Source organism: Pongo abelii, chromosome 19 (assembly GCF_028885655.2).
Source record: "Pongo abelii isolate AG06213 chromosome 19, NHGRI_mPonAbe1-v2.0_pri, whole genome shotgun sequence".
Classification (NCBI taxonomy): Eukaryota; Metazoa; Chordata; class Mammalia; order Primates; family Hominidae; genus Pongo; species Pongo abelii.
In genome coordinates this window covers 13,331,106-13,403,194 of record NC_072004.2, presented here as the reverse complement: position 1 = coordinate 13,403,194, position 72,089 = coordinate 13,331,106, and the positions used below count along the sequence as shown (strand labels likewise).

Below are 72,089 nucleotides of genomic sequence, written 5' to 3'. Positions count from 1 at the left end.
AATACATCTCAGCTCTGTTTACGTCTCTATATCCTCAATGTAATTACAAGAGAAAATCATCTTTCATCAAGACTAGTGTCAAAAAAATTATTAACTGGACACTTGTTGAAAGTCATAAGACATATTTTATTTAGACTACTGCAGTAGGGAGGAGAGATGGAGCTCAATTCTGATCTGTGTAGAGGTGAAAGGCACTTTAAACTGAGACTGAGGGAGTAGGGAGGAGGAGCCAATGGGAGCTTGAGCAAAGTCAGAAAGTGGAAAATTACAAAAAGTTAGGAGAGGAAAGTGATTGGACCATGAGATTTGGCCATCTGTGTCTGCTAACTGGTGCTTATAATAGGCTCCTACCCATCCACAAAGACTGGGAGACAGGAATCCTATCCTTCCTGATGATTAAATTTCAAAAGAATGGCTCCTAGGTTCTTAAGAAAGACATTTCTGGGTTATAGAAGATGCAACTTAGAGACACAAAGAAAGAATTTACAATTACAAGTTTTCTAAAGTCAATGCTCTAAGGAAAGGGAAGTCAGAGACCTGAAATCAGGTTTTGGGTGAAACAGAGAGTAAATTCTTTTGGCAGTGCTGAGCTTTCTAAGCAGGCATTTATGGAGGTTGGGGTCATCACCCTAGGGGCATGGGCTCGAGCTGACAAAAACTGTGCTAGTATTTGTTCAGGCCTCTTAGTGGGGATGAGTGAGGGGTAGACAGAATTGTTTATGCTGAAAGTTGCAGTTCTTACAGGCCAAGGTTGAGGCCTAGTTGAGAAGACGGCTCAGAGGAGGATGACTGGAGTTTGGTTGAGGAGAGGGTCTTCGTCAGTACTCTAACACAAAAGCATCTGTGGTAGGTTGTCTCCAGTACATCCTCTTATCTCTGTATCCACAAGTCACTCCTCCCAGTAAGAGGTGGAGTTGACTCCTTGAATCTAACCTTGTACTTTGTACTTTGTTTTGATCAATAGAATATAATGGAGCTCTCTGTTCCTTAAGAACCCTTCCCTCTCCAGGAGCCCTGAGCTCTAGTTCAAGTAGTTTAACTGTCCCACTGGAGAGACAAGCCCAGCAAGCCCAGCTCAGACTCCAGACATGGGAGCAAAGACAACTTTGGTGTTCCAACTCCCAGTGGTATAGAGCCTTGTGGAGACCCCAGCTCACGCCATGGTCCCTCTTGTCCAAACTGCAGAATCATGAACAAATAAACTGTGGTTGTTGTTTTGAACTACTAAATTTGGGGGTGATTTGTTTCAGCTCTGAACACATCCACTCCTACGTCTCTGCCACACCTCTCTCTCTTTGTGCTTTCATCAATTTTCTTGAGAAATCCAGAACAATTACTGGTTAATATTGCATTTTTCTATTATAGTGCTTTATTAACTAAAGTTTTTGAAGAATAATGGTTAACTTCAATTCTTTAATTCCAGTTACAGGGAGTTCAAATTTTTGATGATTTTCTTACCCTAATATGTAGTGTTTGATCAATTTTCTTTACATTTTCACTTTAAAGTTTACAAACAGCACATTTGTCTTCATTATAGGCTATTTCAGTGAGGTCAACATTATTAGATAGATGGGTAATATGAGGTCATTCTATGGTTTCTGATTTACCTTCTCCAATGCCAATTGTCACACCACACAGCCGTAATTAAATCTGTAACAAGCGGGAATAATCTTTCCAATTTCCCTAATGAACCATAAGATACTTAAGGTTATTTATTAATACAATTTGTAATTCTGTCCTGTATATTGGGAGACACAGGGGGAAGGATTAGAGGTTGCAGGCTGGCATGGACATATAGGGAAGGGTTGCCTACCTACATTATCATAGAAAAACACACCTAGAGATTGTAAGGACACACCCCAAGCCACAGAAGGGACAAGGTCTCAACATACAAGAAAATCAGAGTTGATCGTTGCCCCCGTGTTTTTCCCATATTTTCTTTATCAGGCCACTGAGGGCCTGTGAAGGGAGATGCAAACAGATGTATCCCTTAGAGGGCTCAGTGAGAAACTTCTCCATGAGGCTCTGCAAGAAGTCAGGAGGGTGGATAGAGAATCACGAGAGTGACTGGACATCAATGGGACACAGGAAGATGGTTATCAAAAGAAATGGCCACCAGAAAGCTGCCTAACACCTGCCAGCAGCCACAGAGGACGAGGAGACCTGGACGAGGACCAGAGCAGAACTAAGCCTCATTAGATGTGAGATTGTGTGAGGAGGGCCTCAATCTTCCACTTCCTATGAGCCTTCCAAAGGCAAGAGAGGCTTCTCAGTCGCTGCTGATCAACCTGAACGCATGAGGAACAGGGATAGACTCTTGCCAACTGACCTGGTTTTGCTGGAATTCCAGAAGCCCCATGAAGCATGGCTTGAACCAGCCAGTGCTAATAACACTGAACTCTAGCCTGGATCTAGACTCCTCATGAGCTTGGAGCAAAGGCAGGACATCCTCACCAGCATCAGTCTAGTTCTGCTTTGGAGACCAGTTTTGCCAATCAGAAAGACTGAAAAGAAAGCAAAGGAAGCACCCAGAAATTTGCATCCTGCTGGCTTAAAGTCTTTCCATCTCATAGGAATGCAGTTAATGCAGTTAAGGACAGGGTCTAGACTGTGCCATTTTAAAAGGATGCAGACCACATACTTCTCTTGCTTTCCAGGAAAGCTTGAGAGAAAATAGCTGTTTTCATTGTGGTTTAGCCCCAGTGTCCACAACCCTGTCATTTAGTTTCTTAAAACACTATCCTATTCTTCTTTAGTCTGAATTAATGAGGAAAGCAGGGATAGGGTCAAATCCATGCCCTGGAAGTGTAGGTTGTTTTCTGTGTGCTACAATTTGAGGGACCCTAGAGGGACTTCTTTGAGGAGGGAACAGTGTCCAATTATGGCTTGAACAAGAATTTAAATATTTGTTCCATTTCTATTAATTGTATCCTGTTGAGTTTTTCCTCGTCAGCTCTGTATAGACATTGACACAATCTACAGTTTTAATTTCTGGACATCTTCATTTTCAAGAATGACCATGTCCAGTGACTGCAGTGTAGTGGCAATAGTGTTTAGGCTCTGTGGGTAGAGTCAAGGGTCAATGGTCATTTTTAAGAATTCTCTTCTCCTCCCCCAAGAAGGGCTGCCTTGATTAGGGGAAGTTATTCTTCAAATCCAAGATTTTTTCACTTATGTATTGGAAAAATGGTGTATGTATTTTTAAGCATCTAATGAAAATAATTACCCTTCTTTGCTCATTGCTCCTTTCCTAGACTATAGAAGTAGGCTTTTAACTAGTTTTTCTAGCCTGCCTCTCCCTTTGAGTTTACTTCTGTGTTTTGTCCCCAAAGAGGTTTGGTTTTGTTTTTAATGAAAACAGAACATGTTTATCCTCTGCTTAATGGCATTTGTCACCCACAGGATAGAATTCAATAGTCTGAGCATAGAACACAAAATTCTTCACTAAGGATTGGCAAACTTTTTCTACAGAGGGCCAAATAAAAAACATTTTAGATTTTGTGTGCAAAAAAGAGCCAAATTGAGTAACTGTGCTCACAGAAAAGCTAATAGTCTTTTGTTTTTGCATTTTACACTTAAAATTGTAAAAATCATTCTTAGTTGGAAGGCTGTAAAAAGCAGGCAGAGGACTGTCTGAGGGCCACGGTTTGCTAACTTCCTGGTGTTGTCTTTTTCACTTCTCCATCCTGGCCTCTTTCCCTGCTTTCTCCACTTCTACTCCTCGGCTGTTTCACACCCTTCCCTCCAATACCAGCTCAGGGCATTTGTCTTCACCCCACCACAGCTAACTCCTGGCGTGGTCTCTGCTGGGGAGGGCTGGTTTTCACAGTTCCTCCTGCCCTCCTGATGATTCCTGTGTGCCTCCTGCAACTTTCTAACATTGCCCTCATCACACTCATTTCAACTTTGTTAGCTTATCTCCCACAAGACATTCTGAAATCCTGAAGGCAGAGATAGTTTTTGAATGACCTTTGGGTTCCCTGGGCACAGCAATGGGCCTGGGATGGTGTAAGTGGTCAGCAGATATTGAATTGGCCCAGCTTTTTTAAAAAAAAATTGTCTATAAGGAAAATAGAAACATAAGTTTGATAGGAAAGATTGAAGAGGATAAGTAAAATCTGAGAGCTCGTGTTTTGTTTTGTTTTTCCTGTCTGTGTTTCCTTTTCCTTTTCTCCTAAATTTTCCCCTAAAACAAGCACATGTCTATGGAAGCTTCAGAGGATAAACAGACCCATTCACAGGATGCTGCCTTGGGTCCCGTATTCAAATTTAGGTCAAGGTTGAGGTTTGGTTCCAGTTTCACAAAGTTTTGAAACTCAAAAGAAATTATGATTTGATCTGAATTTAGTTTTTTGCCTCTCTTTTTTTAATGCAAAATATGCCTGAGCAAATAAGGAAAAAGTAAACATCTAGACCAGAAAATATAAATTAAGTGGCACAAGGATTTTTTTAATTAATAGAATTTATTTTTTGAGCAATGTTATATTTCCAAGAAAATTAGAGTACTGTTTCATAGCTATCAAGTGACCAGCATTTTACTTTAAAAATTTTGATAATTTTCTGTGTTGGAAAAAGTTGATAGAAGTGTGAATAAATAAGAACTCTTGGAGCAGAATTTAGCGATGTGCATCAAAAGAAAGGTTCCAGAAAGTTTTTCTTTAAAACAGCAATTCTATCACCGGGAATTTTTTTCTTAGGAAAATGTCAAAGATATTCACTACGTTTTATCTTTAAGATTGAGCATTGCAGCACTATTTATAATAGTGAAAGTTTATAACACAAAAACATATCAATATGCTGAAATAATATGCAACCATCAAAAAATAAGTAGTAAAATAATTAATAAATTCAAGATATGCTCATAATATGTTAAGTTTTTAGAAAGCAGGTTGAAAAGCAGAATAAATATGTTTTGTAAAGAGAAATTGCTATTGCTATTACAAGACAACAAAAGATATTCAGCTGCTCTCTTGACAACGGGAAAAATGTGTTATCAAAAGTGTGATTGTTACATTGCTCAGGTTATTCTAGAGGATTTCCTTTCTCTGTGAGTGACCACATCTGCTCCCTCAATGTGATTGCTAAGTCCCACCCTGCCTCCCAGCCCATTTTCTAACGGCCAGAGGGATCTTACTAAAAATGTAAATCAGATCATGTCACTTTCCTGCTTCCAATTAGACTTAAAATAAAATCCAGACTCCTTCACATGACCTAAAGTGACCTTCCACTTCTGGCTCCTGCCTTCCTGTCATCCCACACCACATCTTGCCTGCTCACTGGATGCCAAGCACACCACCTTCCATTATGTCCCTTCCCAGTGAGTTAGTCATTCCTAATGCTGAGGATGCCATCTCTGTGTTTGCACGACTGGCTCCCTTTAGTCCCTCAGGTCTTAGCTCAAATGTCACCTATTCAGAGAGGTCTTCCCGCCTTCTCCCAGTTACTCTCTATCTCATTACCCTATTTATTGCGTTCACAGCACAATCAATTATCTTATTTAGTCATTGCTTACTTGCTTACTCTCTCTCTAGAATTTTCACGGGCAAGTGCCATGGCTGTCTTGTTCTCTGTTGGATCCCAGGTGTCTAATACAAGGCTAGACATAAAGAAGCAGCTCAATCACTATTTGTCGAGTGAATGGGTAACTTGGGAGAACAATGTGCTGTGCTCTTTGGAGCTCTGGAAAAAGGAAACAAAAGCCCAGGAAATTACCTTGGAGTCCAGAATTTCAAGCTCACAGAGGCAGAGCTTCTGAATGAAAGCTGTCTATACAGACGTTCTTGCTGGCCTCCAACCCATTCTAGTGACATATGCAACCTCCTTTGCTCATACTCTTCCAGTCTTTATGGTTTCTCTGTTTCTTTTCTCCTTTTCTGAATTCTGCTCGGCTCAAAAAAAATTGGCTCAAATTCCACCATAGGCTATTGTATGCATCGTACTTCTACATAAATATATTTTTATTTCATTGGATTATCCTCTAGTATGTATCAGTACAGATAAAAAAAATGTTGTGTGAAAAGCATTAGATCAGAGGGGAGAAGCTGACAAGCCTGGTTTGAGTCACATAGTTTTGCTGCTTTCTAAGTGAACTGGAGCAAATCATTTAATTTCTCTGGGATTTGCTCAGAAGCACATTGGTCACTGTGAGGTCCAAAAAAGAGGCCAGGAAAAAGCGCCTATCAAAGTGCCTGAGACATCACAGATACTCAGCAGGTGAATGCTCACTCACTCATTACTCATTCATTTTCAGCTAGAGAGAAACAACAGAATCTGCGTAGATTTCAGTGTCAATTTCGTCAATTTCAGTGTCTCTGCTCCCATGGAAAGGCACATTTGAGTGTCCGGGAAAAAAGGAACAGCTTCTAAGTCACAAGAACCATTTACTTTCTGGGGTACCAGAAGGAAGGTGGTCAAAAAAGGAGACTCTTTATGTTCACAGAGCAGCTTTCAGCCAGGAATCAAGGGTTCTGTAAGATAAAGTAACATTTACATTACGGAACTATGGGTATGAAAGGCTCGAAATGGCAACAAATGTAAACACAGGCTTTTTATAAACAGTTTGATAACTCGTGTTGTTGATAGCTTGGTTTCTGTTGATTCTTATTATATTTCGTCAGGGTTTGAGGAAGTGAGGGAAGAGGGGTGCATTTTGGACTTTTTATTAGAAGAGACATTGGTTCTTCATTTCTTCTCCTTTCAAATTCTTTTGGTCCTGGAATATGGGAAACAACTTTGTATCGTAGGAAGAGTTAAAAAAAAAAATTCAGGGCGGGGCGCGGTGGCTCATGCCTGTAATCCCAGCACTTTGAGAGGCCAAGGCGGGCGGATCACGAGATCACGAGATCGAGACCAGCCTGACCAACATGGTGAAACCCTGTCTCTACTAAAAATACAAAAAATTAGCTGGGCATGGTGGCACGTGCCTGTAATCCCAGCTACTCAGGAGGCTGAGGCAGGAGAATTGCTTCAACCAGGGAAGCGGAGTTTGCAGTGAGCCGAGATCACGCCACTGCACTCCAGCCTGGTGACGGAGACTCTGTCTCAAAAAAAAAAAAAAAAAAAAAAATTCAGAGGCAAAGGATTTGTGTCCAAATCAGTTCACAGGCTATGTGCCGCAGGCAAATTTGTTGACTATGCTATACTTCCCAACTATGTCTGCCATATTGAACGTGTATACTCATCTGACATCACGCTGAGAGATGTGAAACATTAAGAACAGGGTACTTTGAACTTGAGGCGACTCTTCCCTCATCTGGAATCTGGACCTCTGGAAAAAGGAAACAAAAGCCCAGGAAATTACCTTGGAATCCAGAATTTCAAGCTCACAGAGGCAGGGCTTCTGAATGAAAGTTGTCTATACAGATATTCTTTCTGGCCTCCAATCCATTCTAGTGACATGTGCAACCTCCTTTGCTCATACTCTTCCAGTCTTTACGGTTTCTCTGTATCTTTTCTCCTTTTCTGAATTCTGCTCAGCTCAAAAAAATTGGCTCAAATTCCACCATAGACTATTGTATGCATCATACTTCTACATAAATACATTTTTATTTCATTGGATTGTCCTCTAGTATGTATCAGTACAGATGGAAAAAAAATGTTGTGTGAAAAGCATTACATCTGAGGCGAGAAGCCCTAAAAGGGCTTCCTGAAAGATCAAGATCTGATAGCTAGGATTCAAGAGCAGAAGGTAAGTGTGGCCTTGAGTGATCCCCATTAGAGAGCTGGTTATTACGTTGGTCTTCCCGAGTGAGAAGCGTGTGGTCAGAATTAAGTACAGAGAAAGACAGTAGAGGAATTTATATTTTTAACATGAACTTAATATTCTGCTGATCTGAACAATTTCCTCTTAGGAGTAGAAATATCACTGTGGGGCCTCTATTCCAAAACATATTTCCATGGCGAAATTTAGTTTTGGTTTTGAAGACTGTCACCAGACAGAGGCCCAGTTGATTGTATATCATTATGTAGTTCACACTAAAACTAAAAGGTTCTCTTTGGAACCATTCTGGTACACAAAATATATCTCAGATGCATAAAAACCACCTTGATATTAACTTTCCCAGCATCTCCTATGTAGAGATAGAAGTGCTATTAGGCAAGGGACATCCATGACTTATAGCAGCTAACCTGTAGTATGCTGCAAATGAGAAACAAGACAGACTTGAGTTGCTTAGTCTCCTCATCAAGATGAAAATGTGGGTGGAAGTGGGTGTGATTCTGATAGGATGATCTTTTTTATTTTTTATATTATTTATTTATTTTTTTTTTATACAGAGTCTCGCTCTGTCTCCCAGGCTGGAGTGCAGTGGCGCTATCTCGGCTCACTGCAAGCTCCGCCTCCCGGGTTCACGCCATTCTCCTGCCTCCACCTCCTGAGTAGCTGGGACTACAGGTGACCGCCGCCACGCCCGGCTAATTTTTTTGTATTTTTAGTAGAGACGGCATTTCACCATGTTAGCCAGGATGGTCTCGATCTCCTGACTTCGTGATCCACCCTCTTCAGCCTCCCAAAGTGCTGGGATTACAGGCATGAGCCACCACGCCCGGCCACTACTGTTTTCTTGTTACTTTTTGTGTCCTCTTGCAGCAGTTTAGTGAAATGATACACATAAGGAAACTCTTCCATGGGAATAAGACAGCAACCTTGAAGGGTTTGAACATCACGTTGTTCTTAATGGGTCCACAGAGGCTACTCATAACCATATATACCCACTGAAGAAATAGACGGTCACGCATGACTGCAGTACCTCCAGGCATCAAGCACAGACTACAGATATTTAGTAAACAAATGGAGTATTTCTCCCATGCATCTCTATTTGGTAGAAGTCCATGAAGGAATGTCCGTGAATGAATGAATGGGTAGATGGATGAATCCCCATTTTACAGACAAGAAAACAGAGGTTGAACACTTAAGTAAACTTGGTAGTCATTTGTGTTGTGAATTTAGTTCCCATTGTGATTATTTGAGGTTCTTTGCTTCTGGTGTGTGTGTCTGTATCCCCAATTTGCATAATTAGCTTTATGGGAGAAAAAGAGGAAGGAGTCAAGGCCATCCCCTTTTCCCTTACTCTGCATGGCAGTCGCTATCTTTTGCTTACTCAGTAGCCTCCTTTCCTGCTCACCCCCATCCTCACTTCCCCATGTGCTCTCATCATGTTCCTCTTTAGTTTTCTTTTGGATTTTTCCATTCCATGTGGGTAGAGAGTGAATCACGATTGATCTAAGCTACCTGTAGATTTTTCCATCCCATGTGGGTAGAGAGTGAATCACGATTGATCTAAGCTACCTATAGCAATTCGCTCCTCTGTGCCAGTGATTAGGCTTGGCCATGGGCATAAAGCCCAAGGGGAGATTTTCAAAGAAGCTCTGGTAAAGGTCTTTTCTTCTACCAAATAGAGAGGCATGGGAGAAATACTCCATTTATTTACTGAACATCTGTAGTCTGTGCTTGGTGTCTGGAGGTGCCGCAGCCAACTTGTCACCATGAGGGGCAACAGCTCCAAAAGGCTAAGACGGCAGAGTGAAAATGTAAAAGGCACATAGAGCACAGTCGTGTCACTGGATTAAAATTCCCCAGACCGGCCACAAACGCATGGTGGCTCACGCCTGTAATCCCAGCACTTTGGGAGGCTGAGTTGGACAGATCACCTGAGGTCAGGAGTTTGAGACCAGCCTAGCCAACATTGCAAAATCCCACCTCTACTAAAAATACAAAAATTAGCCAGATATGATGGTGGACACCTGTAATCCCAGCTATTCGGGAGGCTGAGGCAGGAGAATCACTTGAACCTGGGAGGCATAGGTTGCAGTGAGCCGAGATCGTGCCATTGCACTCCAGCCTGAATGACAAGAGCAAAACTCTGTCTCAAAAAATAAATAAATAAATAATAAATAATAAAATTTCCAAGACTGTCCTATCCCCAAACTTCATGCTATGTGAGAGAAGACAGCCTTTATTGCTTACAATTCTTGTGTGTGGGTGTTGCTTATTCATAATGCAAAGCATCTTGATACCTCTAACCTTATGCCTGAGGAAGAAAAAAAGGGATAAGCAGAAATTATTTCTTTGGATAGATAAAGTAAACCTGCAAAACTGCAGAGTGTAAGTTTCTAACATGAATGGGGCAGAAATACTGTTTTTCCAGCCACTCCTAACTCTGGTCTTTCTTTCTTGATTTTTGGCTGAGGAGAGACTAAAAGTGTTGGCTAAGGGCCTGAGGTCTGGCTTGAATCTGAATCTGGGTCTGCCACTTACTGGCAGTGTGTGTGCGTCTGTGGTCAGATTACTTAACCATGAGCCATAGTTTCCTCATCTCTAAAATGGGGGTAATAATCATCCTGGAGTCATTTTGAGGATTAAATGAGACAATGCATGAGAAGCAATTAGCACAGGGTCTGGGGCACAGTAAGATATCAATAAATGCAGCACCATTACCGTTTTCATTAGCTCTGAGTATTTTGACTTATCCAATCAGCAGCATGTCTCTTACTCTCATGTTAGCTTCCATGACCTGGCATTCTCTTTCTGCTCATTCCCCTGGTCGGATATTTCTTACAACAGCCATTGTCCATGGTTCAGCCTCTTTCCTGGGCGCTCTTTCAGCCCCAGGCTTGCATGCTCCTGGATTCCACAGAGGTATCTCTCTCCCTATGTTGCCAATGCTTGCATCCTCTTCAGTAGGGCTTACATGTTTTTCCAATGTGGATTTGAACGACAACCGGTCTGAGTAAAGCAGGAGACATGCTCCATAAGTAAGGAGGCCCCACTGAATGATCTGGAAAAATTATAGGGCATGGGAGGGCTGGCTTTTATGATAATAGACAGTGTAATGCTGCTGTCTGTGACTTTAAATGGCAGGAATGCAGGGGGGATGGTAGTACGGTGACAGCAAGGAAAAATATGAGATGGTAACCTACTAGGTAACCAACAGCACATGAGAACTTAGGACCTAGCACATAGATAGACATGGGAAGGTGGTCAGGCTAAATGGGAGAAAGAACAGAGTAAAGGATAAAAAGTAAATAAAGATCATAGAGTTCTTCATCTCTGGAACATGTGAGTCTCAGGAGGCAAAATATCCATGAATGGATAAATGGGTAGATGGATGAATCCCCCTTTTACAGATAAGAAAACTGAGGTTGAGCACCTAAGTAACCTTGCTAGTGAAAGGCCATACAAGTAGCATACACTGGAAGTACTGATTCCTAGTTCATATACATTCTATACTATATTGAAAGAAAAATGGTATCTGTCTGATGTTCTTAAGCTCTTTTGGAAGAACCATTTGTTAGAAAAATCTGAGTGTACAGACCTTGTCGGCAGTCTGCAGATACTGAAATTCATCAAATAAAGGAGGTAACTTTCACTCCAACCTCAAGAGTTGCTTACTGTTTGTGCTACTTATTTTGGTGTGGGGCCATTGTGCACCTGCCCAGGGAAGCATTTCAACCCCATCAACTACGGTACATCTGTAAATGTACATTAACAAGCAGATTTGACAAAGTGATAATGTATATGTTAATTCACTCTCACAGTATTCCAGAGCAGTGCATGACCTACCGAGCCACCAGTGTTTACTAATATGATTGTCAGACAGGTTGACAGTGGAGTGACACTTCCCAATACTTCAGTGGGAGTGATACCTTGTGACAAGATACCTTGGGACAAGATAATATGAAATTCATTTGACTGCCGAACAGAACACAGTACTCAGAATTGAGCCTGAAATCTACACTACATGTTTCCTTACTTTTTTCCCACCATCAAACTGAAATGATCCCATATTCATTCATAGCGTATAAGTATATTCATGAAAAGGAAATATGTTGTTCAATATTTTTTGCCTTAGATCATTTCAAGTAAATGGAGCTGCAAAATGAAATGTTGGAAATGAAGATTATTATATTCATTATACCTTTATGTGTAGCCTATTTCTTGGAAATTTATTCATATGTTATGCTTAATAAACCATAATTTAAAGATCACCTTGGATGCAAATTTTTAAGCTGCTTCTGTTATTCATTATACTTCGCTTCTTGTTTTCTTGGCAGAATTTGTTACTATCTCACCCTTAGGAAAGTCAGTGGATGAACAAGTGCAATTCTGAAATTTGATGAATTTGACGGAGAAAAACAGATATGTATCAAAGTGAACTTTATTTCTATTCTCCCCATATAAGCAGAAAAGCTGGTATTCAAACTGTGTCTTCCATTTATTGTTTGAGGGGGCAGTGAACACTGTGAGAGGCAGGTGTTTATTTATATCTTCCTGAAAGCAACTCTCCTAGCCAGTCCCTTGGAGTCCCTTGGAGTTAGTTGGGACCTTGCAAATCATCTAGTCCAACACTCTTGTTTTGCTGAAGAGTAACAGTGTGAGTAACTTTAGATGTAAACATGATGCTTCTTAAACAGTTATATTGAGAGGAGGAAGTTCTGTCCATAGACATCCCATCTTCCATTTCCTATTACTGGATGATGAAAAGTAAATGATCATGAAAGGCCTCACAAAGAAGGGGTTTTGAAAGTGCTTCTTGGGATGGTAAGGATTTGATGGGTGAAGGAAGGCAGCCCTTACAAAGGTGGAATAGCTTCTGTAATGACCCAGGTGCAGAACTACATAAAGTATATTTGTAGAACAGCAACCAGACCAATCTGTCCAAAGGAAAAGCCTTATAAAGAGGGTAGAAAGGCCGGGTGGGGTGGCTCACGCCTGTAATCCCAGCACTTTGGGAGGCCAAGGCAGGTGGATCATCTGAGGTCAGAAGTTTGAGACCAGCCTGGCCAACATAGTGAAACCCTGTCTCTACTACAAATACAAAAATTAACTGGCGGTGGCTCATGCCTGTAATCCCAGCCTTTGGGAGGCTGAGGCAGGCGGATCACGAGGTCAGGAGATCGAGACCATCCTGGCTAACATGGTGAAACCCTGTCTCTACTAAAAAAATACAAAAAATTAGCCCGGCGCAGTGGCGGGCGCCTGTAGTCCCAGCTACTCTGGAGGCTGAGGCAGGAGAATGGCGTGAACCCGGGAGGCGAAGCTTGCAGTGAGCCGAGATCGCACCACTGCACTTCAGCCTGGGCGACAGAGCAAGACTCTGTCTCAAAAAAAAAAAAAAATTAACTGGGCTTGGTGGCGCAGGTCTGTAATCCCAGCTAGTCTACTCGGGAGGCTGAGGCAGGAGAATCGCTGGAACCCAGGAGGCAGAGGCTGAAGTGAGCCAAGATCGCGCCACTACACTCCAGCCTGAGCGACAGAGTAAGACTCCGTCTCAAAAAAAAAAAAAAAAAAAAAAGAGGGTAGAAGTAGATACAGGATCTAAAATTAAAAGTAAGCTGGAGGCAAGTTGTAGATGATCTTGAATAATTCTCCTGAACTCAATGAACCAGATTTATCACTGAGCAAAGGGAAGTCTTGTAAGTTTCTGAATATGGGAGAAATTCAGAACTGCAGTACTCGGGGAAATTAACACAGTGGCGATGTGGAAAAATGGCTTGGTCAGAGCGACTCCTTGCCTTATTGTTCGTGCCCAAGATGGATATCACTCTTACTGGTCCAGCACTCCTTTCCCACTTCTGATGCCAGAAGTCCTCTTCCCAGTAGGGAGCACTTTCTCATGGCTTGGATGGATGATTGCAAACCACAGTGCCACCATTGCAGGCCTGGGCCTGCTGCACTGGCCTGGACAGAGTAAACCCCACATCTGGCCATAAATTTTAGTCCAGGAATGAACATTTGTCTCAAGTTAGGATAATCAGTCTTCTCAGGTGGCTTTCTATCAGGACTATTAAGAAAATGTCTTGCAGGTAGAATTGCTAAACAACTAAATCATGATTCAGGGGCTGTGGTAGACATGTTGCATCACACAGCAAAAAAGAGTTCTTGGTCTGCAAGCTTAATCTAATTAAGTGGTGAATTCTAAGCTAGAGTGCCAAAGGGAGGTGGCCCAGAACTGTGTTTAGCAGTTGAATTGCTTCACATGAGAAAGTAAGAATTATTTTGTTTGTTTTTGCTTTTCTTAACTAATGCCTGTTAAACCGAATCCTTTTTTAAAGGGCTGCCACACAACAACTTAGTCTGAGAGTAATTTGAGGGATTGAAAGACCAGGGTTGGTATCTGGTAAAACACAAAGCATCATGAAAGGAGGATGGGAAAGGAAGGAGGAAGGCCTGGAGCAAAGAGAGAAGTCAGACAGGAGAGCGTGCAACTGAATTGGAGACTGAAAAGAAACTGAATTTGAAACTGAAATGAAGCCGAAAAGGTCAGCCCAGCATGGAATAAGGTCAGCACAGTGCAAGATGGGAAGCGCATTCATAGAGGATGCCAATTCATGAAGAAATAAGAATCCAAGCTCTTGGGAAATCCTCAGAAACCGTAGGGACTTTCCACAAGTCGTGAGAAAGGGGGTTCAGTCCAGTCTTTGCTAGATGTTAAGGGCACTTTAGTCCTGTGAATATCATTGAAACATGTTAAGCTTTAATGGAAAGAACACTAGCCTCAGGGTGAGAAAGCCTGGCTCCCTCATGAAACTTAGCTATATGTCTGTAGTCAAGTTGTCTGAACATTCTGACTCAATTTCCTTCTCTACAAAGGGATGGATTTGGGTTGGAGGAGCCAAAATATCCCTTTTAGTTTTAAAACCCACTATCCATGATAAGCAAACCATGGAATGCCTTAAGAAATGGAAAATAAGGAGGACTCTGTGGAGACATATATTTCACAGGAGGCCAGAAGGCAGTTCTGTGTCTTTCTTCCAATTAATTTGGAAAGATCTAGGAATTTCTGGAAGTTCAGGTTGTTCAATAGATGCAGGAACCTTCTAGGGCTGGTTAACAGCTCCAGGTTAATAGGGCCTGTTTAATTACACTTGCCACACGCCAGGCACAGAGAAATGAGGCTTCCGTGTACCAGGTTCTCAATAAAATTTTAGGGATGGATAGAGTCCCTTTCCCAGGAAACTGAGGCACAGCGATTAAGCAACTTTCCCAGTTCACACCTGCTGAGGGCCAAAGCAGGGATAATCATGCTGGTGTCAGAATCCAGAGCTGTTTCCTGGATGTTGCCTCACCTTGTCTCTCAATGGTGGACAGCTGTATCTGCAGTGCCAGCTTTCCTCACACATGCTCACATTCTGTCTATTGTGTGAGCCTCAGGACATCCCTGTGTGGGCAGGACAAAGATGACTGTTCCTATTCTATGGTTGAAGAAACTGACCAATCTGCCCAGACCACATAGAGGAAGACCCAGGACCCAAATCCAGACAAGGCATCTACCAGGGTCATAGACCCACGCAGTAAAACCCTCCAGATGCGTTTTGAGTAATCTGAGATTCTGATACTCTGATCTTCCCACACTGGAGAAGTCGAGAATGATCTATCTCTTCTGAGGTTGTGGAGCAAATATTACACCGTTTACATAACAGAGACTCCTACTCACTCTTACTCACGTACTCGCCTCCCTTCCAGAGTGATCTTGCGACATGTAACTGAATAGAAACCAGCCAACACTTCCCAATCTTCGTTGTCTTCTGCCAGCATCACTCTCCTTTCCAAGCTGGGAGTGCAGGTGGCTTCCTGACCTTTGGGGACTGGATCAGCACCCTGGGAGTGGACATGGGGAGATGGCCTCAGGAGTGTGTTCTGGGGATTCAGACACTCAGGGGCTCGGCAGTGCCCGAGCATCTACTCACAAGCTCTCACTTACACACATGGCCATTCTGGCCAATCCCCAGCATCTCCCTGTCTCCACAATGTCTGGTGAGAGTGGAAATACATGCCTCTTCACCAATTCTCAACCTGAGTTTTATACTGATGTTGAATCAGCTGTTATCATGAGACCAAAATACCAGTCAGTTTACCACGAAGTCTTAGCTCGAGGGCCACTTACTGATTTTGTCTTTCATAAGTGGCGTCTCATTCACAGCCACGCTAATTTTAGCCATGGTTATCAGCTCATTTAGGTAAATTCAGCCTTGATGATGTCAGCCGTGGCTCCTTTGCCTTCATCAGGGTTTTCAGAAGGAATGGCTGCTGTTAAGGACCCACTTGAAAACTTCCTGGGGCTAAGGACAAAATATGCAAAATATGCTTCTCTCCCAGTCTTTGTATTCATTTCTTTTCTTTCTTTCTCTTTTTTTTTTTTTTTTTTTTTTTTGAGATGGAGTTTCGCTCTGTCGCCAGGCTGGAGTGCAATAGTGCGATCTCAGCTCACTGCAACCTCTGCCTCCCAGACTCAAAAAATTCTCCTGCCTCAGCCTCCTGAGTAGTTGAGATTACAGGCGCCCACCACCACGATCTAATTTTTGTATTTTTAGTAGAGACAGCGTTTCGCCACGTTGGTCAGGCTAGTCTCGAACCCCTGACCTCAGGTGATCCGCCCTCCTCAGGCTCCCAAAGTTCTGGGTTTACAGGCGTGAACCACTGCGCCCGGCCTGTATTCACCTCTTAAGAGGAAACCACCTTCCTCATCCCAGAACCTGCCCGGGCATGCAGGCATTTCACACGTAGAGAGTTTTCATGTTCACCTCAAATGAAAAAGTAAAATTTTCCCCAAATCCAAGAAAGACATCATGTTAATTCTAGGAAACAAGACTAAAGTCCAAACTTATCTTGATTATATTTTAGAGTTTAAGGAATTTGCTATAAATATGTCCAGGTAGGAAAATAATCCAAACTCAAGGAAGTAAAAATCAGGCTAGTATCAGAATTCTTCTCTGCTCTTAAAACTCCAGAAAAGAGTGACAAAAGGCCACAGAGTTTTAGTGTTTCATTCCTTCGCAAAAACACAAGCAGAGTGGGGAGGAAAAGGTGATGGGTTAAGGGAATTGGAGAAGAGAGTTTTGATGGGTTGCTTTAAGGAAAATGAAAGATACACAAATATTAATAAAGTCATTTTGCACATGGGTAAGAGTGAGAAATTCTGAAACTACAAGTGTGCTATAGCCAAAGAAATAAATGAGCAACGTAGTTAATGGGAATCAGCTTCTCGCTATCAGAGAAAGAAGTTAGAAATAAGGAAGGAGGGAAGGCTAGAAGTTTCCTTTTGGTGCTGGATGAAAGTCAGAGCTTCCAGTACAAATTTATGGATATTTGATATAAGGATAAGCAGGTAGATACTGAAATATAGAAATGTTTGTATAGTATACATGAGGTTAACACACATACACATATTGCATACTGAGCGCTCCCTAAGAGTAACACCCCAGTGGCAATGAGCACATCTAGCACCTTGATCTTAGTTTTTAAATGCTATTCTCCAATAAGAGGAAACAGGGCTCTCTAAAGAAATAGCTAATAAATTATAAGGTTAAGGCCAGGGCAGAGAAAATGCAAGATGAGCCTGGGGGATCTTCTAGTGTCAGAAAGAAAAGCATATTAAAAAAGAAGAAGAAGGAGAAGAAGAAAAAAGGATGAAGACATGTCAAAAGGCTGCAAGAGGTAACCCAAAAGAGCTCCCAATGTCCAAGCTCAACTAAGTTGAGCAACAGAATAAGTAATAATATTTAGTGTTGAATTATAACCCAAAGAATAAAACAAACACCCACAAGTTCATACTGGTATAAACAAATGATTTAATGAATGAATAACTGAAGGAGGGACAAATATTCCTCGCAGAAAAATTCCAATTACTAAGTGGAGAAGGAATAAGGGAATTAAAATATCACTATTAGAATACCAAAGTAATAATGACTGCTGGCAAGATCCATCAATGAATGCTAAAATTAGTGGGTGAAACTTCAAGGATATTTTAAACAGGATGTTTTCATAAGCTCAAAGTTCTCCCCATCATATTTATTAATTCCTGTGTGGTTTTAACATATGTCTGCAAATTCCTTGGTACTCCTCCCTCCAGGAGGTAGGACTTAATTCCCCTCCCCTTGAATTTGAGCAACACTTAGCGACTGCTTCCAACAAGTAGTACATGGAGAGGAAAAACAATGATTTTGTAGTGAAGAAACTTGGCAGACGCCACCTGAAGCAAATGATCAACATTAATATCAGTGGTGATAAGTCGTGTTGATACTATGTATTTCCTCATACGATGTGATGAGCAGGTACATCCTCTGTAATATTTTCCCACAAAAATCTATAACCACGGTCTAATTATGAGAAAGCATGAAGCAAATTTAAATGGAGGAATATGTTTACAAAAGACCCTAACAATACCGTTCAAAAGTGCCAAAGTCATGAAAAACAAGGAAAGATGAAGAAACTGTCACAGATTAGAGGAGAGCAAAAAGACATGATTAACAGTACAATATAGTGCCCTGGATTGGATCCAGAAAAGGAAAATGACATTAGTGAAAAAAACTAGTGAAATCTGTGTAGCAACTGTGGTTCTATAAGATGTTAATATTAGGAGTTGTTTAAAGAGTGTATAGGAACTCTCTGTAATTTCTTTGTATTCTACTGTTAATTTAAAATTATTTCAAAATAAAAAAATTTAATTGCAAGCACACAAGTTAATTTTAAGAATTTCAGCTATGTGATGAATATAAGAATTCCACCCCAATGTATCACTATATGTATATAAATGGGTGATAGGCCAGGCACGGTGGCTCACACCTGTAATCCCAGCACTTTGTGAGGCCGAGGCGGGTGGATCACCTGAAGTTGGGAGTTCGAGACCAGCCTGACCAACATGGAGAAACCCCGTCTCTACTAAACATACAAAAAAAAAAAAAATTAGCCAGGCATGGTGGTGCACGCCTGTACTCCCAGCTACTCAGGAGGCTGAGAGAGGAGAATCACTTGAACCAAGGAGGTGGAGGTTGCCGTGAGCTGAGAGCTCTCCATTGTACTCCAGCCTGGGCAAGAGGAATGAAACTCCGTCTCAAAATAAATAAATAAATAAATAAAATAATAAAAATACAAAAATTAGCTGGGCGTGGTGGCACGCACCTGTAGTCCCAGCTACTCAGGAGGCTGAGGCAGGAGAATAGCTTGAATCCAGGAGGTGGAGGTTGCCGTGAGCTGAGATCTCTCCATTGTACTCCAGCCTGGGCAAGAGGAATGAAACTCCGTCTCAAAATAAATAAATAAATAAATAAAATAATAAAAATACAAAAATTAGCTGGGCGTGGTGGCACGCACCTGTAGTCCCAGCTACTCAGGAGGCTGAGGCAGGAGAATAGCTTGAATCCAGGAGGCGGAGGTTGCAGTGAGCCGAGATCGCACCACTGCACTCCAGCCTGGAGACAGAGGGAGACTCGGGGGGGGGAAAAAATAAGTTATAGCGTATTACATAATTTTGAGTAAAAAGGATAACAAAGTGACAACATTGCCATTATACAACATAAAACATGAAATGCAGAGAAAATGCATTAAAAAGGAAATAAATTGTTTCAGTTTGATAATAATCATCAATTGAAATAAAGTTATAATTGGCATGTAACTTTATCTGTCAAATTAAATGTCCTCACAATTTATAAAGTAAAAACTCTTGTTAAGTGTAGACGATGGCATTAACAGAAATATGAATGTTGATGGTTTTAACACACCACATTTGGTCAAGTAGACATAACATGCTTAATTGGATAATAAAAGAAATAAGGTTGATTTACTAGATATGTCAAGCTTTTTAACCAACAGGGAATAGATATTCTTTACAAAGCCCCAGGGATAATTTTGAAAATTGATTATAATCTACAATACAAAAAATTGTCAGTGATTTCTACAAGGAAAAGTATACACAGGCTACCTTATGTGGTTACAATACAATAAAACAAGAAATTAACAAAATTTCACACAAGAACCACAAAATTCCAAACAGGTTCAGATGTTAAACTGGCCATGCATTCCTAGAGCAAACCCACGTGATGTTATGATCCTTTTTATATATTGCTGTATTTTATTTGCTGATTGTTTCTATGTTTATTAAGTCATATGGGTCAATATAATGTCTACTTAGTTTGGGATATGCATCATGCTGGACTCATCAAATAAACTGGAAAGCATTTCTTCCTCCAATACTTTTTAGAGAGTTCATATAAGATTGGTGTTATTTTTTCCTTAAAAGTTTCATACAATTGGAGTTTTTTTGGGGAAAAGTATTTGATTATGAATTAAATACCTTTAATAGAGTTAAGCTATTATGATTTTCTGTTACTTCCTGAGTCAGTTTTGATAAATTGCATTTTTAAAGGAATTTGTCTTTTTTATGTATGTTATCATATTTGTTAGTGTAAAGTTGCTCATAATATCCCTCTCGTCTCTTTTTTAATGTCTATAGGATCTGTATCAGCTCTATTATTTCTGAAATTGGTTATTTGTGTTGTGTCTTCTTTTTCTTGATTAGTCTTCCTAGGGACTGCGTCAATTTTATTTAATCCTTTCAAAAAACCAGGTATTAACAAGTTGATTTTCTACATTATTTTTCATTTTAATGATTTCTGTCTTTATCTTTATTATTTTATCTTTACTGGGCTTTGGGAGATTACAATATGCTTTCTTAACCTATCACAGTTTACTTATACTTAATATACTATTTCACATACTATGTAAGGAGAACCTTACCAGAGTGTAATTCCATTTCTTGCCTCTTTTGTGCCAGTGCCAAATACTTTACTTCTACATACCATAGTCAGTCACCTTTCATTTCCCTACTTGCTTACTATTTATGGTGCTTTTTTTGCCTTCCTGTATATGCAATTTAGCATCTGGTACCATTTCCCTTCAGTCCAAAGAGTGTATTTTATTATATATCGTAGTTCAGGTCTTTTGTAACAAATTTCCTGTTTTTTATTTATCTGAAATATCTTTATTTCACTATTCTTTTTGAGATACATGGTTTATGCACATAGAATTCTTTTTAAAAGCACTTCAAGATGTCCCATTGCCTTCTGATCGTAATAAAACATGAAGTATAAAATACCATTTTTTTGAAAGGGAGTCTCGCTCTGTCGCCCAGGCTGGAGTGCAGTGGCATGATCTTGGCTCACTGCAACCTCTGCCTCCTAGGTTCAAGTGATTCTCCTGCCTCAGCCTCCCGAGTAGCTGGGATTACAGGTGCCCATCACCATGCCCGGCTAATTTTTGTATTTTTAGTAGAGACAGGGTTTCACCATATTCGCCAGGCTGGTCTCAAATTCCTAACCTCAGGTGATCCTCCCACCTCAGCCTCCCAAAGTTCTGGGATTACAGGCATGAGCCACCATGCCTGGCCAAAATAGTTATTTTTGATTATGTTATTTTTCATGGACAGTTACTCATGCTTTGGCAGGAAGTCAGTGTCTTCTTGTCTGTTCAGTCTCCCTTGTGGGGAATTCTCCCTCTGTCTACCTTTGCATTCACCACAAATCGCCACATTTACCTAATATTAGATATGTGGCATCTTCCTCTAAGTTCTGGTTGTCATACAGAATTTTCTCTAATATATTGATTTGGACATTTCATTGGGAACTGTGAGAATTGCAACTGAAACCATTCTTGTTTTTGTTTTGTTTTGTTTTGTTTTGTTTTTGAGACAGTCTCACCCTGTCGCCCAGGCTGGAGTGCAATGGAGCAATCTCAACTCACTGCAACCTCTGCCTCCCGGGTTCAAGTAATTCCCCTGCCTCAGCCTCCTGAGTAGCTGGGATTACAGACGCCTGCCACTACGCCCAGCTAATTTTTGTATTTTTAGTAGGGACGGGGTTTCACCATGTTGGCCAGGCTGGTCTCAAACTCCTGACCTCGGGTGATCCACCCACCTAGGCCTCCCAAAGTGCTGGGATTACAGGTGTGAGCCACCCTGCCCAGCCGATTCTTGGTTTCTTTTAACTTGTGTTCATTGACATGTTTTCACACCCTTTGAACGTGAAGTTTTCTAGATTCCTCTGTTTTCAGTGTGCTCTTGGATGCAGAATATAGTTGCCTTCTGTTTTGTAATACAAGTTGATGGTCTTTGTCTTTTTATGTTTAACCAGTTTCTAATTTACATTTGCTCTCCACATGCCATCTTGCTTTATTTTTTTTTTAATATATGCTTGTACTTGTTTTTCTTTTCTTATCTTTTGTTATATAGACTACGTATATTTATTTATTTTCTCTATGGAATTTTAAGATATAAACCCTATTTTTAATTTAATTACAGTTTAATTTTTTCATGCATCCTTTAGCTCTTTAACGGTCAATCTCAAGTAGAAAATAGTCTCTGCAATTCAGGAAAGAAAACTAGAAAATTTCACTTCTTTTTTCACTTCCCATTTTATGTATGAGATTTCAGAAGCTGCTTATTACTATAATTCTCATTTGAAAGCATTATCTTTTCTTTCTAAATGAACTGTGGTATTTTTATAGTTCTTTGTGACTTTAAGTTTGTGAAACCAAATTATGTATTTAAGCAATGTCAAATTTCTGTTCTAACCTTTTTATTCTACTTCCTCTTTACTGAGTCTGAGTTTTTAAAAAATGTTAGTGTCTTATGACATTCGAGTTCATCTTTGGAAGACATTTTTCAAGATAAGTATGTGGATTGTATACTTTATGAAATTTGCATATCTGGAAATTCTTTCCATTATCTTCACACATGTATAACATTTTGTCCAGGAATCTGAGGGTTCCCAAATTTTCCTCTCGAAAGTCTGTATGGATTTCTCCAATATCTTTTAGCAATTAATCTTGAAGGACAGCAGTCTCAACCCTCCCTGGTTCTTATTTCCTTTGAAAATAATTTACTAGATAGTTTTCTTTGTATAATAAGCTTTTCTATTCTCCCTGTGAACTTTAAAACATAATGTTAATTATAAAAATTTAAATTAGAAGCCGGGTGTGGTGGCTCATGCCTGTAATCCCATCACTTTGAGAGGCCGAGGCGGGAGGATCATGAGATCAGGAGTTCGAGACCAACCTGGCCAACATAGTGAAACCCCGTCTCTACTAAAAATACAAAAAAATTAGCTGGGCTTGGTGGCAGGGGCCTTTAATCCCAGCTACTCGGGAGGCTGAGGCAGGAGAATCGCTTCAACCTGGGAGGCAGAGGTTACAGTGAGCCAAGATCGTGCCATTGCACTCCAGCCTGGGCAACAAGAGTGAAACTCCATCTCAAAAAAAAAAATTAATTTAGATATTAATTTAGCCTTGATAACTTATCAAAAAAGAAAAAACCAAGACGAAGCTATTTAGACAGCATTTTCCAAAAGTATAGAGTAGCAATGGGATGGAAATTATAAGTTACTTTAGGGCAGTATGTGTTCTGCTAGAGAGCTGGCAGTAAACAAGAGTGTGATATTGTGATTTAATGAGAAATATGTATTGGCTTTTGTCCCTAGTTGCTGGCACAGAGCTCCCCAGAGCCTTGTAATTTCCTAAGCGATGGTAGGAGCATCTTTTGTTCTAATACTTGGTCTTTGATCATGGTTTCTGACACATAACTCCTAAATCCCTTGCAGTTCCTTGAGTGACAGCAGTATCTTTTGTTCTAATGAGGTGATGCTTGCTGGGTTCCTCAGTGGCCTCAAGATGGGGTCAGGTCACCAGAAAGACCAAACTTTGATTAGAAACTTGGAATTTTCAGATGCATTCTTCATCATCCAAGAAGGGGAGACAGGCTGAAAACTGAGTTAACAATTGGCCCTGCCTATGTCATCATGCCTCCACAAGAAACCAGTAACAAGGGCTTTGGAGAGCTTCTGAGTTGGTGGCCACGTGGAGGAGCTGGGAGAGTGGCATCCCTGGAGAAGGTGTGGAAGCTCCGTCGCCTTCACCCTCTTTTCCGCCTGCTGTTCCTGAGTTGTATCCTTTTGTTATAAATCTGCAACCTAGTAGTAAACTGTTTTCCTGAGCTCCATGAACCGCTCTAGCAAATCACCAAACCTGAACAGGGGCTCAGGGGAACCTCTGATTTATAACTAGTGGTTCAGAACCACAGGTGGCAACCTGGACTTGTGACTGGTGTCTGAAGGCAGTGGGCGTAGTGTTGTGGGACTGCCTGAGCCCCTAACTTGTGGAATCTGATGCTAACCTCAGGTAGAAAGTGTCAGAACTGAATCAAATTAGAAGACGCCCGGTCAGTAAATGTTGAGAACTGGATAATTGATGGGTGTGGGGGGGGGAAAAATAATCCCACACATGTGGTGTCAGAAATGTGTGAGTATAGGAGGAAAAAGTTATTTTTCTTTCTTTTTAGGAAGGGGAAAGAGGAGGGTAGAAAAGAATAGGGAAGAAGAAAATATGGTGGAGATTCCTTGCTGTAACTTGTTGGCTCATGTTTACTCAGTTTCCTGGGTTTAGATTCAGTTAAGGTACTGGAAATAAGATCACAATAAAATGTTATTTTTTTTTCTATAGAGAAAGGTCTAGAGATATTTTTAAAAATATGATATGTATGTTTTACTATTTTGTGAACATTGTCCTTTATATTATATTTCAGTCCATAGGCTTCATGTATTTCAGAATTACATTTGTATATTATTTAAACACGTTTATTGAAGTAATAATATTATATACCTAGTGTATTGCTATGTTAGTAAATACAGTGTTTATCCAAGGTAGGTAATTAAAATATAATATTACATATCTACAGACCCAAAATAATGTAATGATTATGGCTCAGAGTATGTTATACATTACAAAACTAAGAACCTTTTGAAATAAAGATTGATTTTCTATAAACTCAGCCATCCACCCCCCAAAAATACAGAAAGGAAAAAATAGTCTTTCTATACATTGTGACATTTTTACAATTTCCAGAATTCCATGGAGTCTAATTTCTGCTGGGATATTTCCTCCAGGCTGACATTGGTTTCAGAAGGATGTATAGTTGAACCAGTTCTTGATAAGTCTGAATCTTTATGTGCTGCATGTCTGTAAGCTGCCCTCTCAAAGACCTGCTCTCCTCACATGCTGCAGAAAGAAAATGACGTGGACAGAGAGAGAAATGTCACAATCTATGCTCAGCTGGTCTGGATTATCCAACTTCTGAGGTGCATCCGCCGGCTGTCCCTGTATCCCATTATAAATCATCTCCTTGTTGAACATCGGGCCAGACTGGGGTCTGATTCTTTGGCTGAGTGTGGCTACCTGGCTCCAGGAGGAGCCTCTGTCTCAGTCCTGTAATAGTCATCATGCTTTAAGAAACCTTCACATTTCTGAACAGTTACATAGTGTCCTCAGCTGAAGAAAGAGGAAGTCTGGAGTCCATTCCGGCAGTTAGCAGGGAGCTGTTTTCTTCTCTCTGACATTAGCAAGGTTTGTCAGCTTGTTAATCTTTAAGGGGATTTGGGGTTGAAATTTTTTGGGGGGTAGACTTTAGGGTGGATAATATAGTCAAAGTTCTTCAATATGGTTTGAGGGAATAAAATAGATGCCCATGTTTTTTATGGCTGTAATTCCCACTTAGCCTTGGGTTTTAACTCCCAAGTTTATGTGAAAGGAAAACCACAAACTATTGGATAGTGTAAGTGCTATAATAATAGTCTCTACCTTTTTGCTTGATGACTTCCAAGAATGTTTCCATAATTCTGAGGTAGCAGAAGCAATCAATAACTGTACTATAAATTACATGTGCATTGAGCATTCAAGCATTGTGGAGTCTGGGTCTCCACAAGGCCATGGTTAACTGGCAAGGTTGGCCTGGACACATTTTCTTCCTTTTTCATTATTTTTCTGCCTGCTGCCTAACAGCCAGTTAAGATTTGGTGAGAAAAGCAGAATTAGGGAGTAACTAGACTAACCTCTTTTCAAGGGAAATCTTTATTCTGATAAACCCCCTTAACTTGCAAAAATCACATCTGGGATTAGAAGTGAAACAGAAGGGAGGGAAAATTTCTCCTGCAGGGACTTGACTCTACCAGTCACACTTAGCAATTATTCTTTGACAAATACATATTTGCCTTACACAAAGTGGTAGAGATGTGCTGCATCTGGCAAACATCACATAAGCCTTCTGTATGGCTGGAACAATGATGCTTTTGTTTCTAATATTAGATGATGGAGAAGGAGTCAGAATGACATTTACCTCTATAGATACCATGCTCAAGCTTCCTCTCCTTAGGGCAGACAGAAGGCTGCTAAGAAGTGATCACCTTAGGTGTTCTCTGGAGAAGTGGTATGCTTAGAACATCATGCTCTTTCTCTGAAAGTGTAATTTAAACCCTACTTTACGGATAATTGTGGGTGTTGAGGAAATGCATAAGAGTGAAAGAGGGGAAAGGAATCAGATCTCTAACTTGTATTTAAACTAGAGTCACTTTGTTTTTAGCTTTTTAAAAATTGGCTTTCTTTGTGTCTCTCTTTTCTTTCCTCCTTCCCCTCCACCCTCCCTCCCTCCTTCCTTCCTTCCTTCCTTGCTTCCCTTCTTCCTTCCTCCCTCCCTCCCTCTCTCCCTCCCTCCTTTCCTTCCTTCCTTCCTTCCTTCCTTCCTTCTCTTTCTGACAGGGCCTCACTCTGTCACCCAGCTTGGGGTGCAGTGGCACAATCTGAGTTCACTGGAATCTCAAACTCTTGGGCTCAAGAGATCCTCCCTCCTTAGCCTCCCAAGTAGCTGGAACAACACATGTGCGTCACCATGCCTGACTCAGCTAGATTTTTTAATTTTGTAGAGATGAGGTCTCACACTATATCCCAGGCTGGTCTCCAACTTCTGACCTCAAGCAATCCTCCTGCCTCGGCCTCCCAATATTGGCTTTCTAAACAAGATTTAATGTGAAGAAATAGTTCCACTGCTTTAAAAAAGAAGGGTAAGAGAAACTTAAAAATCACATCTATAAAATGACACTTTGCTTTTCAGGTTTTTATTCCATACCTTTGGGGACAGCGGCAGTCAACACCAACTTGTGGCATAGGATGGATTTCTACCAAAAGCTTCTGTGAATGTGCTCTGAGAAGTTTCTACAGAGTCTGACAGGGACTCACTCTTTCACCCAGCTTGAGGTGCAGTCGCACAATCTGAGCTCACTGGAATCTCAAACTCCTGGGCTCTTGAGTTTGAAATATAGCAAAGAAAGGCCAGGCATGGTGGCTTACACCTTTAATCCCAGCACTTTGGGAGGCCAAGTTGGGTGGATCACGAGGTCAGGAGATCAAGACCATCCTGGCTAACACGGTGAAACTCCATCTCTACTAAAAATACAAAAAATTAGCTGGGCGTGGTGGCAGGCGCCTGTAGTCCCAGCTACTTGGGAGGCTGAGGCAGAAGAATGGCAGGAACCCGGGAGGTGGAGCTTGCAGTGAGCCGAGATCGCGCCACTGCACTCCAGCCTGGGTGACAGAGCGAGACTCCGTCTCAAATAAATAAATAAATAAATAAATATAGCAAAGAAAAATGCCAGTGCTCCTGCCTATGGAGTCACCAACTCTTCATAAATCCATTCCAAATAGATCATCAAGGACACTTGTAACAGAGACATTTTCAACACCATGGCATGTTCCTGAAGAATCAAAGTTGGCCAGAGAGACTAAACAAGGATAATGCAGACCCTTTTATGAAGCTGTTTTTCTATTTTTAAAATGCAGTTCAAAAGATACTGGAAAACTTTCTCTCAAGTGTTTATTCTTTCTCTCTCCTTTGCTGAACTTTTAAGGAGAGGTACAATAGAATATATAGTACACTTGTAATCAGAACTGGGTTTAGGTCTTAATTCGCTACTTATGATCTACATGTTTTGGGATATGTTATCTAACTTTTACATACAAATGTATTCACCTATAAAGCAGAAAATAAACAACATCTTTGCAGCTTAATTCCTATGAAAAGATGTGAAACTAATCACAGCAGGGTCTCTTAGACTAATGTCTGCATTCCTGTTTGTGTTTTTATTTGAGTTCTTATTGTACAAATTGTTAATAGAAGGAGCTGGTAGCTATGTGAGATATTGAAAATGCAATTGGTTATTACTTTAATATGTATAAGAGTTGGGTGGTCTAGGATGATGAGATAATGCAGCCTTCCATCAAGTTCAAACGTGTTTAGAAGTAGGTAGAAAATATACCTGCATAATTTAAGATCCAAGGAAACAGAAATCTAATGAGGTAATCAATCTAAGTTCAAGTTACAGATGTCTATGAGTAGAAAAAGGAATTAGGTAATGTATGAGACATGAATGTAGAGGTCTTGGAGCATGTGAAAACCTCCTTTGAGTTATAGACCCATTGACATAACAATTATCAATAGGGTTTAATACATCACATCAAAGTTGCTGACAAGAATTCTGTTAGCATCCTGTCTGAAATTTTTCTTTTTGCAACCCCAAGTGTGCTGAGAAAGCAACCTCACATCATACATGGGATAATATAATAGTATCCTTAATTGGCACAAAGAATTGTCCTGAATGCAAGCAACTCTCTGTATATCTTACGCCCATTAGGAGTTTTGATTAAATTCACATCAGTTACTCAAAAGGATAAATATCCTCCTTAGTGGTAAGTATCTCATAACTCTGAGAAGAGTTAGAATTCAGCATTGAAATGTAGAAGAGTTCGGGCACAGTGGCTCAGGCCTAGCACTTTGGGAGGCTGAGGCAGATGGATCACTTGAGGTCAGGAGTTTGAAATCAGCCTAGCCAACGTGGTGAAACCCCGTCTCTACTAAAAATACAAATATTTAGCCAGGTGTGGTGGCAGGTGCCTGTAATCCCAGCTACTTAGGAGGCTGAGGCAGGAGAATTGCTTGAACCTAGGAGGCGGAGGTTGCAGTGAGCTATCGTGCCACTGCACTCCAGCCTGGGTGACAGAGCGAAACTCTGTCTCAAAATAAAAGAAGAAAAAAAAGGAAAGATATGTAGAAGAAAAAGAACACCATAGTCTTAATAGTTGGTGCTTATGAACTTGTTATGTTTAAGAACACTTGGCTTACTAAAGTGGCCACCCAATTACTGCAAATTTAATTGGGTAATTGAATATTTAATTTAAACTTGTGATTTTAATTTGAAATATTTCTAGGTTGACAAACTTTATTGGAACATTTATGAGCACTCAAAATTCACTATAAGTTTGTTTGTTAGATTTATAAGGAAAGGTTTGTTTGTTAAGTTAGACAATTAAAGCACTTAAGAAGAAAATCAAATATATCAAATTTAAATATGTAATCTAAAATAGCCAAAAGAATTACATTATTAAGTTTATAATTGGGAAAAGTACTATCAAAAGATCTTTAAAAGTGAATGTTAAAAATTGTTAAGAGAATAAAGAGAATAATATAATTTACAAGCAGAATTTAAAAGCATAAGGAAAAACTAGGGTTCCAACTTTGTAACTGTAACTAATATTAATTTTAGAAACCAGAAATATTTCTGAATGGACTGGTCTACATACAAAAACTATCCTCAAATAAATCTTTTTTAAAAACATTAAATTAACAACAACTCAAAACAATTATTTTGTTAATTGAACGGGGGAACTCAATGGGATGTAGGCTGAAATCAACCTTATTCTTTTTTACCACTTGCCATTAAATTTGTTCTGTAAAAAAGTTCTTTATCTGCTCCTAGCTCTAATCTCACATGGGTTCCATAGCCTTTTCTGTTGCTGTCATAAAATAAAAATCTCAGTCCTGTCTTAATCAACATTTAACTCCAGTTCAGAGTAATTTAAATATTCCAAATTCCATTCAAGTTTAAACCTTTTCTCCTTCTTCAGCTTGTCTTGTGCTAAGGTCTAAATGTGTCCTCCAAATTTATGTGGTAAAAACTTAGTCCCCATTTCAACAGAGTGGGGAATTGGGGCCTTTTGGGAGGTGTTTAGGTCATGAGGGCTCTGCCTTCTTGAATGGTTTAATGCCTCTATGAAAGGGCTTGATGGAGGAAGGGAGTTTGTCCTTTTTTTGCCCTGCTATTTTCTGCCTGTGAGGACACAGCACTCTTCCCTTTGGAGGACTCAGCATTCAAAGCATGATGTTGGAAACAGAGATCAGCCCTCACCAGAAGCTAGTGCCTTGATCTTGGACTTCCCAGCCTCCAGAACTGTGAGAAATAAGTTTCTGTTCTCTATAAAGTATCTAGTCTGTGGTATTCTGTTACAGCAGTACAAAATAAATCGAGACAGCTTGCTTCAGATCAGGAAGCCCAGAACAGAGGGTCAGGGGAGTCGGCTTCTCTACTGTGTCCCGGGCTCTACAATTCCCAATTCCTTAGCAGCAGCTCTTGTCTTTTAGCATTGGACCTAAGAAAAGAGGGGAAGGAGAAAGGGCAGGGAAAAAAACTTACTTTGATGGCAAAGTTATAATGAATGTATCTTGGAACTCTCTTACTGTGGCAGATTTCATGACTGATTCTTCTGATATGGCATTATTTGTGGGTCTCTCATAGGGCTTCTTCTGGGGTCTTCCAACTGTGGTTTTAACTCAGATACAGTTATGCTTGGGCTTTGTGGAATCTAACTCTTTATTGAAATCCCTTCTCCACTGCAGACATCCTCTTGGATGGGAACCTTTTGAAAAACAATTGTAGGGTGGCTTCATTCTATTGGATCCATATCTAGTCCCAAGGAAAACCTATATTTTTTTCCTTCTGCCACCAAGGGATATGAAACCCACTTTCAACTGTTCACCTTTCTTCTTTTCTGTCAGTCTCATTTTCTCAGGAATGCATCACACACTAGACTGTGCCTCCAACATCAAAGAACATAGATCCAAAATCTTCAAGTGCTTTTATTTGCCTTAAGGTATAAGGAAGACACCTTCTCCTCTCCATCTTGGGGAAGAAGGAAGATAGATAACTTCTACAATTCTTCTACAATTCTCTTCAAAGCAGTTTTCTCTACGTCTTTCTTCCACATTAGCTCTTTCATACCTTCAAGGTGGGTTATGGGCTAATGCTGGCAGAACCTAATTTGCAATCTTTTGGTGTCTGTTGCACCTTAGTTTAGGAGTGAGGATACTTGAGATTTATTGTATTTTTCTCAGCTTTAGGAATCTAATCTTGGGAGTTCCATTTTAATATTATATTGTGCGATCACTATGAAAACTGTTTTGCACTGATAATTCACAATTGGAAGATGTTTTCATAGAATATGACTTTAGTATCATTAGAAATTATTTCTCAAGCTGAGAAATATATGCCCTATGGCATATTCTCTGAGATATGTACAAAATGTTGTGTTTCTCATTTAAAACTATAAGAGAAATAGGGTTCTACCACAGGCTGAGAACAAACACTTTCATGAGAAATTCAGAAAACAAAAAACAAACAAAAATATAAACCTAAACAGTGCAACTTCAAGATGACCACTGGTAACATTTTGATGTGTGTTTGTGGGAAATATATTTCCCACAAGATTGGGATGATATTATTTGTATAGTTCTTTTGTGATCTACTATCTATATCTAAATATTGTTTTACAAAATTATGTATATGTATTTCTTTGATATTTATAAAGTATAGTAATGCATATAATAAAAAATCAAATTATACAAATGGTTTTATGCTAAAAAAAGCATAGCCTTCCAGTCCAATTTCTTCCAGCCCACATCCTACTTTTTAGATGTGACCAGTTTTAATGGTTTTTGTTTTTGATATTTCTGGTGGATCTTCCTTTTTTTTTGAGATGGAGTCTTGCTCTGTCGCCCAAGCTGTAGTGCAGTGGCACGATCTCAGCTCACTGCAAGCTCCGCCTCCCGGGTTCACCCCATTGTCCTGTCTCAGCCTCCTGAGTAGCTGGGACTACAGGCACCCGCCATCACGTCGGGCTAAATTTTTGTATTTTTAGTAGAGACGGTGTTTCACCATGTTAGCCAGGATGGTCTCTATCTCCTGACCTTGTGATCCGCCTGCCTCAGCCTCCCAAAGTGCTGGGATTACAGGTGTGAGCCACCATGCCCCGCCAGATCTTCCTATTTTTAAATCAGAGGTTCTCATTTATGGCTTCACATTAAAAATTACCTGGAAGTTTTTGAAAGTTCTCCATAATTGCCTTTCCCTGATATTCATTGATCCAAATCCCTGGAGGTGGGACTCAAGCAGTGGTATTATTTTTAATGCCCACTAGGTAATTCTGATGCATTGTGGGAGTTAAGAGCCACTGAGATATAGAATATACTTACACAAAAATTACTTGACATCCATTTTAGACACTATCATTACTTTGCCGTTATGAACTGAAGACTTAGTTACTTACAAAATCCCCATCTTTCCCTATTCCTTGCTTTCTACTTTTGGTAGTTATATAATTTGCTTTCTCATTGATTGTATTTATAATTTAAAATATGCTTATACTTCTATGTCTTGTTTGTCAGATTTAGACATTATTAAATTTAGACACATTCCCCACGTAAGATGGGAATATGACTCTTCTTACCCTATCTTCCACCTTTCCTTATCCCAGTTATCAACTTCCACTAACAATATCAGTATCTGTACATTGCAAAGATTGATAGAATTAGCATTGTGTTCTAGAATGACATATCCATAAGTTGATTGTAAACTTCATAAACCAGAAATATTATTTATCTGTACAGAAAATATTTCACATATAAATATACCTATATTTACAAAAACAGCACAATGTTTAAGAAATTTGCTCTGTCATTTACTAGCTTTATGATCTTGGATAACTCAGTTAACTTCTTTTTACATCAGTTCTTTACTTCTAAAAAGGGTAAATAATATCAATCTCTTGGGGTTGTTGTGAGGATTCTATAATTAACCCATGGCACACAGCAAAGATTCCTATTCTGTTAGTTATTCTTACTGCTTAGCCCAGTCTTGTACAGGCATTACATTTCCTTTACTGCTTCAATATGATAATCTCTGCACTACACAAAGTAGAATATTTTCTGAATCAAGGTGAAGTAGATTTCTTTTACTTATACTCTAACAAATGTTTTTCTAAAAATTTCATTTTAAATGATCGTTTAATGCTCTAACCACAGATTTCCTGTATAGCTTCCCCTTGCTTTGCCAGGAGTTTCTAAACACTTTCCTTTTTTCTTATTTCTGAAAACATAATATGCCCTTATTATATCTTCAAAATATTCCAATCTTTTCCTTATGTCATCTACTAAGGCAAAGAATTCACTATCTTTTTTGGGGACGTCCATCCACCCTTCTGACCTCTTGCTACAATCTAGACCAGATGCTTTCCAGGCTTTGTGGATGCCAGGGGAATCTAGTGTTGTTTCCTGCATTCCACAATTTCCTCTCTGATCTTTCTCTATTTTTGCTGGTGTGAATCCTCAAATAACTTCCTCAGAATGGTACATGAAAGGCAAATTTTCTTAATCTTGGCATGATTGCTAGCATGCAATTATATTTTAGCTCCTAGTAGTATTTTTTTTCATTGACAAATGCATCCTAAAATCCACAGGAAACACAAAGACTCTAGAATAATCAAAACAACTTTGAAAAACAGACTTGAAGACCTAATTCTTCCTAACTTTAAGACTTGTTTTAAAGCTATAGTAGTCAAAAAATTGTCATATTGGCCTAAAGATAAAAGCTCAATGCCTGTAGTATCTCCCAAATCCAAGTCATCCTAACTTGGACGTGCTCCCATTTGGAAGTGACAAAGCAAACCCAATCAACTGATATTTGGCTTCACCATCCACAGGAATGCATCCCTAGTCAAATATGTCTCCTATTAATAGATCTCAGCAGCCCCATCAATAGCAGGGAGGCTACCTCCATAGAAGGATCTTCTTGCAACTGGAAGGTTGTTAGCATCTGTGTTATTGGACACCTTGAACTCTGTCTTTGTCTACTCATCACCACTAGTGCTACCTTAGTTCAGATTACCACCCCCTTGTCTAGATTTTGATAGCAGCCAGCCATCGGCATCCCCGCTTGCAGTCCTACAACCTCTCATCCATTCCGCATAGTGCTTTGTCTAAAAGGCAAATCCGGTAAGTTCACTCCTCTATTTAGCCCCTGCCAACCTAGACACACACTGACCCCAGATTGCTCAAGATGCCTTAATATTATCCGAAGAAGACAGTTCCCTCTTTCCTCTTTCTGCAATCCAGTTTTCCCGATGCGTTTGCTCTCTCTCACATTCAGATTTTTGTACAAGCTTTCTCTGTGTCTGGAATATTCTTTCTTCTCTAGCACTCTCCCTACATCCTTGGCATATCTATTTAGGTTACACTTCCTCTAGAAAGCAATCCTTGACCTTCCCACAGTTGGATTAAATGCCTCTCCACATGCTCTTATAGCCCTCACTTACCCTCTCTTAATAGTTTTTCTTCTGTTCACCCCACTAGACTGTAAGCTCTTAGACAGCAGATACTACGGCTGTCTTGCTCACTGTCTTGTGGTACACGGCAATTACTAAATGCCCATCAAAATACTAAAAGAAGAAGAAACATGTGTAAAAGGATAGTTTTCTGAAATCAACACTTTTCCTTTTTCTTGGGCTGTTATTGGGGAGTGTCTGGCATTATCTAAAAGTTGTTCCAATGCGGTAGGACTGGTTTACATTACTCTTTTATGAGGGTTAAAATGGGAAACCAGGCTGAGTTTTAAAAATATGCTATTATAATATAATCTTTTTAATGATTGCCATCTCCTTGCCATTTGGAACTGAGAATGGGCAAGTCTCATATCCATAGCCTTAAGGGCTGTTTGCTGCCCAAATCTTGGGACAGAGAAGGTGCTGCTGCTTCGGAGAATGGTGGCTCTTTGCCACGGGACAGTGGAAGGCCTGCGGATTGCAGTGTGCCTCTACAGCTCTTCCTGTGATATTGTTGGATGTTTGTGTTAGGAGAAGATGGTAAAACCATTAGGCTTCCTGATGCATTTGTAACTGATACTCACAGTGGAGAAAGGATTCGGGAGTCCAATAGAGAACTGGCTGTTTTAGGGAGCTTTTTAAAGAATTCTTCTTCCTTCTCAAGCCACATAGGCATTCCTGCTGAATGGGCTTTTTTAGATTTTCCTTGTGAACATGCATATAATCATCAGCCAAAAAAAAAAAAAAAAAAAAGCGTTTTGGAGATGGCTGTCTAGGATAGAGATAGGTTGATTTTATTCAAAGATAATGAAATTTTGGGGTTTTTTTCCTCCTAATGTGTGTAGGTAATGAGTCCGATTTCTTATATCAAACATCTCAGATAATATAAACATAAATGAGTTCAGAAATGTTGAACACAGGACACTTGGGAAGCTGTGCACTTATAAAAACTATGCTTCCCCTGCTCATATCCTCTCTGGATTATTCGTGGGCATGGCCCCAAGGCTGTGACACACGTTTTTTGGAAAGGGTCAAAAATCACTCAGAAGTACAATAGTAAATAGGTTGGATAATTAGCATGGATACTTATCTTTTAGGCTGAAGAATGAAAAGAAAGACAGAGAAAGAGTGAGAGAGTCAGTGTGAGACATAACTATAATGCAATGAGTTGGTTTAGTGTTTGGGTAAGTCTCAGTGTTCCTGCGGAAGCTGGAGATTAGGCTTTGTGCTAAAAATTGACTTCATGTAACATGGATTTGTCCATTTAAAGTGGCTAGTAGAAGCTTGTTCAACATCAGCCAGCGTTCAGTATCTCACAGCAAATTCCAAATGTTTTCCTTTAAACAAAAATCTAAAGCAGGAAGTGGGGTTAAATGGTTCTAAATATGTGTCTCTTTATTAACGTACAACTCCAATAATCTCAGGCAAATTCATAGGCCCTAAACTCTACCTCTCTCTTACTGGCCAGAGCATAAAAGGAGCCACAGCCAAACATTTGTGTAAAGTCATGACCTTGTGAATGCAGGTGGAGGTCATACACCTCAGACCTGTGCTTAGGACAGTCCATGAGGATTCCATCTTTGACAAAGTGAGGCACACAAAACCTGCGTATCTGCTGAGAGGGTGCGTTTTCTGCATACTTCCAGGAATTCTTCCACACACTTTCCATAGATCACCTTCTTGATGATCACCACCACCCCATGCAATTACTGATATAAAATGCTCCTATTTTATATCAGACACAGAGAAGTGACTGCTCCAAAGCCAGAGAGCCACCCTCAGGCAGACTCCAGAATCAGGACTCTTATTTAGGAACATGAACTCTCTACTCTAAAGTGAAGAGCTGACTGCCTGTGCCTTTTATTCTTCACAGTTTCCTTTGTGAGGTTGGCAATAGTTATTTGCATTTTATAACTAGGGAGCTAGACACAAGTAAAAATAAATAACTGGTCAAATATAATCTACAGCAGGCATTAATAGTCTTTGATGATTAATTGGATATAGAGTGGGAAGAACTAGGAAGGGCCAAGTATGATTCTCAGGTTTCAAGCACACATGGTTTCGTTGAAACAGGCTGAAGAAGATGGTATGAGAAAAAAAATGAAAATCATCTCTACTTGAAAGACAGGGAGTCTGAAGCAGAGTGGAATATTCATGTGGGAAAGACTCGTCGGAATGGGAATCCTGCTTCCAAGAAAGGTAGAGCACTGCATGGTAAGTCAGCAAATTGAAGACTAGATTTAGACAACACCCAATCAAGGATCAGAAGAAGAAATAGAGAATGGGAGCCATTGAAGGGTTATTTTATTTGAGGTTGTCTAGTAGTCATCAATCAAACTTCGGGTTTCCTTATTTCTGTTTCAGGAGAAGAAATCATGGCAATGACTAAAAGAAAATAAACTTTGTGATGCTTTTCCAAAAACACAGTGAATATTTTATAGAAAATTATAGATGAAAATGAGGGTATAGAAATAGAAGTAGAAATAGATGATATAAATGTACGTTTAAATACAGATGTGGATGAAGGAGCCAAGAGTAATATTTTGATGAGAATTTAACCTGGAATCCAAAGGTTTGTCCTTTTTGTTTTGTTTTGTTTTGTTTTTGTTTTATATTTTTTTGAGATGGAGTCTCGCTCTGTCGCCCAGGCTGGAGTGCAATGGTGTGATTTCTGCTCATTGCAACCTCCACCTCCTGGGTTCAAGCAATTCTTCTGCCTCAGCCTCCTGAGTAGCTGAGATTACAGGTGCCCACAATCACGCCCGGCTAATTTTTGTGCTTTTAGTAGAGACGGGGTTTCACCATGTTGGCGAGGCTGGTCTCGAACTCCTGACCTCAGGTGATCCACCTACCTCGGCCTCCCAAAGTGCTGGGGTTAGAGGCGTGAGCCACCATACCTGGCTGGTTTATCTGTTTTCACCAAGCTTAAACTACATCTATATTACTTAAAAAATTTTGCCCCAAAATTTGCTCTAGAAAAGCACCTTTCAATATACCATCTTATTTTTCCAGCCTATGTGCCACTTATTTGAGCATTTTAGGGCATATGATTTAGTTAATTTTAGTATTTTGGATCAATCTTTCCTCATCATCTGGATTAAACATAACTTGTGGTCAAGATTTATGTCATATATTCCTTCTGTACAGTTATTGCACAGTGATTAATTGATAGTAGAAGCTAATTATTTATTCAAATAACATTTTTTATTAGCATCTTTTTTGTGCCTGTCACAAAGATAAATAAGTCACAAAAAATGCTATTACAGCCAGTCACAGAAGACCACATGTTGTATGATTCTATTTATATGAAATATCCAGACTTAGAAAACTATAGGAACAGAAAGTATATCAGCGATTGCCAGGAGCTTCTGGAGGGCTGATATGGGTTATGGTGAGACAATAGCTAAAAGGTGTAGAATTTCTTTTTTGGGTGATGAAAATGTTGTAAAATTAATTGTGTTGATGGTTGCACAACTGTGGATATACCAAAAACCATTAAATTGTACACTTTAATGGATGAATTGTATGATATGTGAATTATACCTCAATAAAGCCGTTACTAAAATATACAGTTTCATAGTTTGTTCTCTCTTGAGGAAAACTTTATATTCAAATGCAATAAATGTGCAAATTACCATGTAGTAGCATGGTATACATGGAGGCATGTGTGAAGAATTTTGGAAAACAAGAGGAGGATTTTCTTTTGTCCAGTAGTATCAAGGAAGCTTAATAGCCATTTCATTGATTAATTAATTACTAGCTGTGCCTACAGTTCCCAGCACCATATTGCCTCTAGCCTGGATAACTATCAGCTTTCTCAGACTTGGATATTAATTCATGAATTTAAGGCCTGGTCACGTGGGAAAAGAACATACCTCCTAGCTGCTTGGAGCTCCCTGCAACATTTGCTTTGCATTCAGACTGAAACCCAGAAGAACAGGAAATCAAGCTCTGACATGTGGGCATTTGGTCCAGTGGCCAGAGCTTTCTTTCCTTCGAAGATTAATGAAGCACAAAGATGCCAGCTCTTTCCTTTCAACTCCCCACAATAATCGGCTCTCAGCAGCCTGCCAGTTTAATATTACTTCACTTCAATGCTCAGGAACGGTCCCAGTTGGAAAGGGCCAGGAAAACTTGGTCCAAGAGTTTTTATGAAGAACAGCTTAACAACCCCTCTAGAACATTCCATAAGCAATATTACAAGCTTTTCTTTCTTTTTATATCTAGAGATGGGGAAAAAAGTTGGGGGCAACATTGGAATCATGAGTCAAATTTCAAAGTCAATAAGTTGAACCTCTGCTAGGCCCTGGATACTTTCTAAATTAATTGACCATCAAATTCTTACCCTCTACATCTGCCTTACATTAGAGATCATAAAACTATTTGGGAGTTTTTTGCTACTTAAAGCAAAGATTGTGTGGGCATAATGCTTTGAGAGGGCCTGTTCCTTTTCAAAAATTATTTTGAATTCATAAAAAGAAACAAGATTATCTTTTGTGTTTATGCATTGCTATTCCCCTCCAAAGAGCTCAAAGAACTTTGTGTCGTCTTGTCAGTCTTGATAAGGGAAAATGAAGACAGACTTCTATATTTGCAGCTGACTCTGCAGGAGAGCTTGGATTTTCTGCTAGGCCTTTCGGTGTTTGCCAACTATTGCATTAGCTGAATTTTCTGCAAGTCATGCATTCCTTCAGTCCTTGTATTAATTCATTCATTTATCCATCCAACAAATACCTACGTAGTGTGCTAGACACTAGATAGATGCTGGAGATATTGAGAGACGAGGTTGATAAGCCTCTGCCCTCAGAAGGTTACACAGGTGAGTGCAAGAAACAGGCATTCTAGAAGTAAATCAATGAAGTAACTATTGGAGAAATAAATCTAGTGTTGTTATAGCAGATAAAACAGAGGGTATGGGGGTTATCTACTTTAAATAGTGTTAGCCCAAAATGCTCTTGGCGGAGGTAGCAACTTAGCTGAAATAGGAAGAAGAGAAGTCAGCCACACCTGGAAAGGGCCAGGGAAATGTGCTCCAGACATGGGGAACAGCGAGTGCAAAGGTCCTGAGGCAGAAAACAGTTTAATTGTTTTAGGAACATACAGATCAGTGTGGCCAGACAGTGAAGAGAAGAGAAACCAAACAGGAATATGAGTAGCACCTTGTATGTGGTAGAGGCTATGCTATAAACTGACAAGAATGATACTGGCTAATTGCACTGGCTAAAGCTTATTGACTATTTCCTAGGGAACCACACACTAGACTAAGTTGCTCATGTGCTTTCCCCACTCCAAATTTATAAGATAGGTTTCATTATCCTCATCCACATTTTACAAGTAAAAGAAGAGAAGGTAAAAGGCTGAGTCAACCACTTAATGCACACAGACAACAATGTAAGTCCAGGACAGGGATTTGAACACGGATGTTTGGATGCTAGAATCCAGGCACTAGGCAGTCTGCTGTGGTACCACTTGGCAGTTACTTAGCACACAGGGAGTAGGGGAACCAGAAGAGTAAACAAAATTAACATATAAAGTCTTGGCTCCAGGAAAGCAATGGATGCTCGCAAGAGCCTCTGAGCAAGGCTAAGAGGTCAGGCATGCCTTGCTGGTGGAGAGGGTGAGGTGGGGCCAGTGTTCCAAGAGGACCAGAGGCTTTCAAAGAACATGGGCCACTGAGACAACCCAAGAAATTCTGCAAAATCAAAACATAGGGTCAAGACGTGACTGGGGCTTGTTGAGAGATAATGCTGGAGCAATAGACGGGTTCAAAGCCATAAAGATCTGACCCTCCTTGCTGACTTCTATCAGCATCTACATCACCCCAAGTACCAAGATTGCCATCAGTGTTAAAGTCAAGAGCAACATCTTTTTCCTTATGTTTGTTTGGATGCAGATTAAGGGATAGCAATGAGAGACATTGCAGAATGCTGTAATAATGTCTGCATTATCACTCCAGCACATCATATGTTTGTACAGGAAACAGACCACAAAATATCCAAGTCTCACTCAATCCTGGGAAGACACCTGCTGACTCTCTTGAGTTAGGCAGGAGCTATTCCAAGGATATGTAACTCTGTGTTAAATAAGCCAAATGCAACACTATTCCTGAATCTGTATTCTTGAATTCAGAAGTCTGTAGTTTGAGTTCTTGGGGAAATTGCCTTTTTCTAAAGATAATGCTAAATTTAACTCTGGGCCACTGTATGTGAAGGAAAGTAAGAAGCTAAAAGGTCAAGGAAGGAAATGTCAAGTTGGAAACGCCTTGGAAAGTTCTTAGAGCCATGCTCTCTCTTTATTGTGATAGAAGCCAATGGCTATTTTCCCTTCTTTCTTCATTGTGCTCTGGTTTGGTCCCAGGAACCCGCCTTTAGGAGACAGGCTGAGCCAGCAAGCCCAGCTCTGACAATGGCTTCCTCTGTGTAATACATTCCAAGCTCTTGGCCAAGCCCAGGACATCCAGGGGCTCCAGGGAATGCTACACTGAGGACCTTCAGCGAGGGTCCCGAAAGCTTCTGTGGTCACCTCAAATCAAAGCATCAAGAGAAAACAAGATAGAGACAACAAACTTAGACTGTGATTCACCAATTGTTTGTATTTCTTCTATTTTTGAAAACTTTTTTCTCATTCCAGAAGTAAAATCTATTTATCACTCAAAACTTGGAAATTACAGAAAGATAAAAAGCAAGCAAATAAAAATCACCCATCATCCTGTTATACTTTTTATAATTTGGAGTAAATCGCTTTAGTTATTTTTATGTAACTATAAAATTTATTCTTTTTTATAGAAATATATATTTTTACAAAAAGCATATATAAACATATATACCTATAAGTAAATATGTTATTACAAAAAATATATATAACAGAAAATGGACCCTATTCCATATATGGTCTCCACTTCCCACTTTTCTAACGGGGATTTATTATTTTCTTAATTATTTATAAGGGTCTTTCTTTCTTTTTTTTTTTTTTTTGAGATGGAGTCTCACCCTGTCACCCTGTCGCCAGGCTGGAGTGCAGTGGCACAATCTCGGCTAACTGCAGCCTCCGCCTCCTGGATTCAAGCAATTCTCCTGCCTCAGCCTCCTGAGTAGCTGGGATTACAGGTGTGTGCGACCATGCCCAGCTAATTTTTGTATTTTTAGTAGAGACTACGTTTCACCATGTTGGCCAGGATGTTATTGATCTCTTGACCTCAAGATCCACCTGCCTCAGCCTCCCAAAGTGTTGGGATTACAGGCCATCACGCGAGCCGTCATGCCTGGCCTATAAGGGTCTTTTCTATATGAAAAGGACTTACCCTTTGTTAGTTGTACAAAACATTTTTCAAATTTATAATTAGCCTCTTAGTAGTTAATCCTTTTCTATATGCGAATGGTTTTAATTTCCATGTAGTCAAATCCACGATATTTTCCTTTATGTTTGATGCCATTGATATTGTCCTTAGAAAACTCTTCACCCATCCAAAAATTATGTAATCACCTGCCTTTTCTTATAAAACTTTTATTTTTTCTCTGAATGTAAATCATTAATTCTTATGAAATTTATGCTGGTAAAGAGTATGAGGAAGAAATCCAGCTTGCTGTTTTTCAAATTGGTGAGCCAATGACTTCATTATCATTTACTGGCAAATCCATTGTTCCCCCAATGAATTAAAATGTTGTCTTCATTATGGAATATTTTTATACTGATAATATGTTTCTGGACTTCATTTGCAGTTCCACACAGCAGCCTGTCTGCACCACACTGTATCTTGCTATTTTAATTATGACATATTTTTTAACTGACAGGGAAAGACCCTCTTCAATATTCATTTTTTTAAAATTATTTTTATGTGTACTTTGGTTCCAAATTAACTTAAGAATTATGTTGAAAATTCCAAGTAAAATCCCCGTGGGCTAACTTTCTGGAAATGAATGAAATCAGAGCTGGAAGCAGAAGCAGCTTTGGAATCCTGTGTTTGTTCTCTCTCTCTTTCCCTCTCCCCTCTGTCTACCTGTCTCACCCTCTGCACCTTCTGATGGTCTTTCACAATGAGCTCCCTCCTTTCCTTCTTCCAGCAGCTCTCCATGGCTGGCCTCATTATATCTGCATTCTTTTACCGTAGGCCCTATTGTCAACTGGTTTCATTTCATAGCATTTCTCAGCGGTCTTTTTAAAAGCGCAGTACAACTATTTGTACCAGGACGTTGGTCACCAGCCTGCGGCTGAATTGTCTACCCTTGTGTCAGGTACCTTCCAATTCTAAATGAAGTAACTCTGGAATGGAAAACCAAACACCGTATGTTCTCACTCATAAGTGAGACTAAGCTGTGAGGACACAAAAGTACAAGAATGATACAATGGACTTTGGGGACTCAGAAGAAAGGGTGGGAGGAGAATGAGATCTGAGAATGAGGAGTGGAAGAGGAAAGATTTACGTATGATAAATCACCGCTATCCAATACCAGGGACGGTGGGTGGGATATATTTTCTTAGACAAGAGTGTATACAGTGCCAGCATTTGGACACTTGGCTTAACTAGATCATAAATGTAGCAGAACACATAGTATATAAACCTGTACTTTCTCTGTAACTCCAATTTTTTAATATATAAAATTTGAATTATATACCTAATTACAATAGCATTTATTGAGTCCTTATAATCAGCTAAGCACAGTGCTAAGTCATTCATGACCATTATCTCATTAAATTGCTTTCAGTCACAAGGTAAATATTATTCTCACTATTTTACAGCTGGTAGAACTAAGGCTCAGAAATATTAAATCAAATTTACTCACAAGGTTAATGTCAAAGTCAGAAACTGAATCAAGCTTACTTTGTCTCCAAATCCCAGACTTTTCAGAATCATATTCATATTTCTTAAGAAGGGCTAGGAGGAAGTACAAGAAATGCTAAGAAGGTTTTCCTATGATCAAGAGGGCTAGAAATGATAGGATTTCTGTAAGAGGGAGTCTGGCGTTTAAGGCCACAGGCTTCAGAATTTGACCTGCAGTGTTTAAATCCTGGCGCTATTGTTTACCTGCTGTGTGTTTTGGGCGTGACTTAACCTCTCTAAGCCTCACTTCCTTCAGCTTAGAGTAGTTGTAAGAATTAAATGGAATAATCCATGTAAGGTGCCAACATGCATGTTCACAGACCATGTTTAATAAATAGTAGGTAATTTATATATATATATATATATATATATATATATATAAATATATATAATTTCAATAGGTTTTGGGGAACAGGTGGTGTTTGGTTACATGAATAAGTTCTTTACTGATCATTTACCCAAGCAGTGTACACTGTACCCAATGTGTAGTCTTTTTCCCTTACCTCCCTCCCACCCTTTCTTCTGAGTCCCCAAAGTCCATTGTATCATTTTTGTACTTTTGTGTCCTCATAGCTTAGCTCCCACTTAAGAGTGAGAACATATGATGCTTGGTTTTCCATTTCAGAGTTCCTTCATTTAGAATAATGGTCTCCAATTCCATCCACCTTGCTATGAATGTCATTATTTCATTCCTTTTTATGGCTGGGTAGTATTCCATGATGTGAGTATATATACATATATGTAATATATATACACACGTATATATGTGTATATATATATATATATACCCACACACCATGGAAAATATATATATATTACATTATATATATCATTATATATATCACAGTAGATATATCACTATATTTTATATATATATATATATATCACATTTTCTTTATCCACTCATTGATTGAAGGCCATTTGGTCTGGTTCCATATTTTTTCAACTGCGAATTGTGCTGCTATAAACATGCATGTGCAAGTATCTTTTTCGTATAATGACTTCTTTTTCTCTGGGTAGATACCCAGTAGTGGGATTGCTGGATCAAATCGTAGATCTATTTTTAGTTCTTTAAGGAATCTCCACAATGTTCTCCACCGTGATTGTAATAGTAGCTCTTATTTAATATTTTTTCAGTATTTCCTCAAATTTCTTAATGATTATATATTTCACCTTTACTTAAATGAAGGGTGAGGGTAGAGGTTAGTTTTTCTTATGTTTAATAGTGAAGACATGTATTTAAAGTGTCAAAATTGAATTGTGTTAAGCCATTCCCCAATTTCACTGATAACTAATGGCATACATGTTTAAATAAGCCAACAAGATTTTTATTTGTAGTTGGAAGCCCAAAAGTTCAAGAGAAGGCGTTTTTATTTCCTGGACAAACTTTTTTTTTGAGACAGAGTCTTGTTCTGTCACCCAGGCTACAGTGCAGTGGTGTGATCTCGGCTCACTGCAACCTTTGCCTCCCAGGTTCAAGCGATTCTCCTGCCTCAGACTCCCAAGTAGCTGGGATTACAGGCACCTGCCACCACACCTACCTAATTTCTGTATTTTTTGTAGAGACAGGGTTCACCATCTTGGCCAGGCTGGTCTCGAACTCCTGACCTCGTGATCCACCCGCCTCAGCCTTTCAAAGTGCTGGAATTGCAGGCGTGAGCCACCATTTCCAGCCATTTCTGGACAAACTTAATAGAGTCAAGTGGAAGTCACTTTCTTTACTATGCTTTTACCAGTCCAGTTGGCCAGATATTCCTTGAAGGCCAACCACCATTCTATGTTCTGTAAATGTCCTCTATGACAGTGTTTGACAGTGAGTGAATTCTTCAATTACCAGCATCAGAGTTCTTTGCTCAAAATTTAGAATCTTGAGCACCAACTCTCATTTACTAAGTCAGAATCTCAGGAGATGGGCTCCAGGAATATTTTTTTTCTCTTTTTTAAAACTCATTGCATGCCAACAAGTTTGCAAATCACTACTTTAGGAGACTCAAAATTGATGAAAGAAAAAGGGAAGTGAGTTGTAAGCCTAGTTCTGACTTCAACTAGCTATGTGTCCTTCAGAAAGCCCCTTCACCTGTCTCAGGAATCCAAAGAATTCCGGGGTTTCTTCCAGGAATATTATCATTTTTATCAATGTAAAAACATACGGCACACAGAATAGTAGGTACAGGCCTCATGGATATGGAACTGGACAATACTTAAAACAAAAGTAGGAATTTTTGGACAAAATGTATTGAGTATTCCAGTCAACATGAACATAGCTAACATTGGAGGGGCAATGACACAGCATTCCTGACCTGGATCATGAGCTTCTCCTTGGAAAGTAGCCAAAGGCAAAACATGAGGAAAGACGCTGTCTTAGTCCGTTTTACATTGCTATAACAGAATAACACACACTGGGTAATTTATAAGGAAAAGAAATGCATTTCTTACAGTTCTGGAAGCTTAGAAGTCCAAGTGTCTTGCTTGGAAGACCAGCATCTTGTGAGGACCTTCTTGCTGTGTCAAAACATGGCAGAAGGCATCACACGGCAAGAAGACAAGAGCATGCTTGTCAGCTCAGGTCTCTCTTCTTCTTATAAAGCCATCAGTCCCATCATGGGAGTCCCACCCTGATGATCTTGTCTAGTTCTAATTACTTTCCATTGGCCCTACCTCCAATCTACATATGAATTTGGGGATGCAGTTTCTAATACATAAAATTTGGAGGACACATTCAAACCAAAGCAACTATAAGCTGCCTTAAATATCGGAATAAAAAAGTTTTATTTTTGTAAGTAGGCAACTACTGGTCATTGATAGCTGATGAGCAGAGGAATGGCATAATGGAAGTGTGGTTTTGTATGTCAGGAAATGTAAGAGCCTTGTGGCAGAATGGCCAATTAGGAAGCTCCTGAAAGCTATGGAAAAACACTAATAAGACCATAAATTGGAGTGGTCATGAGATACAAAGAAGTGATTCAAAATGACTTAGATATTCTAGTTTTAGCCCTGACAGGGAAAGAGCTTAAAAGCCATCATATCCATTTTTATAACAAGAAAAACCTGGACAAACTGAAAATAGACAGCCATAGCTATGCACAGGAAAAATTTGAATAAATACATGAAAATATTTTATTGGGAGAAAAGGTTTACTATAGAAAAGTGATAGATTCTCTTCATTTTAGCATAACTTTAATGAAATGCCATTAAAAATTTCACATAGTTTTTGAGGACACTTAATATGAAAATCTTAATGTTTACTTTGTGGAATAAAGTCAGAAGAAAAGCAAAAAAAAACTAATAAAGGTAAATAGGGTTATAGGAGGACTCTTGACAGATTTTTAGTTGCATTATTAATTTTGGTTCTTAAAACCATAAGCAAAGTTCTGACAAAAAAAATTAGAGAGTAGATGTTCTTACTTACCCAATATATCAACTTAGTATTTCAGAAATTTAAATGGCGGCATCAAGGAATCTAGTCATCGGTTGTCTAAAATAGTAAAGGCAGGACTGTAGTTCATAAGGGGCCTCATCCCAGCACACACATCAGATATATCTATTTCTAGAGTAAGTAAGGGAGGTATATTTCTTAGGAAGAAATTAGGCTCTGAGGATATAGCTCAGAGAGGTTGGAAGCTCTGCTTCAAAATATTCTCAGATTTCTTCTTCCAGATGAAATCCCTAGAGCATAGCTGTAGTCTATGGAATTCAAGATGGCAGCCTCCAGACATAGGCAGGAAGAGGCAGAAAGAGACTATAAAGAGGAAGAGGGCACAGGTCATGGGACAACAGCCCTATAGGACAGTTTCCGAAAGTTGCTTTCTTCTTTTATCACACTGGCGAATAAAAAAAAAGTCACATGTTACTTCTAGTTGCCAAGGAAGATAAAATTTTGCCTTTTTTTGAGCATCCCAGTGCCCAGTTAAAATTCTATCATGGAAGCAATGGATATTTGAAGACAAACACCAGTCTCCACCAAAAAGGGAGGGAGACAGAATTGAAGGGAGGAAATTGAAAAGGTATTATAATGTGGAATTTGGGAGCATCTTTGTGAAATAGTCTCTGAAACGAGCATAGATGTGGATATTTCTTGGCTCCCTTGGCATGAATGATATCGTAAAATAACCCCCAAGTTTCCTAAAGTTTCGCAATCCTGAGTCACATCTTTCTGTAGCATCAGTTCCCGTTATCCTGGAGCCTAAACAAGAGACTACTAGGAAAAAGAAGTTCTTATTTTAGAAAATTTTTTAAAATAATTATAATAATGTACGAAACCATGGCATCCTGCTACATATAATAGTTTAATCTGTTTTAAAACTTAAAATTTTGATAACATTGTCTGGAACAATAACCAATATAGAATGAGAAATTCCCAAGATAAATAAACCTTTCTCTAAATCGTTATTTTTTAATGTCTGCACAGCATTTCACCATAATTTATTTTACCAAGACCCCATTGTTAGATGACCACATCATGTAGTTCTGCCATAGCAGGTAAAGCAAAACCTACCTCGACCATAAGAATGCCTCCTATTATCCAAGTCAAACAAACAACTGCTCAACTGTTACAGAACCTGTTTAGCTTAAGCCTCTTGCTCTGTTTTCCCAATTAGCAATTGTCCAGGTAAACCGCTAATCCCAAATTGCTCACTTGGCATTAAAGGATTTTTTTTCCCTCTTTCCTTTAATCAGTGCAACCAAAGAAAACCACAAGTAACTTTGACTTTCAGGTATCAAAAGTAGTTTTCCTGGTCTGTGACAGGTTTAATTGAATGTGTGCAACAGAGGATGGAGATTGATGCATGGGCAGGTCTGCTGCCCAGATGGCCTACCTAGCTTTGTTTTGCTTTTCAATTGAGCCAACATTGAAAATGAGAATATTTCACATAAACATGTAGAGTTCTGGCTTCTCTTAAAATATCTGACAGTTCCTGGCCTACACACTCACATGATTAAATTGAGTAGGAACTGGTTAGTGGCCTTTCTCTTTAGGATACACATTCTAACTCCATTTGGACTCAGTATTGTGTCTTTGACTCTGAGACCAAGTGGCAGTTGTATTTATAAGTACACATGGAACGTTGGTTTTCTCAATAAAGGAAAACCCTCCTCCCTGACCATGTCTCTATCAAAATTCAGAAAGTAAAAGATAAGCTAAGAAGGTTGCTTGCATGCTTTAAGAAAAATGGGAGAGAGCACATCACTTGGAGGAAAGTTAAGGTTCTTAAGTAATTGCCTGTCACATCAGCTCACTCATGCTATCACCTTCCTGGTTCCAGAAGGTATTTGAGTTTGAGATCCCTGGTATAGAGCTTACTCCTGAAATATTTGCCCAACAGGAAATCTAACTTGAAGTTTTTTCTAGTAAGAGAAACCATCTCTGTAACTTTATCCATCTCATTCTTCATCAAAACGTAGCTCTGTCTCTAGGTGACTGTCTCACACCTCTAGTCATGCTCATGATCCCATTCGTTCTCAGCTTCTGGGATTTTTGCTTCCAACACTAAGTCCATCTGTTTTTTACATCTCTACTCTTTTACTGCACAGGTCTCATCAGCTATTAAGAAAACTATTACTTCCCTTTACTACTGCTGTTTCTTCCTTTCATTGCCCAGATACTTAAGCAAATAGTGTGTGGTCCCTGCTCCAAGTTGTGTGTCATTTATGCCATCTGCTACACTTACCTCAAGCCAATTTTGATTCCCTGCAGTCTGGGGTTCATTCCAATAACTTCCTTGATCATTCTCTCATCAAGATCGTCAAAGGTTTCCTTCTAGCCACTTCCAGTTTCTTTGCTTTCATTGAATGTACTGGGCTTTTAACAATACTGAGTTTCCATGCTTTTTTGAGAACTTGTTGCCCCTGGATTTCATGACAATAGAGAACCTATGTTTTTCCACCCCCTAACAGTAAATGGCTTCCTAGCTTCTTTATTTTCTATAAAATCTAAACTTACTCCTATAAAGAGTTCATTTGTATTTACAGCTCTCATGATTACATATATCTCTTATGCCCCCAAGTTATGCATCTTTACAGAAATTTTACCCAAATATATGTATAAACCTTTTAGATTTTAAAGTTTTAGATTATAAAACCTTTTAGATTTTAGATTCACTTACAATTAGCTTAATTAATATTGCATCATATTCCCAACTGCTAATGTTGATATTATTAATTTTACTCTCATTTTAGGAATAAACAACTCCAGAGAAGTTAATATGCACCTGCTCATGAATGACTAGAAAATAGTGTGAATTTCAGCTTGACGGCTGCAGAAACTTGGTGCTGGGGAAGGCAACAGCTGACAATGTTGATTAGACACCATGAATTAATAGTAGGAAGTCCATATGGTGATAGAGACAGAAAATCTTAATTCAGTTCAGAGAATCTTAATCAGCTCTGTCACTTAATTGTTACATGACTTTATTAGCTATACTGAGTGATTGCTCTGACCTGTTTTCTTAGCTTTAAAATGAACAATATAATAATAATTAAATCACTTGAAGTGGGATCTGAAACACACTTTTTGTTTGTGGCAGGAATTGGATTGGTATCCTCGTTCGCCCTGTCCATGCCACTGAGATTTTCTGTCCTCCTTTTCTGTTCTCCCTGTTGCCCCAAGCAGCCTTGCCATGAGTGTGACAGAGCCCTAGCAAGCTCTCTGACACTGAGAACTCCTGCTGGGGACCTGGTCTGTATGCCTCATCCCCGGGGAGGTGATTATTCATCTGCTCAGCCGGAACCATGATGAGGTGCTGTGTCGTCTATGTGGGTGGCTGTGATTTTTGAGATACTCCTGCAGCTGTGACCCATCCTCATAGGGAACTCCTTTGGATACTTAAATAAGTTCCTTGTTATTCCTGATTTCACTGGCTGCAATGACCACTTCAGAATTTCTACGTAGGAGGGTCCTAGGGTCAGCCTTTTATTTGGAGGGAAGGATGAAGGGGTGGGTCGCCCCTCCAAACCTGTGGGTGTTTCTCATTAGGTGGAACGAGAGACTTGGAAAAGAAAAAGACACAAAGTATAGAGAAAGAAATAAGGGGACCCAGGGGACCAGCGTTCAGCATATGGAGGATCCCCCTGGCTTCTGAGTTCCCTTAGTATTTATTGATTATTTGTCGGTGTTTCTCAGAGAGGGGGATGTGTCATGGTCACAAGACAATAGTGGGGAGAGGGTCAGCAGACAAACACGTGAACAAAGGTCTTTGCATCATAGACAAGGTAAAGAATCAAGTGCTGTGCTTTAGATATGCGTACACATAAACATCTCAATGCTTTGCTAAGCAGTATTGCTGCCCGCATGTCTCACCTCCAGCCCTAAGGCGGTTTTTCCCTATCTCAGTAGATGGAACGTACAATCGGGTTTTATACCGAGACATTCCATTGCCCAGGGACGGGCAGGAGACAGATGCCTTCCTCTTGTCTCAACTGCAAGAGGCATGCCTTCCTCTTATACTAATCCTTCTCAGCACAGACCCTTTACGGGTGTCGGGCTGGGGGACGGTCAGGTCTTTCCCTTCCCACGAGGCCATATTTCAGACTATCACATGGGGAGAAACCTTGGACAATACCTGGCTTTCCTAGGCAGAGGTCCCTGCGGCCTTCCGCAGTTTTTGTGTCCCTGGGTACTTGAGATTAGGGAGTGGTGATGACTCTTAAGGAGCATACTGCCTTCAAGCATTTGTTTAACAAAGCACATCTTGCACAACCCTTAATCCATTTGACCCTGAGTTTGACACAGCACATGTTTCAGAGAGCACGGGGTTGGGGGTAAGGTCACAGATTAACAGCATCTCGAGGCAGAAGAATTTTTCTTAGTACAGAACAAAATGGAGTCTCTTATGTCTACTTCTTTCTACACAGACATAGTAACAATCTGATCTCTCTTGCTTTTCCCCACAGAAGGATTTGTCTAGGAGCCTTCCTTAGAACTGCACATGAATAGCAAGTTCATTATTTTTACACACATTCCTTGTTTATTTGAGGGGACTGGAAGGTGCTCAGGAAAACCTACTTCCAAGCCGCTGCAAAGCACTAGCTACTTTCATTTTGGAATTGACATTTGTACTACTGACGATTTCTCTTTTAGGGGAGTGGCATAGCCCTGTGGTTGGATTGTTTCCACCAATTCTGACCTTGGTATGTCCAGCTCCTTCATTTCTCATGTGTCCATTTGCTGATGGTCCCACAGTATCTACTGGCTCTTCCTGAGATGTGACACATTCTTCTAAAAATGATTTCATCCTCCCATCCAACATCATCCATCTGTTAATAAAATGATCATCTTGTTAGCAGCACTAGCTCTTTCTTCTCTTAAAAGGTCAAGCCATTCCTTAAATCTGGTAGAATATTGTAATCCCTTTTGTCGATGGGATCCGTAATGATGTCCCCGCTTTAGTTGCCTCTTTTAATCTTGATACACCTGGCTAGAAGTCTATGAATTTTGTGAATCTTTTCAAAGAACTAGCTTTTGGTTTCACTGGTTTTCTCTATTGAGCTTTTGTTTTAAATTTTGTTGTTTTTTAATCTAAATTTTAAATTTTATTTTATTTTAGATTCAGGGGGTACATGTGCATGTTTGTTACGTGGGTATATTGCGTGCCGGTGAAGACTGGGCTTCTAGTGTACCCATTATCCAAAGGGTGAACATTGTACCCATGGGTAAATTCTCAACTCTCTCACCACCCCCTACCCTCACTTAAATATTTTTTCTTTCTTTCTGTTCATTTTAGGCTTAAATTACTCTTCTTTCTCTAGATTCATAAGGTATAAGATTGGATTTGGATCTTCTTTTTCTGACATATGCATTTAATACTATACATTTCCCTCTAAGCACCGTTTTTACAGCATGCCACAAGTTTTGATAAGTTGTATTTCCATTTTTATTTAGTTCAAAATAGTTTCTTTTTTTTTTTGAGACAGAGTCTCGCCCTGTCTCCCAGGCTGGAGTGCAATGGCCTGATCTCGGCTCACTTCAACCTCCGCCTCCTGGGTTCAAGCGATTCTACTGCCTCAGCCTCCTGAGTAGCTGGGATTACAGGCAGGTGCCACCACGCCCAGGTAATTTTTGTATTTTTAGTAGAGACAGGGTTTCGCCATGTTGGTCAAGCTAGTCTCAAACTCCTGACCTCAGGTGATCCTGGTCTCGACCTCCCAAAGTGCTGGGATTACAGGCGTGAACCACCACACCTGGCCCTAGTTCAACATATTTTCTAAGTGTATATTGAGACTTCTTTTTTTATCCACATATTACTTAGAAGCATGTTGTCTAATCTCCAAAAACCTGAGAATGTTCCTTTTTTTCTGTTAATAATTTCTAGTTCAAGTCCATTGTGGTATAAGAACATATGTTGTATGATTTCTATGTTTTAAGTTTATAAAAGTGTGTTTTATGTCCCGGAATTCAATCTATTTTAGTGATTGTTCCATGTGAGCTAGAGAGAAATGTGTATTCTTCTATTTCGGGATGGTATATTTTATGAATGTTAATTATGTCAATTTGATAGTGCTTTCATTAGCACTTCTTATTAAGTTAACTCTTGGATGTTTTTATAAATTTTGTTACCAGCGAAACGCCAATTTATTATTTAGTATTTTGATCCTCAGTACATCACATATACTGAACAAATATTTGAAAGAAAAATGAGGTTAAACGCTTATACTTATTTCATTCACTCCTCTTATTTTATGCACTATAAAGCATGCCAGAAAGATAATGTGGCTTGGCCGAGATCACTCAGCTATATATATTTTTTAATGAGAGTACCAAACAGGTACAACAAGAGTGTAACAGTAAAAAGAAAAGTAGTTTACTGTCCAGCAGACATGGGTTTGAACCTTGGACTGCTCCCATACAAACTGAGTAACTGTGGCCTTTCTGCATCTCAGTCGCCCAATCGGTGAAAATTGTGGACCACAACCTCAAGCTTGCAGAGCTGTTGTGAGGATTAAATATCAAATTGCATTAAAAATACAGCCCACGCTAAGCACATGACACTGTATGTGTTTCAAAAGTGCTCTGTCCTCTCTACATCTGGAAATAGGAGAGCTTCTGCCACCAGATACAAAAAAGAATTCTCCATGAAGCAAAAGTGATGACGTTATTCCAACAGTCACAGGGAAAATTGAGAAAATAATCTTTACTCAAAGAATCAGTTGAAATAAAATAATAAGACTGTCCCATATAAAGATATAGCAGAAAACATTTAAACCCATATCCCTTAGCTGATTAATGACAGACAGGCCAGCTTTGCTGTAAAGGTTCCCATTGGGTTTAGAGCTTGTTTTCAACCATGGAATCCCAAAGTGTCTTTCATGTGGGTAGCTTTAGTGACTTGGGTTTGGAGCTATTTTAATATTTAGTAACTGTGGATGAGAATTTCTGTTGCCCTATTTTTTTATGCCAGTCACTGGAAACCAATAGTTTACTTCTAACTTTTATCTATTATGGTCCAGTAGGCAATTTGTGTTTTCTCCATGCTGGTACCACGCCATACAAATCTGTTCTATGAATCTTGGGTTTCTTTCCAAGTGTCCTGTCCTGGAAGGGCACAGAACACTAGTGCACACCAAATGAAGGATAGTATCCTGGGAGGCAGTGACTCAGACACATGCCAGGTCCAGAAAAGTATAGCATCCGGCCGAGTCTTAAATAATCAATTCCGACAATTACAGATGGAGTAGAATTTACACACAGGAAATGTCAGTCACATAACGGTTCTGTGTAATATCAGGAAGGTTCACTGTGCTAACTTCAAATGTCACTTATTAAAAGAAGCTGATTAGGTTTATGTTTGGCCACATGATAATTTTGTTTTTATGTTGTAGTTGAGTCTAATTATTCCTGGAATAATCTTATGTTGCTGGTTATCTATACACTAAAAGGAATATGTTACTCAAATGTACGATGTCACAAAACAGTTCTTAAAAAAATTTTATTGTTTGTGACATGATGTCCAGAAATAATCATTGCAATAAGCATTGTTTTAGGGTTCACTGAACTGGGACTATCCTGGTACCTGAAAAGGAGAAACTAGGTAAGTAGCTATGCTCATTATATGGGGCTTTAACTCAAATTACATATGTTGTTAAAAATTCAGGTAATATTTTTACTTATTTCCATTAACTTTTTCATATAATTTTACTTCCTATTCTGTTTAAGAATATGATTTATATAGTGTGGATTTGTTTTTCCTGAGACACGGTCTCACTCTGTCACCCAGGCTGGAGTGCAATGGCACAGTCACGGTCCACTGCAGCTTTGATATCTTAGGTTCAAGTGATCCTCCTACCTCAGTCTCCTGAGCAGCTAGAATTACAGGTGCACACCACCATGCCCACCTATTAGTACTTTTTGTAGAGATGGGGTCTCACTATGTTGCCCAGGCTGGTCTCAAACTCCTGGGCTCAGGAGGTCCACTTGTCTAGGCCTCTCAAAGTGCTGGAATTACAGGCATGAGCCACCGCCCTCATCAGTGTGGATTTTTTAAACAGAATTCCGTCCTTATCTGAAAACAGATTCATTCATGTATCCAATCATAATTAGTATAAACTATAGAAATCATAAAGAAAGAGGCAGGTATGTAACTACACAAAAATTTAGCATTTCTAAGTGTCCAAAACACATAAGAATACTGAAAAGTAAAATATACAATGGAACAAAATGAAGGCTAATATGCTGAGTAAATATAGATCTATTAAAACCTCAGTAAAAACTATTATCCTCAAGGAAAAGTGGGCAAAAAATGAAGAAACAGAAATGAATATTAAGCCTGCTAAACATTGGTTATACTCAATATTAATGAAATAAAGGACAGTGAGGCATAATAAATCAATTACAAAATAAAACACAACTTTATATTTTGTTAGAATAAAAACTTTGCACAAGTTACATTTAACACAGTTTCATTGAGCAAAGAGCAATTCTCTAACTGGACATCCTCAGAACCAGAACCACAGGAAGCACTTCCGAAACGTGTGAAGGCATTAAATGTTAATTTTTTGTGCAATTATGTATCAGCCTTTTCAGTTATGATTTTTGTAGTGATTTTATGCTTATTATGTGTGGATGCACGCATGGAGGTAAATTTACAGAAAGGAAACACCAGTGAGGTAAAGAAAGCTTGATTGGTAACAGCTCCGGGTTTGCCTCACTTGAACACGGTCTGATCAGTTTGTAGTCTGTGATTGGGAAAACTCAGCTGCTGTAATTGGCTGAGACTACTCATAGGCTAGGCTTTCAGCTTGTTTAACAAGTTAGTTTGCAGTTTATTACATAAGGACTCCAGGTCCAGAGGCATCCGCAGGCCAGATTTAGTTTAACAATCTCATTCATCAGATTCATAAAAATGAAAATGTTTGGTACTATTGTCACTTACGAATAAGAATATGGAGTCACGGGGTGTACCATAACTTGCTAGCAGGAGTGGGGAAATTTTGTCAGAAGCACATAAAATTAAAATGCACATATCTTATCAGTCAGAGAGTCCACTTTAAGTAACTATCCTCAGTAAATATTTGCACACAAACACAGGAAAACAAGTGCAAAGATTGTTTACTGAAGCATTGCTTGTAATAGTAAAACCTTAGAAATGTGATAGAATCTTATAGGGCAGCTATAAGGTTTTAAATAATCATATACACATCTGGAACACTATACTGCAATTAAAAGAAACTTTTTAAAAGAATATATCCTCTTATATATTTGTTATATATAATATATATTTAAATATACTTATATATTTATAAATGTACTTATATACTTACATAAATACAATATAAATATTTACTTTTCTATCAACTTATATTATTGATATATTAATATATTCTTACATATTATAAATATATAATATAGTTATAAATATATTCTTATATATAATTATATAGAAAATATATTCTTACTTATGCATTTATATATAAATATAGTCTTATAGTGGAAAGAATAATTATTTATTTATAAATATATATTTATAGTGGAGATAATATATATTTATGTACAAAATGGAAAGATCTAAAAAGCACATTGTGTTTTTGTTTTTTGAAAGGAAGTCTCACTTTATCACCCAGACTGGAGTACAGCGGTGCGATCTCATCTCACTGCAACCTTTGCCTCTCGAGTTCAAACAATTCTTGTACCTCAGCCTCCCGAGTAGCTGGGACTGATTACAGGCATGTGCCACCACGCCCGGCTAACTTTTGTATTTTTAGTAGAGACAGGGTTTCACCCTGTTGCCCAGCCTGGTCTCAAACTCTTGACTTCAGGTGATCCGCCTGCCTCAACCTCCCAAAGTGCTGGGATTACAGGCTTGAGCCACTACTCCTGGCTAAAAAGCACATTGTTGATTAAGGATGTAAATGACAGAATATGGGTAGAGTATTTTACCATTTATATAAATTTAAAACATGGACATTAATAATATACTACTTAGAGTTCATGGTTCCTATGGTTTTATGGTTTTAAAGTATCCCTCAATTTTATCTGCTGTGTTTTATTTTTTCTATTAAAAACAGACAGATGCAAAACTCTATGGGCTCACTGTCAATTACTTCATTTATATTGAGGGATGAATAAGTAGAGTACGGAGGATTTTTAGGGCAATGAGACTAATATGTATGATACTATAATGGTAGATAGTTGCCATTATACATTTGTCCAAATCCACAAAATGTACACCAAGAGCCAGCCCTAAGGTGAACTATGGACTCTGGGTAAAACTGATGTGTCAATGGCGGTGCATTGACTGTAACAAATGTACCACCCTGGTGGAGGATGTTGATAGTAGGGGAGGCTGCGCATGTGGGGGCAGGAGGTACTGGGGAAATCTCTGTACCTTCTGTTCAATTTTGCTGTGAACCTAAAACTGCTCTAAAAAATAAAATTGTTTTTAAAAAGGTAGAGAAAATGTTTTAAAAGGTTAATAGTTACCATTTCTAGGCATAGAGATAGTTGTTTATTTCCTTTTTATGTTAAGAGAGTGAAAGAAAACATGATTACAAAAATTCAAGAAAGGTAAGTCAACCAAAAACATAAATAGGTAATCTACAGAGGAGAATACAAGTGAAAAAATACTCAGCATCTCCGTTAGCCAAAGGGATGCAAATCAAAGCCTCCGCTGGCACAGATTTTTGATACCGTGTATGGCGCACAGTAGGTGCACTGCCTGAGGAAGCCTGCAGCAGGTGGCACAGGCCCTTTCCCACAATCTCCTTATCAACTCCCTTCACCCTAGGGGAGCTGGAAATAGTACATTGAGAAGAGGAAGGAGGATCAAAAGGGCAAAGAGAAATGAAAAAAGAGAATACACTTCCCCCTATGCCAGGACCACAGGTGGAGTCTCATATGGGGGAGAAGGAAAGTTTTGAATTAACATATAAAGTTTTCAACTCGACTACAGGACTTTTCTACACCTAAAAGTGTGACTTAATAATAACCTCAATAAGAGTATTCCTGGCCGGTGGGCACTGTGGCTCACGCCTGTAATCCCAGCACTTTGGGAGGCCGAGGCGGGCAGATCACGAGGTCAGGAGATAGAGAACACCCTGGCTAACACGGTGAAACCCTGTCTCTACTAAAAATACAAAAAAATTAGCTGGGCGTGGTGGCGGGTGCCTGTAGTCCCAGCTACTTGGGAGGCTGAGGCAGGAGAATGGCGTGAACCAGGGAGGCAGAGCTTGCAGTGAGCCGAGATAGCGCCTCTGCACTCCAGCCTGGGCCACAGAGCGAGACTCCGTCTCAAAAAAAAAAAAAAAGAATATTCCTGGCCGGGCACGGTGGCTCATGCCTGTAATCCCAGCACTTTGGGAGGCTGAGACGGGCGGATCACAAGGTCAGGAGATAGAGACCAGCCTGGCCAACAAGGTGAAACTCCATCTCTACTAAAAATACAACACTTAGCTGAGCATGATGGCGGGGTCTGTTATCCCAGCTATTCGGGAGGCTGAGGCAGGAGCATCGCTTGAACCCAGGAGGCGGAGGTTGCAGTGAGCCGAGATCACGCCACTGCACTCCAGCCTGGGCGACAGAGCAAGACTCCGTCTCTAAAAAAAAAAAAAAAAATTCCTAAGACTCAATGTGACAGACTCAAGATGACATCATAGGGCTTGGATAAGGAGATTTGATTCCTTATAGTTGAAAGCAGTGACAGAATAATTGAAACAAAACACCATCCACCATCTACCAACAACCTAGATAAGCCAAAGACTGGGAGAGTCACATTTTGATAGAGTAACCATGTGTCTGGCTTGCCCGGGCCAGCCTCTGATTGGGCTTGTTCCAGAGTAATTGGCACCTCCTTTACTCTCCCTCAGAAATGTTCCAGTTTAGACGATGACGAAATTCGTCAGGATTAAGTCATTTGTTCAAGGACAATCAGTTAAAAAGTGGCAGCACTGGAATTCAAATTAAATCTGTCTGGCTTCAAACTCCACTGCTATTAAATGCTATTAATCTGAACTAGTAGCCTGGATCAGTAACATTTCAAAAATATAGTTTAAAAAAATCATTAGCATTACTCTCAAGACTATACCATAATTTATAGTTAAACCAATAATTATTGACACACAGAAACCCTTGGGGGTTTTTCTTAATTAATAAATAAAATGTGTATACAATATAAGCAGCTGGTTCTAAAGAGATTGAAATATGTATTTTTTAAAGTGTATCAAACACTTAGAGTTTACATTTTACATTTGCCTACCTGTTTTTCCCATCAGCCAAACAAAGGTAAGAGTTTATGTTTGAATGGTTATAAATTTCAAATTAGTACAGTTCAGATTAAGTAGTTTTTATGTGTATTACTGAAACTACTAAAAAAGATCACTATTCATAAAAGCTTAAAATATCAAGTAATAATTTTAATACTGTGTAAAACAGTATAAACAGTGTAAAACTAGCTATTACTTTCTCGTAAATATTAAGTTACAAAATTGGGGGTCTTTGTAAAGAGAGAAACTTAAGTGTGTATTTGCAGAATATTCATCCTTGGGGACATATTCTGAAATATTAAAAATGCCTATGAAAACCACATATACCTCATTGCGTAAGCTGCTTTTACACATACGACACATGCTTATATGTGAATGTTTGCTGATATATTTAATCTCACAGTTTATCTGTGATATGTATGCTATTAGATTTTTTAAATAAGAAAGGAGTATTTCCCAAGTTATGAAGCATTTTTCACTTTCTGTCTGTCTAAAGCATATCTAGAGGGAAATTACCAAGAGAATCACAGTGAGATGGAATGGTAGAGGGAATAGAAGTCTTGTGGTTCCTTCTCCATTGCTTTTCAGCTGTGTGACTTTGGGCAAACTTTTTAACCTCTCTGAGTCTCAATTTCTTTTCATGGATATTGGAATGACACTATCTTAACATTTTTCATCAGGCTCAGAACCCAAAGTGAGCTAACATTTGTGTAGCAATAATTTCAAAATACCTTTAGAAACATTATTCCTCATTTTCAAAGGATTTTAATAATTCAAGGTATCATTTTTATTATTGGAATAAACTTCTTCCAACAATCAATAACCTTAAGCAGCAAAGAACACTTCCTAACGTGGGGCTCTCAGAATTCCAAAAGAGAGGAAAGACAGGCTGGGAGTGCTGGGAGGTAGAATTAGAAGGTCCCACAGAGGAATGAATCACCTCTCAACAGATTTCTACTTTTCAGAATGTGCACGTGTTGGGGTGGATAAATCCTGGAGAAAGCTCACAGTCTGACAAGTTCAACCACAGTTGCCAATCTCTGCAGAGTTGCTAAGCAAAGCCCTCTTGAGCTTGGGGAAAGAACTCCTGCCTTGGCCCAGATGAGCCATGCTCTGCAACTGATCTTCCCCCAAGCCTTTTAATGAAGTTTGACACTTGGCAGAGGCGGGGAGCTGAGGCACATGCTCTGAATGAGCTCTCATTCCTAAGAGGCTTTGGCATCACAGGAGCATACCTCCTGCCCTGCTCTTCCTCCAGTTATCCACCTCCACTCTCAGGGCAGGGGCTGGGGAGGCTGCAGTTAGCTCCATGCCGAGAAGCCACATCAGGCCACATCTGCCTGGAGACATTGGCTGTCAGCACTCATTGCCAGGGTTCCAGTCCAAGATGCTCAGTACAAAGTCCAGGGATCCTTCCTAGACGAAGCACTCTAAGTTTCTTCTGTAGAGGCAGTGCTGGCTGGGCAGGTGGCAAAGCAATCGTATGATGGACATGAAGTGGCATATATTATCCAGCCTTCTGGGCATGACATGGCAGATTCATGAATTCATGAATTCTTTCATTCAACAAATGAGGATGAAGTTCCTGCCACCACCAGATATGCTTTTACCTGCCTGTGAGGACTGCAGCAGTCAACTGGGTTGAAAGCAGCTCCTACCCTTATGGAGACTGCCTTACACTAGGGAGAGACAGCTGGCAAAACATTGCATTCACGGGATCATTACAGCTGGCTCTTGGTGTCTGATGTGAAAAAAATGAGGGGGTCTGGGCACTGGGAAGACCCTTTTTGGGAGGGGGCTCAGGTAGACTCTTTTGATCTGAGCTGAGATCTGCTGCATGAGCAGAGCACAGCCACGGAGACCATCAGGGAAAGAGCATTCCAGGCAGAGGAATGACAGCGAGAGGGAAAGAGGTCCTGCCAGGGAAGGATTGGGGAGGAGGTGCTTTCTAAGCCACAAAGTACAGGAGAGTAAGTTGCGTCATCACCATGATCACTGTTTGAACGGTCCTCACCCCACACTCTACCTGTGTGTGCTATAGAATGAAGCTGGCTGGAGCTGTGTGGGTCATTGCCTTCTTCGGGCTCCCATGGATGGTGCCCACTTCTTTCCACGCTGCGTTCTCCTTATGGCTTGTCTAGTCCCACTTTCCTTTAGGACTGAGAGTTCTTTGAAAGCAGGTACTCTACCTTCTGTTTTTGTAGCACCAGCATCTGGTAAAGCAATTTAGCATTGGCAAGGCATCTTGCAAATATTTGCCAAATGTATGAATATAAGAGGCAACATCTGCGGGAATGTTGGAGAATGGGATGGCCTCAAGGTGGCCCAGGGAGGGAGAGTGGCACAAATTCTTTTTTTTTTGAGATGGAGTTTTGCTCTTGCTGCCCAGTCTGGAGCGCAATGGCATGATCTCGGCTCACTGCAACCTCCGCCTCCTGGATTCAAGTGATTCTGCTGCCTCAGCCTCCTGAGTAGCTGGGATTACAGGCATGCGCCACCAGGCCCGGCTAATTTTTGTATTTTTAGTAGAGACGGGATTTCATCACGTTGCTCATGCTGGTCTCGAACTCCTGACCTCAGGTGATCCACCCGCCTCGGCCTCCCAAAATGCGGAGATTACTGGCATGAGCCACCGCACCTGGCAGAGTGGCACAAATTCTTATTGCAAAGTTACAGGCAGGGTTAATCCCAAGGGAATCTGCTAGTGCATGTGTATCCATCACTGAGGCTCTCCGATTTGTCTCACCTCTTCCTCCTGGCATGGATTAAAAGAGCCAAAGGTATTCATTCAGTTACTTTTTATTCTTTCTGGTTGGGAGGAAGGATCATTTTCTTTATACAGGCCGAATGCAATCCCAACCAGTTAAAATAGAAGGTGTAATAAAATAACTGCTAAGGAGAAGTAAAAGGAAAAGGGAGAATGAAAGAAGAAAAGCAGAAAAAGTATAGGAGAAATGAATACAAATTATTATCCCTTTGATAATAATATTCCTTTTACAATAACCAATCATTAATACTTCAGAATCATGAATGAGACTCTCAAAAACAAGTCTCAAATGTGGATTATATCTAGGTTCCGATTTCATATGGCAGTTATCTTATATATTTGAAATGCCAATTGATTATTAAAAACACATTTCTTTAGCTTTGACTACCACGTAATAGACAGGTAACTATTACATTGTTGTTAAACCCTAGTAAATACTACTTATTGGAAACACATTTCTTTCAACTCAATAATATGATTGTGTATGTATCTATTACAGAAATCTTGAAATCCCATCAATTTGTGCCAAAAATACATCTCTTTTCTTTTGAATTCATAAGGCTCAAGATATTGTCTCAAATGGAGTGCTATTAAGTCCCCAGTAACTATCTCAGTAATAAATGATGACCACTGCAGTGAAAGATTGGCAGTTTGTTTAATCACTCAGAATAATAACTGGAAACAAGAACACTCTACACATTAAAAGCAGATTTGTTCAAAGAATGTTGACCACTTTGTGTCTCGACTGAACTACCACTGGCTCAAATGTTCTGGACAAAAATTTGTAACAGCAAAACCCTTTTCAGGGGCAAATGAATCACTCTGTGGGTTGGGTGCATTTTTCTACCCAATGGATTTGTCGTAGCATTCCTACTTTCTTGGATTTGGACTGCGCCCTGAAGCCCTGGGCCATAGCTCTGGCTGGAGCTATGTAACTAAAGAAGAAAAAATAACAGAATTGAGAGATGAAAGAATCTAAACCATCTCCTACCTCGTCTAACATACCCATACCACACAGATGAGCGAATAGAGGGAACTGGTTAGTTCAGGGCCATTTCCCCAGGTTCTAGTCCATCTATCCTTTCGGGAAGTGTAAGAGATACACAAAATCTAAACACATTTCTGCGTTACACTTTTTTTTTTCACTAAAAGAAAATTTGCTTTAACTCCCCTGGAAGTGGGTGGAGTGTAAATGACATTAACTATTTTATAATTATATTGATTTTCTGCTTCATTTAGGTTTAGGATAATAAGAAAGAACGTGATTCATTCGGTAGTTGTAAAGTCAGGCTGACATTCAGTTTGCCGGTGGACAAAATATTAAAACACTTCCCTACAGTTGGGTAAAGCTGTTTCCTAGAGTGCCTGGGGAGTCCCCCACAACCATCCCCGCAGTCAGCAGCTGCCCCTGCCCAGGCTTTCCCACAATCCAGCTAAAAGGTTCACACCAGGGTACTTCTGCAAAGCAGCATCTGCCAGTGCTGACCGCGCACAGCCTGTCCCGTAAAGCTGCTACCTATTTTGGATCTCGCTCCTGGATATGGCAATAGACTTTGCTAAAGACTAGTGTAGTTCTGAGAAGTGTGAGAAATGATCTCTGCCATCACCTACATGAGTATAATTAATAGAAGGGACATAAATACTAAATACAGCGTTTCCACAGCAATCTATTCCTCTTACCACATGAATAGCTTTTGAGCACTTGCCATGTGAGGTCAGCCCTCTTTAATATTCTCAATATCCATTAACTCACTTAGTCTCCACAACAGCCCTATGGAGTAGGAACTACTAATTTACAGATGAAACAACAGAGAGGTAAATTAATTTGGCCCCAAGTCAAACAGATAGGAAGCGCTGGAGGCAAGATTCGAGGCCAAGTACTAGGACTCTAGACCCCAGAGCTCTTGTTTCCAGAGGGGAATGTTCCCTGGGCAGTGTGTGGATTATGATGATAGACTTGTATGTGTTGGCACCTTCGCTTGAACCTTCTAGGCAATAATAAATTAGAATAAACTAAGCGAGTGAAGGGAGGGTTAGACTACATTTTTATTGTGGCTTAGTTCCCTACTTAAAAGTTGGCGATAGGTGTCTTTGTTTGGCTGGCTTTAACCTTTTTGAAATCAACTATTTTCATCTTTTTTTTCTGAGGTTGATTATCAGATGAATTAATGGGTTATTTGGATCAGTCATTAAATTACTGTTAAATTGAAATCAGAAGTGATTCAAAGACAGAAGCCTACATGTTGCATGATTTCAATTATGTGAAATGTTCAGAATAGGTAAATCCATGGAGACAGAAAGGAGATTGGCAGTTTCTGGGGCTGAGAAAGAGGGAAATGGGGTGCAACTGCTAAAGGGTTTGAGGCTTCTTTTTGAGGTAATGGAAATGTTCTGGAATTAAAGCGTGTGATAGTTGCACAACATCGTAAGTACACTAAAGATCACCAACCTGCAAACATTAAAAGCGTGAATGCACTTTGGGAGGCCGAGACGGGTGGATCACTTGAGGTCATGAGTTCAAGAGCACTCTGGCCAATGTGGTAAAACCCCGTGTCTACTAAAAATACAAAAAAGTTAGCCTGGTATGGTGGCGCATGCCTGTAGTCCCAGCTACTCGGGAGGCTGAGGTGGAAGAATTGCTTCAACCCGGGAGGCGAAGGTTGCAGTAAGCTGAGATTGTGCCATTGCACTCCAGCCTGGGTGACAGAGCAAGACTCCATCTCAAAAAAAAAAAAAAAAATGTGAATTTTATGGTCCATGAATTATATCTCAATTTTTAAAAATAATTTTTAAAAGGAAAAGAAGTGCATAGGCTGGGTGCAGTGGCTCACACCTGTGATCTCAGCAGTTTGGGAGGCCAAGGCGGGCAGATCACTTGAGATCAGGAGTTTGAGACCAGCCTGGCCAAGATGGTGAAACCTCATCTCTACTGAAAATACAAAAATGAGACAGGCGTGCTGGCACATGCCTGTAATCCCAGCTACTTGGGAGGCTGAGGGAGGAGAATTGCTTGAACCCGGGAGGTGGAGGTTGCTGTGAGCCGAGGTCACGCCATTGCACTCCAGCCTGGGTGAAGAAGTGAGACTCCATCTAAAAATAAAAAGCGCATCAAAGGCCCCTCTGTCAGGGGATCACTAATTGGAGGAGATATTTTGACCTTTAGCTGGTTGAGGATGAACTACTTCAAGAAAGAAGAAGACTCAGACCACAAGGAGGTAGTGGGTAATCTTTTGATGCAATGAATTGAGAAAAACATCTAGGAAACATTCTATCCAGTGAAATGCAGTAATGGCTGAGTAGGCACCATATGTAACAAACAGTGCTACACAGTGACTGACTCTGAGAATATGGTAGCTCTGATGTAGGGACATCTAAGTTGGAAAATAACACAAGGCCAGATGCAGAGACTCGTGCCTACAATCCCAACACTTTGGAAGGCCCAAGTGGAAGGATCACTTGAACCTGGGAGTACAAGACCAGCCTGGGCAACATAGTGAGATCCCATCTCTACAAAAATAATTAAAATTAGCTGGGCATGGTGGTGTGTTCCTATAGTCCTAGCTACTCAGAAGGCTGAGACAGGAGGACTGCTTGAGCCCAGGAGGTTGAGGCTGCAGTGAGCCATGGTTGTACCTCTTACTCCAGCCTGGGCAACAGAAACAAAGCGAAACCCTGTCTCAAAAGTAAAAAAAAAAAAAAAAAAAAAAAAAAAAAGAGAGAGAGAGAGAAGACAGACCTCTCATGGTGAGACTGAGCACTTGCTATTGGAGATGTGCCCAAGGAACCCTGCTGGTGCCATGGTTCAATGACTGGAGGTAGCCGGGCACGGTCGCTCACGCCTGTAATCCCAGCACTTTGGGAGTCCGAGGTGGGCAGATCACGAGGTCAGGAGATCGAGACCATCCTGACTAACACAGTGAAACCTTGTCTCTACTAAAAATACAAAAAATTAGGTTGGCATGGTGGCGGGCGCCTGTAGTCCCAGCTACTCGGGAGGCTGAGGCAGGAGAATGGCATGAACCCAGGAGGCGGAACTTCCAGTGAGCCTAGATTGCGCCACTGCACTCCAGCCTGGGTGACAGAGCGAGACTCCGTCTCAAAAAAAAAAAAAAAAAGTGACTGGAGGCAGTTCATAGTCACTCTCTACATCACCAGATCCAGACCTAGGAGTTGAATGGAATATCTAGAAAAGGTATTTCTTGCTTGCTTAAATGATGCTCAGTGAAAGCACATGAAACCGATAAAATCATTTAGAATGGCAGAGCAATAATGTTAGCTATAAGTTCTAAATTTCTCTTCAAAGAATCAATATGTCAGTGTGTTCAATTCTTTGCCTTCTACTTTTAAACTTAACTTCCTCGTAAAGCAACCTTTTTCAATTACCTGCTCCATCCAGACTCATTCCGATTACCTGCTCTGCCCTGACTCATTCTCCACCCTGACTCATTCTGATTTCCTGCTCTGCCATAACCATTTTTCCCTCCAAACCACTCACCCTGTCGCTCTCTTTAAATTAGCCCATTGGAATTAGTTTAGCCTGTGTGGTCTAATCCTAGCCAACAGGGGAATGACACAGCAGCAGGGGCCCACGTGTGTCAGGGATAAGAACCCCTTCCCCTCCCTTGTCCAAGTGTGTGCTCACCATTGCTCCATCTGTAAGGGCGCACCCTTCTTTAGAAGTACATTGCCTTGCTGAGAAGGAAAATTTTATATTTGAGCGCTATTTCTTTTGCGACACCAAAACTTTATTTATAACAATGTGAAGAATTACAGATGCTTAAGTTTATTTTCCATGCATGCCAGCTCAAGTTTTGGTGCACCCATCAAGCATAACCTCTGATCAAAGGGGGCCTTGGTGAACACAAAAATTCCTCTTTAGTGATGAAGATGCTCAATGTGGCTCCATCCTTTCCTTTCCTGCCTCGTGGTAACATGTTGAACAGGTCAAACCTTTCCAGTCCCTTTTAGTCGTGAGACATTCTCATACAGCTAAGCCATACTTCTAGGAGGAAGATTCACCACTGAGTTTAACACCACTGGATAGTATAATTGCAAATGGTTAAAATTATAAATATTATGTATACTTTAATTTAAAAAAAGTAACAAACACAAAAGAAAAGAAGAATAAACTCAATCTCACAGGCAATACAGTTTCTCAGTTTCCTTCAAATCAGGCCTCAGGCCCGCACTGGGCGTGGGCAGTGGGTGTGGCACCATATTCCCTTTTCACTCCCCCATTCTCTTTCCATTTCCATCCTCCTTCTTCTCATAGCTCTACTACTCCCTGTTTCCCTGAGGATAGGGCCAGGCCAATGGAGCAAAATTAGAGGGAAAAGGCAAGAACTTGCCACTAAATATTCTTTGTCTTCTGACTTGGCCATGGGTGTCCTCTGTATGGCACGTATCCATGTGAGGGCACCTTCCAGGGGTGTAGAGAGAGGCTCTCCGAAAGTCCCTACAGGAATTCTCACTTCATTCTTTTCCACCGGGGAAGATAGGCCCCTGATGCTTTTCTTCAAATGCTGTATTAGTCATGGCTTTTTATGTTCTGTAGTGCTGATGTTTTGACATCTTGTGGCTTTGCTGACGCTAGAGAGACTGCCCCTCCCAGGACTAGCCAAGTACTAAAGAAAGTAAAGAACTGGCCCCAGAGTGTGCCTTTCATATTCAAACTAGCCAATCCAGCTTTCTCACACCTCTCCACCTCCTCTATTGGACTCTCACACTCAGGGACCACTCTTTGTCTGCCCTAATCACCCAAGGACAGGTCCCAGAAAACTAGGGACAGCCCCTATGCCCCAGAGCCTGATGAAATTATTCAAACTAGCTAAGGCTGAATCTACTTACCCTGCCTCTCCCAATCCTTCCTGCAGAAACCACAATAAAGGCTCCTGCTCACATTTTTCCCTGACTCTTTCTGTCTCCTGACTGACCCTGGTGATTCCCTAGGTGTCCCTGTGTGGTGTGGTGTGGTGTGGTGTGGTGTGGTGTGGTGTGCTGTGGTATGGTGTGTCTCCTCCTCTTGGACATTGTAACAAAGTATCTTTTCAACAGCAGTTACCTCTTCAGCTGTTGGCCTCATCATACGGAATAGTAATACAACCTATGTTTTAAAACAAATGCACCCTCACTTAACCCAGGCATGGGAAATTCAATGTCTCCATTCCCCTTCTCTTTGTCCTGCCACCATGGTCTGGGTAAGTAGACACTCACTGCAGTATTTTATGGGCAAGAAGAAACCTTCATGGATGCTCTCACACTCCCTGTGACTGTTGTCAGACTCAGCCAAGAACCAGTTCACTGCTCCCAGTTCTGGTGAATGCATGCCAATGAGCTCTTGGATTTAAATGCTCTGTAAGGTTGCAGCCAGGGGTGCAATGCCAGACTCCCCTTCTTTCAGACTCTGATATGACTTGAATGTGTCTCCCAAAATTCATGAGTTGGAAACTTACTACCTAAAGCAACAGCAGTGGGAGGTGGGACCTAATGAGAGGGGTTTAGGTCAGGAGGGCTCTACCTTCATGAGTGAACTAATGCCACTATAAAAAGAGCTTGTGGGAATGGGTTTGCTCTAATGTGCTTTTCTGCCATGTGAGAACACCACCTTCACCTTCTCTAACCCTTCAGCCTTCTCCTATGTGAGCATGTAGCAAGAAGGCCCTCATCAGACACCAGCACCTTGATCTTGCACTTTCCAGCCTCCAGAACCATGAGTGAATAAATATCTGTTCTTTATAAATTACCCGGTCTCAGATAATCTGTTACAGCAGCACAAAATGGACTATGACAGATGCTTATTCTTGATAAGTGATTGTTTCAGAGCTCTCCTCACTCAACTTATGGGTGAGTGGGTAGAACATCAGGGGCAGTGGAAAGCACTGCCATCCAATGGTGGTGGCAATAACTATTCACTAATATATTCTCAAATTTCTAGTCTCCCACATACACAGTGACGGGGTTATGATTACAGGGCAAATTCATCTACCTCTTGATGAGTCTTGAAAGAATGGCCTAGCTGCAAACATGGGGACTTCTCTTTAGAATGTGTGAAGACTTGATTCTCACTACGATCATATGCATTGGATCTCTAGAAACAATTCTGAGAAAATAGTGATTCTTTTCTACAGTGTTTAAAAGCTTCAGGCAAGTCAGTCCACCTTCTGGTTAATGACACACACATGACACACACACACACTACGTACATACATACATATAATATAAAATACATATGTGTATATAAATATATCTAAACCTACTATATAGTAATATCTAGTACATTAGTCAACTTTCCACACCACTCCACAGCAGGATTTTGAATGGCTACATTGTATTCTATCATGTGGTTGTACAATACTTATTAGAGACTTATTTTGTTTTTAATTTTAAACAATCATGAATAACATTTCCATAAACATTCTACATACAAATCTTTTTTAATAGCTTAATTTTTTCTCATTATATGTTTTTATAGCTGACTCAAAGGATGTGACCATTTGGTTATTTGAAATATTTAAAAAACTGATCCTCAAAAGATTTTGCTAATTTAAACTACCCCAAGCAATATGAGAAGTTGTCGTATCTTTATGAACAATAACAATTATTATTTTTGTGACTAAATACAGCAACAATTGTTCTTTATTATCTTTTTCCTTGACTACTAATTATGTTTTTTTTCCCTATGCTTTTTGGTTATTTGCATTTTTTTCTTCTATGAGTTATCAACTTTGGCTTTTTTGCCAATTTACCTATTTTATCTTATTTTATCACAATTTTTACTTAGAGAAATTAAAAAGTAATATAATGCACAATATACTTTTCATAATTATTTGTAACTTATATTTGCTTAATCTTTTAAAATGTTAAACTACAGATAGAATTAAAATTCCTGGCCAGGCATGGTGGTGTACACCTGTAATCCCAGCTAGTGTACACCTGTAATCCCAGCTACTCAGGAGGCTGAGGCACGAGAATTGCTTGAACCCAGGAGGCAGAGGTTGCTCTGAGCCCGTATCACACCACTGAACTACAGCCTGGGCAATACAGTGAGACTGTCTCAAGATAAAATAAATAACATAATTAAATTAAAATTCCCTTCATCCACCATGTTTATTTTATTCCTCTTATTCTCTTCCCACAGAGGTAACTCGTATCATGAATTTAGTGTGTATATTTTGAATCTATTTTTTGTTTACTTTTCTATGCTTCTACATATGTAGCTATGAACACTATATAATATTTATTGGCATGTTTAAAGCATATAAAAATGTTAGAATTCTATATTCTTTATTCTGCTGTTTTTCATTCAATAGTATGTTTTTAGATCTATCTGTGTTGATACGCATGTATATGTAGTTTGTTTCTCTTAGCTACTGTATTAGAATTCATTACACTTAAATATCACAATGCATTTAAACATTCATCAGTTGGATTTTGGTGTGTTTCCTTTTTTTGTTCCATTACCAACAGTACTGTAGTGAACATCCTTATTAGATCTCATTGTGCACAAGTACAAATATTTCTCTATAATAAATAAAGTTGATATCGCTAATTATTAAGGCATGGACATTTTCAGCTTTCTAAATCCTAACAATTGCTCTCCCCTCAGGATTTTCTAAAATTTTCTGTTTTTCTACATTCTCACCAATACTCAGTGTTGTTAAGCCCTATTTCTACCTAATGGATTGGATAGACATTTCAATTTTGTTTGCCAACAACTTATCTGTTTGAAAATCTTCTCACATATTCACCAGCCATTTATTTTCTTCTTCTATGACTTCTCTATTAGCTTTCTTTGCCTGTATTTTCTTTTGTCACTATTTTTGCATTGATTTGCAGAAATTTTTAAATATCAGGACACTGATCCTTTGTAATTTTTATAAATCGAAAATATCTTCTCCTGCTTTGAAACTGGCTTCTTTTCTAATGTAATTTAATTATTTCATGTACTATAATATTTTAATATTAAAAAATTTAATATTAATTAATAAATACATGTATGCTTTATGTTTTTTCTGTTTTTCCACACCTAGAAATCATAAAGCTATTGCCTATTAATTTTTCCACTGGGGTTTTTTTTTTTTTTTAAATAGCAACTCCTTTCTAGTTTGCTTCTACTTTTTTTCATACATTTATGGTGCTTAGTTTTACTTTTTTAGTACAGAATTTTAATATTTTTATGTAGTCAAATTTATCTACATATTAATTTTTTCTTAAGTTTTATGCTTATAAATATTAATCAAAACATTATATTGTATATTACTAGATGAAGACAGATCGATTTAGATAACATATTCCAAACATTTGATTATTAAAACATGACTGCGATGAACATCTTTCTTTCTGAATTCTTGCACTCCATCAAAAAGCTACTATTAATGTAAGTTTCTACCATTAATAACATAGAGTATCATTTCCTCACATATTTTGCACTACCGAGTGTTATAATTTGTTCTCATCTTCATAATTTACAGGTGAAAAATTGTATTTAACTTTTAATAATTTTCCATGATTCAATTGATAATGGGTATGAGCAATTTTTCTTACGTTTATTGACTATTCTGTTTCTTCTTCTGTAAATTTCTACTTATACATTTGCCCATTTTTCTACTAGGAAATTTGTCATTTTCTTATTTTATAAGGAGTTAATATGTAGTGAGAATGTGACCTGATTTTTGTTCTAGCTTGCATTTTGCCTTTTAATTTTGGAGGGATATTTCCAACATACACAATTTTTTTATTTTCATATAAATATATTAGCATTTTTTTCTCATGCTTTTTTTCGGTGCTTTTACGTCTGTTGCACATTTATTATATTTTTTATATGATGTATGTGTAGATTTAATAATAATGCTGGGAAAATATTTTGAGACAAAGAGTAAGTTTGAGAGAATGTATACTGGGTTACTTTGATTATTAATTGCACAGGTTACTCTGATTATTAATTGCACAGGAGACCAAATTTCCATATAAAAGGAATATTATTTAAGTTAAACCAAAATGTTATATTTAGTTCTTTTTTTTTTTTTTTAAAGGTACAGGCCGGGCACAGTGGTTCATGCTTGTAATCTTAGCACTTTGGGAGACCAAGTCGGATGGATCACTTGAGCCTCAGGAGTTCGAGACCAACCTGGGCAACATGGCAAAACCCTGTCTCTACAAGAAATACAAAAAGTTAGCTGGGTGTGGTGGTGCATACCTGCGCTCCCAGCTACTCCAGAAGCTGAGGCACAAGATCGCTTGAGCCCGGGAGGTCAAGATGGCAGTGAGCCAAGACTACGCCATTACACTTTAGCCTGGGTGACAAAGTGAGACCCAGTCTAAAAAAAACAAAAAAAACAAAAACAAACAAACAAAAAACCAGAGATACCAATACCATATATAAACATACACATGTGAATAACTTTTAAAACCTTGTATAGCTTTACTATTATTAGGGATAAGACAGCTTTGTAGGAAGATTGTTACTCATCTAGTTCATTCACAGCCCTTTTAAAATAGTGCTTATCAGAATATCTTCATCAAAATATTGAGGTCTTAAGTTCGAGTTCTTGTAAAAAAAAAATATTGGATTGATTATTTAACTCAGGACTTTGTGTCAAAAATCAAGCAAAAGTTTGTTGAGAAATACTCCCACCACAATCTGGATTTGAGAAGTATATTCTGTTTATTATCCATCTGCTATGGACTCAATGTTTCTGTCCTTAAAATTTGTATGTTGAAGCCCTAACCTCCAATGTGAT

At 39.5% G+C, this 72,089-nt stretch overlaps 1 long non-coding RNA gene across 1 annotated transcript; it reads left to right on the top strand.

The window, feature by feature from the left end:
* Positions 1-24,833: 24,833 nt before the first annotated feature.
* Positions 24,834-51,303, top strand: LOC103892781 (uncharacterized). The gene is made up of 4 exons (XR_656975.3): positions 24,834-25,165; positions 36,149-36,289; positions 41,053-41,181; positions 49,071-51,303. It is a non-coding gene; the product is annotated as an uncharacterized LOC103892781 (long non-coding RNA).
* The last annotated feature ends 20,786 nt before the right edge of the window (positions 51,304-72,089 follow it).